The sequence below is a fragment of the Leptosomus discolor genome, chromosome 6, assembly GCF_034619465.1.
Source record: "Leptosomus discolor isolate bLepDis1 chromosome 6, bLepDis1.hap2, whole genome shotgun sequence".
NCBI lineage: Eukaryota > Metazoa > Chordata > Aves > Leptosomiformes > Leptosomidae > Leptosomus > Leptosomus discolor.
In genome coordinates, this window is record NC_141396.1 from 16,775,848 (window position 1) to 16,847,936 (window position 72,089).

At 38.4% G+C, this 72,089-nt stretch overlaps 1 protein-coding gene across 2 annotated transcripts; it reads left to right on the forward strand.

The window, feature by feature from the left end:
• Positions 1-20,471: 20,471 nt before the first annotated feature.
• LOC104343372 (gamma-aminobutyric acid receptor subunit pi-like) lies at positions 20,472-59,218 on the forward strand. 2 transcript variants are annotated; one of them, XM_086466362.1, is made up of 10 exons: positions 20,472-20,527; positions 26,184-26,287; positions 35,181-35,248; positions 36,673-36,890; positions 37,545-37,627; positions 42,092-42,229; positions 52,244-52,396; positions 53,257-53,450; positions 58,765-58,773; positions 58,913-59,218. In XM_086466362.1, exons 1-10 carry the CDS (start codon positions 20,472-20,474, stop codon positions 59,216-59,218), a joined length of 1,329 nt encoding a protein of 442 aa, XP_086322488.1. The 2 variants fall into 2 exon arrangements, with proteins under 2 accessions (XP_086322488.1, XP_009945556.2); XM_009947254.2 differs by lacking the exon at positions 58,765-58,773.
• Positions 59,219-72,089: the final 12,871 nt, after the last annotated feature.

Genomic DNA, 72,089 nt, shown 5'->3' on the forward strand with positions numbered 1-72,089 from the left:
TGCGAATATTTTTATTAGACAACTTCCAGGGTTTTTTATGCCAGTATGCTGTGTTTACCTTCACACATAATAGTAATGTGCTGCTTTGTGGGTTTGAATTCAACTCCTGTTTAGAAAAATCTTTATCACAGTAACATATCTAGACCAATTTGGCAAAAGTCTTTAAAAAACCAACTTTGTAACTTGAGGCAAATATCTATTTAAGGTTTAACAGTAGTTGTTTAAAATTCTATTAATGTTTAATTGACAGTTTTTAAGCAAATAAATAGCTCCCCTGACTTTCATTAGTAATTTTCCTCGCTGGGGTTAAATTTCTTGGTGTATTTCCAGGCTGCAGTTCTGTTACTTTGAATTTTCACTTACATTAAATCACTGAAGAAAACAGCCTACTCAAGTTTATTACACTAATTTCCCGATTTCTAATGTTAATCATTGTCTCAAGTCCCCTTCAAAGTAAACAAGTGCAAATGCACTGTTTCATTCAATGTGAACTCTCACAAGAACATCTTAGAAACGAACCCAGTTTTATTACATCACGGAGACAGTATCATGGAAAGAAATTACTCTCTAATGAAATGAGTTTTCTGGTGGAGCTTCTGTAATTAGCAGTTTTATTTCAAGTGTTATCCACTAAAGTCTAAATGATGGAAGTAGTTTCCCCTATAGCTTAGGCAGTCTTTTCATTAATACAGGCAGAAAGGTTAATTTCAATTTTTTTCTAAGGTAAAGAAAGTTTTAGCAACCTGTTGACTGCTTGTACTGCATAACTAAGCCAGAGTTTCCTATAGTGTTTACAAAGATAGAAATCCCACTCTGAACTACCAGAACACCCATCAACAGTAAAACAAGCAGAATTATTTATGCAATACAGAGAGCTGATTAGATAAGGGATGTGTAAACACAGCTACGAGGAAATACTTAGAGTTATGTAAAGGTCCTGACCGAAACAAGCCATTTCACCTGTAAGTAACATGGGCTATAAACTGAATTCATCAGCAGTCACTACTGTAGAGAAAGATTCAAGTTTTACACTGCTCCTCATATTTCCAACATCAGTCTGCAGCTATTAAACAAATTTGCGTCAGGAACTTGTCATCTGTCCTGCTCCTGCAGGTGTATCAACCATTTTAAATAAAGGCGTGGCAGTATTTTATATAAACCACTTACGTTAGATGAGCTGGTTGTATGTGCAGCATGCTGATCTCGGACTCTTCATGGCTACCAAGTCAGTGAAACCCTTATATCCACCAGCTCCTCAGAAAAGGCATTTCCCTTAAAAGCTAAAACAATTGATCTTTTCCTGGGGTTGGAATTACCATCTCTAGTAATGATAATCCCCACAGAGCTTGCCTTGGCCAATCTTTGTCATAGATAACTTTTAAAAATTGTTATTTACAGATACTGCTGTATGCACCTCACCTGAATCTGACCTCATCATATTGGTCTGTAATCAGTGTGAGCCCATGTCCTAGGCTAGGAGACCGCAGGATGAATGCACGTTTGCCCTGCAAAAGCAGAAAGGCTGCTGAAGCAGAAGAGGGTTTCCCTGAGTCTGAGGATGTTACCACACTGCCACCCTCAGCAGGAACAGCAAATCCTCATTAATACAAATATTTTCCTTTCAAAGCGGAAAGGATCAAATGATCTTGAGTTTGCTTTCAGTGAGTAAAAAACCCATCGCCCTTCCACTGTGTGTGTCACTGCCATAAGCAGCATTGCACTCTTAGGAAATAAAAAGGTAAAGTACCTGCACCAGTAAAGTTTGCTGTGCTTTGCTCAGGTTCCTCTGGAATATGGGAAGACAATAGGTACTGATGAACGGATGAGCAACTACAGGGGTAAGTACTCTGTCTTAATTGCTAACAAACAGCTTTGATATGTCTTTTTCATAGACACACAGTGATTGAAAATAAGTCAGAACTGACTGAGTCTTCTTTTTCCGTTGTATAAACATATGGAAACACATACATCCAGAAAATCAATATTGTATAGCATATATTTGATATTAAAATGTTATACTATATGTTTTGCTGACATCCTTCATGCTTTAGAAATCGTTATGTTCTGTGCTTTAAATACTACATATACTCTTACTTTTAAGATAACTCTTGAATCAGTTCATCAGAGTACCAGAGCACAGGTTTTAACTACTGTATTCGTCCTGGAATCAACTGTGATTTCTCATTCACTTAAGCATGTGCCAACATCTGTAAAGAAGTACAAACCCTGCAATTTCAGAGACATTAAGCAATAGCTTTCACCAATTTCAAGCCCAGATCCTTTTTCCTCCCTGCAGTCTGTATATTTCTCTAATCAACTTACGGAATTTCAGGGCACAAAATAGTGCCTGTAGAGACTAGATTTCCTGTCCGTGCTTATGTCTGCTTTGCTTTGTAATGAACGTTAGAGACTCTTCAGTAAGCAGATATGCAGCAGTGTCAAACAGGTGTAATCTATGAATAAGAGTGTGATATTACAAAATTTTTTTGGCCTGAACTCACATTTTCATTTTCTTTTCATATTTGTCTTGCAAATTGATCGGAGAAAAAAATAGCCAGTAAGAAAATGGGCAGAACAGAGTAAACTAGAATTGCAGTGTGAGCCAAACCCCTCTAATTTCATGTTTGTACGACACTGTAAACCTAAAATATACTAATGTACTGTAAATGATGTGTTCCTTAAAATTTGTTATTTTACATAATGTCAGTAGACGAACTCATTTAAGTAATTTTTATTCACAGAAAGCAGACAGTATTCTATACTCACCTCCAGGAGGCAAAATTACAAATTTCTACATTCACAGCTACCCCAAATATTTTTAGTTGGTATATATGTCAGTAACTAAACTATTCCGCAATAGAACATCCATTGCAGAACTGATTAACTAAAACTTAAAAAGTTACCCTTCTTTTAAATTTTAGCCTTGCGAAGTGTAATAAAGTTTTCTACTTTGTTTTTATTTTAAACAAAGTTCCTGAAAAGTTTTCTTTTACTTCAGATATAAACCTGATGTGTCTTCACAAATGTCAGCACATTAGGTATTAAAATTGCCACACTTAATTCTGCATTGTCAAGAGACTAGACATTGTGTAATCATACAGTCATTACAGAGCTGACAAAACCTTAACTGTTTTATTTCACTGTTAAAAATCACTAATTCTGCAGGTTGGAGTTCTTTTTCAATCTAGTTGCTTAGGGAAATTAAGTGTATGGTATATATACAGATATATGCTGATATATTAGCCTGTTAGTTCCCAGCTGATTACTTTTCAATGCATTTATCATTTTGTCTCAGGTTTGATAATTAGTCTCAAATACATTGAATTATACAAAGTTTCTTGCAAATAAACACAGAAAGAAGTTCATATATTTTAGTGTGGATCAGATCGTCTACCTGCTCCACTGAAGAAAGGCAGAATCCTGAACTTAATCTTTTCTGGCCCTTAAAGGGTCCAAGCTCCAGGGAAGAGCTGATGGTACCTCAGTCATAGGAAAAAGCATCAGCCCAGACACCTTTTGAGACACCAGAGATTGCAGCCATGGGCCAAATACAGGAACTGTGTTTTCATAATCATGCTCCCCATAAGTTAAATATTACAGACAATTCCTATTTTCCAGCTCTTTACTGTCAGCCCAGACCCAAGCGTAAAACATTTTGCCCAGCTACGTTGGTTCTCCAGGCTCCTCCTTCAATGCAGAGCCACATAGTATCCCTATGTCCGGGGCATTAGATTGTAAAATTGACTACATACAACTTTATTACTCTGCTTTATCACAGAGTAATGTGAATCAGACCAGGAGATTAACAATAACTGTGTAACTTGAAGTATTAAAGGATGATTTCCAATTTAAATTCCAAGCCTTACAGTTAAAGGGCAGAACAGAAGAAGAATGCAGGGCAGAAACAGTGCTGTCGAATAACAAAAACCCAAAATAATAAAAGCCAAGCTGAAAAAAGATTAGCACTAGGAATACACTGAAAACACATAAACTTTAAAAAAATGGTGCTATTTTGAGGCTTTGAGCCTCAGCACTTCACATCCCAAGGACTGTTCATTTACTAGGCTTGAACCAAATTCTTTGCTGAGTTCATTAAAAGACGCGTTGAAGACAATTTGTTCCCATTTCATCAATTACTGTGTGATTTTGAGCCAATGTGGCATTTAAGACCACTGTAGGTGTTGACTTGCATCAACTTTCACTAGGAGATTTTTGTATGCCATGTATATCTATAACTCTTTAAACTGCCTTTGGCATTTTCTGTTCTTGGGATTATATTTTTCTTCTAGTTTAATAGATCAGACAGATATTTTATCTTTTGAATTAAAACAACTCCCCATGCACTTCTGAGGAAAATGAAAAATGATTTGTGCATAATTGCATGCTTCTCACATGTTCTTTTGCAATTTAAAACTCTTTAGCTGCCAGAATAATGTAGATAACATTTTTTTTTTTCTGTGAAAACAAGGTCTGTTGTTACACAGATTAAAGTTTTACTCCTGCCTTAAATAGGAACACGAGGAAATCCTCTTTCATGACCTGAAGTTCAGATATGTTAAGCTACAATAGCAATCTGTCAGCCTCTCATGAAGCTTTTAGAACATGGATATTTAGGCTTAGGACTGGAAACCTAGTCCGATATTCTGTATTTATTTCATTCTCTTGCCAGCTAGCTCTGTAATCTGCAATTTCAAAGTCACAGGCATTGAGGCACATGACCTCCGCCCGTTACACAAGTAAGTCAGCCTGAGGAAGGCCAGATCAGCAGAATACCCATTTCTTTATAGGGATCTGAAATTATCAATCTAAACACTTCCAAGAATGCAGGGATTTAAATATGTACCAGTGGTAAAAATAAAAAAAAAAAAATTGATATTTTGCCTTATGAAGACAGGACTCATTGGAGATTTTTCTACTATTGTTTTCCTCTAACCCTGCCTGGACTACACCACTCTGCTTACTGCAAACTGTAACAGCCATTTAATGCTGAATGGCTTGCTTGTGTCCTCCAAAGGGCTACTGAGTCAGCTGGTGAAAAATGCCTGTCACCACTTTTGCCCGGATACTTCTAATTTTCCCCTTGCAAAACTCCTAGAAAAGGCCACGTAGCTTATTTTGAGTGCATAGTTACTCAAAGTAAAAATTCTTTTTTTCTGGAAATTTTGCTCTAAACCTGACAGCCTTACGATGAGTATTCCAAATCAAACAGTAACGTCATCATCACCTGCTTAAAAAGAGCTTGTAGAATGTTTAACTTCACCAGCTATTGGTCTAAATATTCCCTACGGGTTCACATTTCTGCATAATGGTGGTTCATACACGGTATATTCATACGGCAGACAGAAGTGAACATCACATTTTAATTTGATAAATTTAAGAGATTGTAATTCAAGTGAGATTTAAGAGGCTATTATACCTTGCTATTATTTTCCTTGCATAATTTTACTGTAGGTGAAAGCCTGAGAAGTGCCTATTAGAAATACTTTCTGCATGTTCATAACTAAGTTTTAAAAGAAACATTGATGAATCCTTACAGCTACTAAGCCTTAAGTCTATATATAATATCAGTAGGAATTAGATTATGGGGTAGTGCACAGCCAACTATAGAAAAAAAAAATGCTTTAATAGTTTCGTCAGTATGCTTTTAAAACTATTAAGTGTACATTGATAGGAACTCTTTTATGTAAAATACGGTGCTGAAAATAAGGAAGATGCAAAGTCAGTTATTTCCTTTTACAAGCAAAAGAAATTTTTGTTTGTTTGTTTTATTTTACAAGGTCTTCCTCAGATTTGGCTCTCTAATGTCAAGTAATGTATTGATATACAGTATAGCGGAGTAAACTAAACCATAAGCAGATGAAGCCATGTGATACATGTTCACAGCACAGTGCAATCCCTTTTGGGCTGGAAAAAGTCTTTTTTGTCAAAATAGAGTTTTAGTATTATGTCATCAATTCTTTTAGTCTTGCTCAGATCACATAGCAAGTAGGGCTTAAGAAACAAAATTTTGACCTATTAATTCTTACAGTTTTTACTAAATCTCATGCAGAGTTGATGATGAAAAGGATCATTACGTTCATAGACATCAGTGGCACCTTTAGGTAGACTGGGGATGGACAGGAGAAAGTGGCGCTTTTCTAACAACCACTTCTTTAATGAGGAAGCATGGGAAAGGTCCAGTAACCGGTCCAGCTTCTCTTTGGGGAAGCAAGTCAAGCTTTTTCCAGCAATCCAATTTTATCTCTAGGACTACACAACAGCAACTCAGCAAATTTTTCTGTCTGGACAGTTAGAGTGAGCCTGATGCCTCACAGCTTTTCATGTCGTGCTTACGATTTGGGCTTGCTAACTATATTCCAGTGTATTTATCTTACCCCACATAACAGCCAAGCCAGAGAGCTCACAATGCATATCATTAATGTCTCACAGCTCCCTGTGGTAATGGGGATTGTGAAAACTGCTTTGTGATGTTTCAGTAGCACTTTTTTTGGAGGGTTTTTCTTACTGGTAGACGAACAGGTACATGATGAAAAGTGAGCCTTTCAGGACAGTAAAAAAACCCTATCAAACTAAGTCTTTCAAAACAGCAGGAGACAGCCCAGCCATAGGCTTACACATTTCCACTGTCCTTCTGATAATAAACTGGAAAATTGTATATGGTGCAAGACTTGCACAAGCGTGCCTGTTCTTGACAGAATCAGTTAATCCACCTGGCCTTTCAGGCATTGACAGCACCATACAATGAAAATCAATTACCCAAGAAAATCAAATAGTCTTCATCTCAGCTTTCTCATTCATTTAATCTAAATCCTGAGTATCGACATTATTCCGGGCATAATGGAAACATAAGTGCTTCATTAAAGCCAGCACCTGGACATATTCAATAGTGTAGCAAGAACTAGCGAAGCTATGACAAATGCAGCCTTGCTGTTGTGAATCAACTGACAAGTGATACAGCCAAAAATATGTGCTTCTCAAAACAACCTTTAAAGAAACAGTGGTTTTAGATGAAGGTGCCTTGCTCCTAGGGAGACTTCACCCTGGAGTGCTTTGTCACTACATGGAAAGAGTAAATGTAGCGAGGTGCCCAAAAGCCATGACCTGAGCTAAAGGTGTTCAGGTACAAGATGTATCCTGGCTGCCTATAACAGCATCTCTCAAGGTAACAGAGCCATAGTGCTCCAGACTGAGAGGTGTGGTAGGAGGCTCCAATTTCAGTAAGAACATGCTTTGATTTCAGGATATGAATAATCTTACAAGATGTCAAATGAACATTTAAATAACCCATTAAGCCCCAGCGACTTCAGCGAAAAAAGCAGCAAGGAGTGAAATAAGACATTTGCTTGACATGTAAATGCTTATCAAGAGGAGAAAAATTTCAACCAAGATGGGTCTAAAACAAAATGAAGACATCCAATACTTAATAAAAAATGATTGTGTTTTATTTAAGTGTGACTTTTGCTACAGGCTCAGATAATCTGGAATGGTTGCACTCAGGTCACTGAGTATTATAATAATTTAAAATGCAACTATTCATGCAGTCTGTAGTAGGTATAAGAATGTAGACTTTCATGGAAAAGCATTCCTATTTGAGAGTAGACCTTACCAGGTATTAGAACACGAATCGACTCCGCTTCTACTTCCCACACAATTTATAGTAATCAGAAAACATTTTTTTTTCTTAAAGAATTCTAAAGATGGAGCACATTTTATGGTGTTATTTCTATCCTTTCCATTGCATTCACTGGGAACCGAATAATGAAATAGAATTGTTTATGGTAATTTCAAATTGATACTCTCCTATTAGCAGATTTTGAAGGTCCTCAACATTACTATTACCTGTTACCTCATTAAAATGGGAAGATTTAAATCAAATCTATAGATCAGTGTCTATTTTCTCACCTTTTTGCTTTGCATTTAACTTAGATACAATTAGTTGGTCTCATTTTCTAGTCCTCACTCAATACTGCATTTATTCAGAATTCATTTGGTCAGTATTCCAAGCACTTGCACTTAAATTAATATGTCCAAAATAATGTCCATTAAATGTCAACGTAATCAAATTAAAAACAGGTACATTTTGATTTATGATACATCACATTGCCAAGTATTTTATGTATCAGTATGATAGTTAAGTAATAATGCTAATATTGGTTTATTTGTAAGGATAATGTGTCATTGTGCAAGCAGTTCAAGCACCTAAAATCCCACAGCCAGCCTGCTGATCAGAATTTAAAACATCTCCAAGAATCCCTGGGATACAAGAAGCTGACGATGTTTTCTATTATTCTTGACATTACAGCTATTGAAAGTCATTACAGATTACAGCACTCTTTCATCAGTTCTGCGAATGTTACAACAACCCTCTGAGAGTACAACCTGTAAGGAAAATCTACTAAAAAAAACAAGTTACCCAACACAGGCTCTAATACAGATGCAGAGGGCTAAACGCACAGAGGAGTTAAATGATTTCTTACCGCGGGCATCCAGATTTTTTGTGTTCAAGGAGTCTTTTCTGCAAGTTGTTCTCTGAAACAATTTCATTACTCTTTACCAGCCTGAGGATGGAGTCAGCTGATTTTCCCAGTCAATGAATGGCTCTATTCAAAGACTTAAGCTTTGGGTTAATAATTGAGCCGTCCCCTTCTGGGACTAGCTCAAAAGCAGGTGGTGGGTTTGGTGCTTCAGAAGTCCCACTGCTGCAGGGAGTGCACAGGGGGCAAGGGCTTGGCAGGAGCCGGCTCTTGATGGGGGGACAAGGCAGGTTTGCTGCTGTGCATGGGCACAGACTCACATGAGCCAGTTGCTCCTAAACTAGTACAGCCCTTGCTGAGGATGCAACAGCTCCAACATAAAATTAATAAACTGACAACCATAGGCACTCTGAAGGACCAGTATAAGCTTTAGAAGAAATCAGCATGAGTTTTAGTTTTGTATTAACAGGTTTTACTGACAGCCTTAATATTTCAGGCAAGCACTGTCATTTACTTGCTTGTCTCCAACAGACATTACCACACTGCCTATGGCCCAGGTGCAGTTTCAAGTGATCTGGATTCCCAGTGACTGCCAGTGCTCAGGGCTGTTGTATGGAGAGAAGGATGCGTGCTCCCCAAGATTTTCAAATGCATCTCAACTGTCTTAGAGCCTTGAAATTCAGACAGCTGCTTAAGATATTATTTTTCACATTTCTCCATTTGACCACCGTGAACTGAAACAGGCAATAGGCACATTGACGCTTTGAGTTTTCAGACAGAATATTTTCATTCTATTTAAATTATGACTTGTGATTAGTGGCAACTTGAAATAGGTTTTAAGAGGTAGGTAGAAAGAAATCCCTAGAAATTTAAGGATTTCTGATGCTGCCCATTAGGTATAACCTGTCCTTGGAGTACTATTGGAAATAACAAAGAAACAGTAGCATTATTTCTATTCCAATTGGTAAGAACATTGACTTTAAAGCTGTTTTTTTCAGTTCTAATGCCATGAAATGCCACATGAGACCAAACTTGCTGATTCTCCCACTTGCAGCTGTTCTGCAACAGAAACAATCGGGATTTTTTTCCACTGGGTTTCAAGGTTCTTTCTGCTTGACTGATGAATAAAAGATAAACACTCTACATGTTACACAGTTAGACAGACGGTTCAAATGAGATATGGGGGGGAGGTACCCCTCCACTCCTACACTCAGCCCATATTCTTGACTTATAATTGGATCATCATTCCGCATTTGCAGGGAATATGGGATTTTACATTTCTTTAATTTCTCCTGCCCACAGATGCAGTAACAAATAAGAGCTTTAGGCAATAACAGCAGCAGAAAGGCACACAACAGTAGGCAAACGTGTTCCATTTTTCATCGTGGAGATAGATATATGTTTTTCCTCTCCTATTTTGGGCCTCAGATCTTCCCACATTCTGTAGCTTGGGGGGAGCTGTCATAGCAGGCACATGGTGTCAAAATAGCCTCTTATAACAACATATCAGTAAATAATTTAAAGATGAAATTAAGAAAAAGAACTAGTTTTAAACTGAAAGAAGGCAGATTTAGATCGGACATAAGGAAGAATTTTTTTTTTATGATGAAGGTTGTAAAACACTGGAACAAATTGCCCAGAGAGGTCGTAGACGCCCCATCACTGGAAACACTCCAGGTCAGGCTGGACAGGACTCTGAGCAACCTAATCTAGCTAAAGATGTCCCTGCTCACTACAGGAGGGTTGGACTAGATGACCTTTAAAGGTCCCTTCCAACCCAAATGATTCTATGATTAAGCAAACAATACATGCTTTCTTCTGACATGAACTGAAATTAGTACGTGCTAGGAAGAAAAATCTGAGGGTCCTTACTACTAGAAGATAGGGTGGGGATCTCTCAGCCTTTACTGTCTTCAACAGTTGTCAACTCTTTCGTCCCCAAAAGCAGCACTAATAGTTGAAACCAAAGTTATAAAAATCATCTTCTTTCTCCTCCTCCACAGCTTGCACCAGCAATACCGTATTTTAATACTGGTGATATTGACCCTGTCAGGAAGGATTTCTTTTTCTTTTCCTCATATCCTAGCTACAGGCAATGATTTCTGACAGCAGATCTTAAACTCTGTCAAAACTTGCTTCCCCTAACACAGCCTGGGTTGGGAATCACATTCCCTAAGCGGTTTCATTCATCTTGCGTATGTGGAATAATGTTTCTCCACAGAAAGTGGAACTTTTACCTATCTGCAAGATGCAGGCAGCTCCTGAAGTGAAAGGTCAGACTGGAAAGTAACATCTGCAAAACTAATGTTTTTCTTCCGGTCACTCCTAGAAAAACTTGTTACCTGAATATACCGAGAACATTTCCACATCAAATATAGAACAAGGTGGACATTTCCACCCAGGGTATCAGGGACGTGACAACTGCAAGAAGGAAAACAAGGCGATAAGCAGGAACTTTTGTGCAAGCTTTGTTACAGTGGCATGGCAAAAAAAGCAGCGGTGGGCAGTGCTGCCACTGATTTTTTTCTGGCGGGGATCCCTCACCGCTTCTCTCTCCGGCATCGTTTCCCCCAAATCCAGCAGAAACTGAAAAGGGGTGTAAGTGACATTAAGCAAAGGAGGAGTGGCAGGGAAGGGACAATGCTGCATAGAAGCACCTATGGGGGCTCAAGCTAGCAAGAGCGGGGGGGGGGCCTTCTCCCACCGCCGCCCACCCTCGGCCGTGGGCGTGCTCGAACCCGCGGCCCCACGGCGCGGCGCCCCCGCAGTCCTCGGCCGGCTGCGAGGCTGCTCGGAGGCGGCCGTCGCGCTCCGTCCTCCGCCCGCCGCCGCGGAGGGGCCGCGGCCCCGGCCCCGGCTGCAGGTAAGGCGCGTCGGCCCTCGGGGACCGCGGCACCCTCCCGCCGGGAGCCTGGCCCCAGCACTGCTCCTTTCCTGGGGGTACTCTTGCCTTCCCTTCTCATCCCGCCCCCCGCCCCCCCGCTCAATTGCTTTAAAAAAATGTTAGTTTTTTTCCTCTCTGAGGTATTACTAAGATGCATTCTGCTGGATTAAAATATTACAGAATAATTCGAATTGTTATTGGTGAAATAAGTCAACTCTGAGAAGTGAGTTTCCCCCCAAAAGCCTGCAAAACCTTGTTTTTGAAAACAGTGAATGGCATATGGAGAAACTTCTCCCAGGAAGATAAAATTTAAGAGCCAGTTTCCATTTTTTCCCCCCAAATCCCAATCAAATCTGCATATCTCACCTCAGATGAATATGTAGAGGAACAGTGTGCCAGTACTTAGAAAGGTGTACAGTATTTGAATGAAAATAGATCATGTTGATTAAAATCATTGAGTCATGACGAAAGGAAATATTTGAATTAAAGGAAAGCATTTTATTTCTCTAGCAGGCTTTTTTTTTTTTTTTTTTTTTTTTTTTTTTTTTTTAATTATTGAAAGAATCACCTGCCTAGATACATAATTTCAATGTCTGTTAAAACTTTATAAATACGGTTCTTAAATGTTGCTCTTCATCACAACACAACTCCAGCTAATTCTAATGACTGTCATGGAATAAAGCTAAAGCAGTATGTACTTAAAGAAAAGGAAGATCCTGAAACAGTCATACACATACCGCGTGGGAAGATTAGTTAAAAAAAAAATTGAAATACACATTTTATTGAAAAATACCACGTATTTTCAAAACCATCTTGTGATTTCCTCTTAGACTGAACTTGAGCTCAGTTCCACAGCTCAGTCAGAAAAACTCCCCTGGCTTCAGCCTTGGCAGGTACACAAGCGTGCAGCTGAGCCCAGGACACCGAACTTTGAGAGCATTCACATTTTGCGTGGCTGTACAATTAAAAGCATTTCTTCCTGTGATTATGACGTGCTGATGTACATTTTTCTACTGAGTAATTTTAATTACATTAATTTCTGCCAGTTCATTTCAAATGCAAAATCTTCCTAGATTGTAAAAAACCTGAACAGCTTTGAAACCTTACTTTGTCTTTCCTAGTCTTTCATCCTGTTGCACTGCTCAAAACAGTTAGCTCCTCGTTACAGGACACTTACTAATTCAGTGAGGAATCATGAACCTCGAACTCAAACTGACAAGTAGCTGTTTGGTGACTAGGTGTCCCAAGAAAAATAATACTTTTCCGGAGGTTTACAGGCATGCATAAGAACAGCCAAAACAGGAAAAACTTATGATTCAAATTCATAATTTGCATGGAAAACAAGGCATCGCTGGGGTATATTCCCTCCCTTCTTCCTCTTTTCCCCTGACCAAGCCTTTGTGAGTGCGAACAAAATTAATGGCAAACCAAGGGGCTGATTCGGTCATAAATCTCAGAGGCACGTTGCAAAATGTTCAATGAGGAGAGAAGCTGGATGTGATTAAGCCTGATCTGCTACTGCAGGGCTAGTATTTTTTCCCTCACGGCCTTGAGCATGTGTTCAGTGACGTACAGTGAGATGTCCCTCATTCTCCCATGCCAGAGGCTGCATGGAGGGAAGCCGCAGGCAGATTAGTTGGGTCCCGGATAGTTTCTACATGAGAATGCTTGAGCAAACTCACAGACATCAGGGTCTATCTGAGGAGACTCTCCTCCAGGTGAAGAGCTAGAAGACTCTATCTCTGTTAGCTTTCATAAGGAACAATAATTTAAGCTGGCATCAGAAAGATATGATTTCACTTGTCTTTTCAAATCAAGTTGTTACTTTCTTAACCTGAACCAGCATATTCTATGTAACTTTCTGGATTTTTCAACTATTTATATTAATCGTATCTACTTGGATAGCGCCCAAACAAAACTGTGGCTTCCATTTTGCTACAGGCTATAGAAACAAGTTAGCCTGGTCTGTGTAACTAGTGAAGTATGATATCAATGCTGTGGCCGCACTGTATCTGCTTTCAGTCCACACCTGTGTGTTCCCTCTAGGAACTTGGTAACCTAAAGTGCTTACCTAGGCGGTTGTCAGGTCTCAGCTGGGCAGTGGGAGACCACCCAAGCCAACTGTGTTACCCACATGAAGGCTGTCTGCACCTTCCTGCAAACTCAAAACCTTTGTTAGGTGTCCTTGCACTTTCATTCATCATTTGCAGCCTCTGAAGGTTGCCTGCCACTTTGACTTGACTCAAACACATTAATTCTTTAAACTGTGTGAAAACTGAGCACCTCTCTGCTCTTCACTGCTGTAGTGTAGCCACATGGGTGGGCTGTGACTTGTGAGTGTCGAACACAGATTGGAGTGGCAGAAGGTGATCCCTCACTGTCTGTGTGATTTGGTGTGGGAGGACCTTGCAATGTTGATGTACACCTTAAAAAGCCAGTAAACATCTCAGATTTTAGAGACCTGTGGTTTGGTACAAGACAATTCTTAAACATTTGCAGATGTCTGTAGAGGTCCAGCTGCACAGATAGCAGAGCTGGGATGTGCAGGTGTTGTGGTTTAAGCCCACCCAGCCAGCAACAAAGCACCCCACAGTTGCTCGCTCACTTGTACCCCCCCATGGTGGGATGGGTAGGAGAAAATATGACCAAAAGATTGGAGGGTTGAGACAAAGGGCAGGGAGGGCTCACTCACCAGTTACGGTCAAGGGCAAAAGACAGACTCGACTTGAGGAAAACAACATAAAGTTAATTTAAACACCACCACCACCAAGGATAATGAGAAATACAACCAGATCTTGAAAACACCTTTCCTCCACCCCTCCCTTCTTCCCAGGCTCAGCTTTTCTCCCAATTTCTTCACCTCCTCCTCCCCAGCAGTGCAGGGGGGCAGCGAGTGGGGGTTGCAGTCAATTTGTCACAAGTTGTTTCTGCTGATCCTTCCTCCTCAGGGAGAGGGGTCCTTGCAGTCCTCCCCTGCTCCAGTGTGGGTCTCTTCTGTGCAGAGATGGGCTGCTCCAGCACAGGCTTCCTCAGAGTCACAGACTTCTTTGGGTGCAGACACCTGCTCTGGTGTCTCCATGGGCTGCAGGTGGGCATGTGCTCCACCATTGATCTCCATGGGCTGCAGAGGAATCTCTGCTCCAGCACACCTCCCCCTCTCCTTCCTCACTGACCTGGGTGTCCACAGGGTTGCTTCTCTTATATCCCTCTCCTCTTCTCCACTCCCAAAACAAAGGCTCACACACAAAGACTTGCCTGACAGGTTTTCCCCCTCTTAAATACTTTTTTTCCATAGATGCGCTGATTGGCCTGGCCTTGGCCAGAGGCAGGTCCGAATTGGAGCTGGGGGAGCTTCTAGAAGCCCCTTACAGGAGCCATCTCTGTAGCCCCCTCCTCCACTACCAAAATCACACCAGAGCAAAAGATTTAAGTAAAAAAGTCTATATACACATACAAACAACTATTAACAACCCCACAAACTTGTGATTAATTTGGATAATTACAAATGGCAGTAATCATCAACCATGACTCAAATGCCACTGATCTGCTAGATTTTGAGTGCCAGCTAATCCAAAATCGTATTTAGGAATAAGGTGGAGGTAAGTTATTTAATCCATTGCCTTTTTTACTAGAAAATAACCTGTATGGCACACTTCCTATTGTTTTTTTCAGTAGATATGAGCAGACCGTGTAATGAGTGCTATGTTCAAGCAGTCACATGAACACATTCATTTATTAAAACTTATTCTGTGAATGTTTATTACTACATCAATTTCTGTTGAAACCTTTTCAGTTTCAGTTTCAGCTTCAGTGTCAGCTGGTGGGAAGCAGGACATCTGACACTTGTTCCATGAAGGTAACTCCCAGAATCGTATTGCCATCCTAAACACCCAGTTGTTATAAATCTGAAATTAATTTTCCAGGAAAACAATAAAAACATCTCTGCCAACAAACTTATTTCCCAGCTAACCCAAGATACATACTAATCTATTTAAAATGCACAGAGTGAAAACCACACATAAACATATAAAATAATCCTATTATAGGTTATGTAAGTTACTTTAAGGCTTTGATGTTTATGAAATTGATAATGCAGAGAACTTGGCGAGAAATACAGACCTCAATCTAGAACAGCAAATGTCTCTAACAATTAGATAGTATTCATATACTTAATACTGTAAGTATTAGCAGCATATTGCCAGTCCTTACACCTTTTGTGGTTAGAAGTACTGATACTAAAAAGAAAAATTAAATGGCTGCAACAATGGATTTCTTTGACCTAGCTTATGACCTTCCAGTGTATTTTGAGGATGGTGGTTTTGCATGTTAACTTGTATATAATTTGGGATATTGATATCACTGAATTGTTGCTGATAGAGTTTGAAATCTTGCCATGTTATTATTTTTTATTTTTTTTAAATAAATGAACTTGTTTGTCATACAGATTTATTCAGGATCATTTTAAAGACTCTCATATAATGCCTTATACCTATATATGCAGTGTTTAATTGTGAGGCTTCACTTACAGCTCATTTTGCTCACCAGAGCAGCAGATTTTAATTTCTGGTGAATCTTAAAATTCATTCTACTTATTTTAACAATATGATCTTCTGCTGTTGAACAATATCTTTGACAAAACCATCTCAGATCACAAAACTTGAAAGATGTTGTACGGATTGGAGGAACTTCCTGAGTGTTTCAGTGTGAAAGTGATGTTTTCAGCTATTATTTGTATTACCTGGCACATGTGACAACTGTATTGATCAGAACATCAAAGCACAACTGGAATCCAGTATTTTGCTTTGCACTGTTGGTAGATATATCAACAGTAGAAACTTAACATCCATCTAATTGCTAACATAGCACTGTCACCACAGATGGCCCCATACTGCCTGTCTCTGAAAAGAAAACATGACAAGACAGCTACTTTCCATGGACCAAGTAAATCTAACCTTGCTTACTTGCCCAAGGAGACTTTCCATGGTTTATGTCCATGCTAGGCAAGATCAGATGTGCCTAGGGTTTAGAAACAAGCTAGCTGGTATGCCAAGAGCCAGCTTGTCAGCCAAATAAGAGTGTGCCCTTTATAATGAGATGCAGACACATGCATTGGTCCACTTTCATCAGTCAATTCCCCAGTTAGACCTGGAGTTTTGCTGCTGCTGGGTTTTATTCCTTCTTTCTAATTTGCCCCACAAAAAAACCTTCTCTTGCTACTTTTCACTCAAGCTGCACTCTTTGCAGTATTAGTTGAACTTACCATGAAAAATAATTTTTGAAAATTTTGCATTTTCTTGTCTTTCATGCTCTATGTATCTTAGGGGGACTTAAAAAGTAAAATAAAACTAGAGCTATTATAGACAGACATCCAGATTAATACAAAGTCAGATAGCATGTCACTTTATTCCACAAAATACTGTGACTACTGTCAATCAGTTGCATGCAGCTGGCTTTTCTGAATGAAGAGCAAAAATCCCTCTATTTTCACTTGTTGTTTGTGCACAGCTGAAGGGAGATAGAATTATCTCCTATGTAACCTGGAAATAGAAAGAGTAAGGAAGACTGCCCAGAAGAACTGGAGAAGCCAGTGAAGATGGCAATCTAGTGTCAGATGCCAAATTACTAAGACCAAGGGCACAACGAATTAATAAAGGATCTGGAAGTGACAGTGGCATTCTGGGGCCACATCCTGAAGTTTTTCCTTTCTATCTCTCTGCCCCTCTGCTTCTGAATCTTGTCTTGTGACTGCCTTCCCTATATCCACTCCCTTTCTCCCACTGAGTAGTATTTTCAGCTTTCCTTCATTTTCCCTCCAATTGGTTCATGCCAATTTAACAACCAGAGGATGGAGTAAAGAATATATATATAGAGACTCATTGGCTATGCTGCAGTTGTAGTGGACAAGGCAAGTATGATCATACAGAGCAGGGGAGGTAGTTACACTTCTTTGGCTCTCCAGATGAATCCTTCCTGAATTGCTAGCTGCTTAAAGGCACTGTCATTCAACAGTTTGGATTCAGATGTCAAATGCAACTGCAATGCTAATTCAGCTTATACTATCTATAAAACCACTATTGACTTTTTATTTTAAGATAATTCTACACGCAGTTTTTAGATGCCTGCAACAGCAGCCATGAGTATTCAGGCATATGGCCACTACCGTATGAAAAAGTGTCTTCATCTAATAATTTTTAATCTTTTCTGTGCATCCACTTGCGGGTAAGATACTTCAGTATAACAGGCATTTCATCCTTTGATTCATTCACACAAACTTATCTTCCAGTGAAATTTTAAGGTATTGCTACTACCTCTGACAGCTCTCTGCTTCAACCCATTTCAGCCTTGGAGTTTTTTGAAACTTGCATAAATCACTTTTCCTCTCATGCTGAAGATAATAAATACTGAATTCCCAGGAGAAATGCCAAAATATTAGATACTATTTTACAGTCCTAATCTGATCTGATTCAAAGTAGAAAATGTTGTTATCTCATCACACGGGAAACTGGGGAAGATACTTGTTACCTTTGCCTCAACTGCTTAACGGTATGTTTGGAACATGAAGATGTGTCAATATATGCACAATAATCTGGACAGCATGTAGTATGTCCAGGAAAACTAAATGGCTCAATATTCCATGCAGAGAACAGGTTATGTATATTTTTCTAGGCTCTGTGAAAGAAGAAAATATTATGGGTCCTGCTGAACTAGTTTCAAATACTAGTAGTTAATAAGGTCTATATATGCAGGAAGGAATCCTTCTGTAAGCATATAGCATTTGATAAAGAAATACATGACACGGGAAAGGTCCAGATGTACAAACATGCCAAGAGGCAGGTTTTTCAATGGAACAAGCCAGCTCAGTAAGCCCCATAAAAAAAAAAATGACAGCAGACAAAATGTGTGTGTGCATGCAAGCGTGTATGCACATGCAGCAGTGATTTATGTATCCAGCTTAAGTATTATCTGTGAAACTGCTTAAGACTTCAGTAGCTACCCAGTTCTATTCCTTGGCTGGCATGCAGTGTCCCTTTGCAGTGACGGGCTGCCAGTTGGCATGGCAATTAGATCTCTTGATTTCTTATAGAGAAATAAGAGATCCTCTCCTTCATGTTATTTCCATGCTCTCTCTTCCTGAGCATACAAAATTAATCCACGTACCATAGAATGGATTTGACCTTTCGTGTGTGAAAGACTAAAATTCTCCACCCCATCCCCTGAAAAAATTGCTAAATTGGATGTTGATTAAGATCTGAAGGGAAACCAGTTGCTTTAGAAGGAGATTAGTAATCAACCCATTCAGTACTGTAAAAACTAAACCCAAACAAGTACAGAAATATCCATAGGTTTCCTTAATCTGTTTATAAAGGATCTTCAGACACATTAGGAGCTCATAGTAGCAATTCAAAAGCTAAATATAAAAGAAGCTTTATGAAGTACTTATAAAGTCAGTAAGAGGTTTTCTGGGAAACCAGAAAGATAATGCTTATTTTTAGCATATTTTCCTGTGAGATAAAGATAGTGAATGTAGCAACTATCCATCCAAACACAAAATGAGATACGCAAAAGAGATCCCACAATATGCACTAGGAGAATCAGCATTTAGAGAGCAACGTTCTGACAACACCATCTGCTCATTTGTGCTGTATCTTCCTGTTACAGGCTCTCTTAATGTCTCATGCGTGATTTTCTGTGGAAGTCAGTAGGAGTGTATGATTTATTTTGACATTAATGTTTGCCAGGCTGGTGTATGCTTAAAGTATCCAAGATGCTAGGAATTTTTGCTTGTTTAAAAAGCCATTGAAATGGCTTTCATTTTTCTTTGGAGACATTAACAACTTGTTTTGTCACTTCACCACTGTTACATACAAGTCAGATACCATTCACACTGCACCGATTTAAGTAAATACCACTAGTGTTGTCTTACTAGAACTATAGACTGAAAGAAAAATTACTTTGGGGTAAAAAAGTTGGCTAGCATTTTGCACTGGTCACTAAAGGATGGTGAAACAAAGCTTCAAGTTGTGAGCTTCAAACTCTTTACTGTTAGTAATTTAATGTGAAATCAAGGTGCAAGAGACTTCTGCAAAATTCATTCTGGATATTGAAAATAGTATTGTTTGATTGTCCCTTCCTAAAACCTACAACAGATACTTAATTTGTGTTTCTTAATATTGAAGAGTTGTCCTTCAGATTCTGGGTTGGTAATGTTCCTGTCCTGTAGGGTTTTTTAAAAGTTTTGAAGCAAGTCTAACAAATAACATTTCAATGCTTTGGTGAAATACAGCAAAAGTTTGCACAGTCCATGGATTTCAGATCTGTTGCATGACTGCCTTAAACTATTGATTGATACTCTTTGCATCCAGAAAGGGATTACAGAGCTGACAGATTACTTAAAATAACCATTAAGGATGTGAATCATACTGATAAAAGCAAAGAAATTCATTCAGAAGAAAACATCTTGCCTCAGCCAACATTTTGATGAATGTGGATGGTCATATATGTTTATTTATATACAGTCAAAGAGTCTTTTTTTTTTTTTTTTTAATAGCTAGAGGTAGAAACCTATCATTTAAATTTTCCTCATTAACAAAAACTTACCAAGGATATGTATCATAGGTATTGTTGCTACCCACGTACCAGAGATTTTGCTGTTAAACAGCTCTGTGTTCTAAGATGGGGTTATGTATTTTCCATTCAGAGGAGTGCACTGATATGCCAGGGACGCATACATTTACAAGTGTGAATAGCAAAGATAAAACTCAGTGTTTATGATTCTCCTGCATGTGATTGCATTACTTTTTGAAAACAACAACTTTTCCTAATATTTAAAGGACACATGCAAAAGTGGAAGAGCTGTACTATACTGGAATGCAAGTTTTGTTGGTAAGTTAACTTATAGCTGATACTGTGTCTTTTTTTAAATTTTGAGTGTTTTTTTGTTGTTGTAGATATTTACTAATACATTTATAGCAGCAGCTAATCAAGATATGCTACCTTTAGTGTTGAAAACCTTGTGAAATTTATGTATCTGAAATGCAAATGTGTTGTAAAACATCACCCTTGCACTTTTTTTTTTTTAGGAGCTACAAGAATTTTTGAAACCACACCTGACAATGTGCAGTCTTAAATGCTTCAGTCTCAGAACCCTTTTTCTATTGATGATGTGTAGGTAAGAAATATTTGGCAAAAGATATTTCTTCAATGTATAATAATATCAGTTGGTTTATAATCAATTTACTTTCAATTAGAAATATATCTGACCAGGTAACAAAGCCAAATTTACTTGACAGCTGAATCCTGCTTCTTACAAAGATTAACCAACCTGGATATTAATAACAGAAATACAGGACTGAACTCTTTCATGAATCATCTCAGCTGTCTTGATTGAGTTACAGCTTTTTCACTGAGAAGAGTGATGGTGGGAAAAAAAAGAAAAGAATTTAAGCAAATGATCCCTCAAACGAAGGATTACTGTGTTGGGAGTGTGAATATTGTATCAGATAAAAATTGAGAAAAATTTATTCTTTGTAAGTAATTCTAATAAGAAATGCAAGCACAGACAGGTTAAATAATTGTCACTATCACCTTTAACTGCAATATTTAAAATCTGTTAGCCAATTCTCTGTGTAGAATTGCCTAACCTATTTGGTCTCCCAGTAAATTCCTCAAGATAAAATTCTGCCTGAGCTTTAGTTCAAGTGGGCGTGCGAACACATGTTTAGATAAAGCCTGCACTTGGTGGGTGGAGGGCAGGTGGAACAGTCCCCTGAAAGGGAGTTTAAAACATCCATCTCCCCCACCTTCTCCAGTGCTATAAAAAGATCTTTGTCCAGAACACATACTTGTTTGAATTCCACCTTCCTTCCTCGTCAGCTGTGACTTGCCACACTGTATAATCACTGGATGATTCATGGCTTTGCAGTAATAAAACACTGCTAAGAAACCAACATTTCAGAAGCATCTAAGTAACAAGGAGGCAAAATTCTCCAAGATGTTCTGCCTGCGGTGTATAATTGCCTTCATTGTTATCAGCTAGACCTTGCTAATCCTCTCTTACAGCTTCACGTGGCTAAGAGTATTCAGAAGCACAGTTCATACCTGTATAGTACCCATGGAAGTTATGTGCATGCACAGCACCTGTTTAGCTTGGACACAAGTGCACAGCATTGAGCTGATCTGGTCATGTTGTACCCAAACCCCCACACAGGCTGAGAAGCAGCTCTGCCCCTTGGCTAGCTCACAGCCAGGATAATGCTTAGGTACAGAAATGCCTTTTTCCAGTGCACAAATCAGGAAGGTTTGGTGAAAGTGCTGTTTAAAACAAAACCTATCCTGCTTGGCGCTGAAACAGAAAAATATTTCTAAGCAATATGCAAGGACTGAGTTGCACTGATGCAGGGGTCAAGATTGCTCCTCAAGTGGCCCCTTAGATATCCCACTTGTATAAGCTCCAGCTAACGTGTGAAGAGAATTTCCGCTATGGAGTACTTTATAATCAATAATGGTGGGTTGGTGGGCTTTTTTAATTTTTTGTGTGTGTGCTTTTTTTTTTTTTCAAAGTTTAGAGACAGCCAAAGCCTCGTTTTCCCTATCATATACAGAGGACATGATCTGTCACAATACACATGCTAACAGTGTCACACCAGGCTATCAGACTCCACCTTACTTTCTAGTTCTCCCTTCCTGAACGATATTTCTTAACTTCACTTTCAGCACTCATCATTAAATTGCATCACTATCACATCATAGACATGCATACTAAAATCTATACCTGAGTTGCCTGGACGATCACTTGCCCAGAAATTTTTTTTATTAAGAAGTAGAAATGAAAAAACTAAGGCAAATTTATCAGAGTCATCAATAGAACTTACACTTCAAATCATTATCAGGAACCAGCTTAAGTAAATATATCCTATTTGATCCCAAGAAGGGCTCTCATTTATCTCAGGAAGGGTGTTTTCAAATTAGAGAATGCTAGCCTGGGTTTATAGGGTCAGGTCCAGAAAATTCTGTGGGATGTTTATTTTTTTTTGGCTAAGTTTAAGAGCACTTACATTTTTTAAGTATTTGTTCCTGTATCCAGTAAGTGGTAACGTAATGACGCTGTTTCAACCTCACCAGTTAACCAAAAACCCGTGACAGTACTGGCTGTTCTGAAGCAGAGAAATAATCACTGATGTAGGTGATTCTGCTGCAGTTTATCTACAAAAAACATACAAAAGCCTGTATCCTTGAGCAGTCAAGCATGAAACAAGAAGTAACACCTTTGTTCGCATTGGTAAACCCTTTGCCTGTCAGTGGATTGCCTGAAAAAAGCTTTTTTTCCTTAGGTTTTCCTGAGGGGAATGTTTCAAAAGCTTGCTCAGACTGTGTTTGGCATTTTGTTTCTCTCTTCTTTCAGTTCTAAGGTGTTTCTGACTGTTACATGATACATAACTTCTGACAAAAAATAGCCAGGAAAAATATTCCCGTACATGTGTCTAGACTGTACTTTTATTTTAAGTGGTGATATCTACTACTGTTTAGGGCAGATGCTCCTCTTTCCCCCCCCCCCCGTTAATCAATTCTGTTAAGACACTAACCTGAAGGTATCTTAAATAACAAGTAGTTGTTGTACCTTCCAAGTTTAGCCTAGCATGTAAAAATATGAAGTTTTTGAGCCATAAAAATAAATAAGGAAATTAAACGATTATAAGTCAGCTTATATAAAAGCAAGCACAGGTCATTGAACGTGATGAGTTTAAAACATGTATTATACGTGACAGCCCAGAACAGATAGATATTCCTGGATGTCAAATAAATATATATATTGTTTTCTTCTATAAAAGCCTATTCTCTCCTCAATGACTGGAACAACTGCTTCAAGGCATTTCCATACTTAAATGCAGGCCAATGTATTTCAAATACATTCAGAAAACAGAGGAAGAAAAACATGTGCAGTTAAATAGTTAAATGTAACAACACAAATACTGGGTAAAAGAGAAGCTTAGGTGCATTGATGAGAAGATGTACACGTGTAAGAGGAATGAGTCTCAGCTTTTACTTTTATCCTTTGTGATCGCTGCATAAGGCTATATGACAGAATAGAGGAATGTGTGCAGCTGTGAGCTCACTCTTGCTTAGTGATGAATGGGGCACGTGAATTGAAGAGCACTTTAAAGGAAACAGGGCATCCTCCCTTAAAATGTAGATAAGCAAAACCACTTAAGGCATGTAACATCTGCAGGTTCCTTGCCTTTCAACACTGAGAATCTGCTTCTGAGTATCCCCAAAGTTACCAGGAAGGTAACACTGCACACCCGCATTTAGGAGGCATCAGGTTCCTCTCATATATTGGCTTACTATGATAGGACTTCTCAAAAAGTGTATGGCAAAATAGCACACAAGATACAGTGCCCCATTAATTCACAGCCTCAGTTACTGCACAACAGCTTTTCCATGCCAAGAAGTTCTTACTTAACCAGAAAAATCAAAGACCAAATATATGAGGCTACATCAGGTATTAATGAGGGAACTCAAGAATTACCTCAAAGGGTACCAAAAGTGATTTAAGGGAAGAACTTCCATACAATAATTCCAAATATTTAAGATATGTTTCAGAAAAGACGTGTTAATGGTAACGCACCAGACCACTCTGCAGTTGCATACTGATCAGCAGAACAATATTGTACCCTTGCAGTGGAAAAGGGACAAGTTTTCCTTCATTGTTTCACAATATCTGAAAGTTATTCAAGAACAATCCAGTGAAGCTGTGAATGTAAACTCATGCAGCTCATTGAGCACTTAGCTAAAATTATATGTATATTACAAAAGCAGAAATATCTATTGCAAGTACAATATTTAAGAAGAGAATTAAATTCAAATACATTTCTAATTCCAACACTTTTGTATAACATGGCCTTTTTATTTATATTCACATTTCAACTCAACCTGACCATGCTTGTTTCTTTAGGACACAACTTACAGGAGAAACATTCCTTACCTCAATGCGGGCATTACACAAGGCTACACTTAACATCAAGTAAAGTAATAACACAGTTCTCTAGCAACAAAAAAATAAAAAACAGGGACAAAATAAGGGAAATAAATAGGATCATTCAAATATCTAAGCTGTATGTATTACAAGACTGCTAATGAAAAACAGCCACTTAATGTGGGAATATGGTCTGGTGAACAGAAAACTTACAGAGCAATAGCAGCACTTCAAGACAGTGGACACAACATCTAAAACCACAGTGTGATTTGGCCACATGCATTCAGTGAGATCATCTTAGCATTTAAGTTTTGACAGCCTAAGATACTGGATTATTCCTTGTGGATGAAAAACACAGTTTTCTGACAAAACAACTTAAATTATTTCAGAAATATAGTAAAATTAAAATCAAAAGAGTAAGCTTTGGAAAGCTACAGGAGGCCCAGAAATATCATTAGGAAGAGCGAGCAGGGTTTTCAGGAGCAGCTTTAGGACAAATTAAGAAGACAAAATTCAGTAAGGATTTGGCAGGACTAGGAAAGACCACAAAACACTGGTACCCTCTTAGCCATCAATTTGTGTATACACCCTTTTCCCCAGGGTGGAACTGCTACAGCTCTTTTAGCTGCTGTAGGAGAGCTAAGGGGTAGAGCTGGTCACTCTTAACAAGTTACTTTTGACGTGGGGGGGAAGAAACAGAGAGACCCTCTCCTGGTGAATATATAGGTGGCTACTTTCCATCAGCAGAGACAATACCTCTGCCTGCAGCCAGCTGGGCTTCCTTGAGTCAGTCAATTATTTGCTTCTCACCTTCAGAATTAAAGAAAAGCCATCCCCCTGCTTTTCTCAAATCGTTGGCAATGAGCAGCCAGTACCACTTGTGTTTTAACTGACAAAGAGCATAGCCTGAACCTGTGATAGGTGATCACACACTGCTGGCACTGTCAGGGTGCTCGCCTTAGGGGTTAGGCAGAAATGAAGAGCAAAGCTGTGGTATCTTTCACTATGGGACGGCTGCTTTCAGTGTAACCACCCTTAATGGACCCAGGAATCCCTCCCACAGCTGCTAACCACTAAGACCCATAAAAAGTGAAGGGTGGGGAATATATAAAAATTAATCCTGATATGGTCTCAGTAAAAAATTATAATTCAGGTGTGCATCTTCCCTAGTTCCTTCACTTACCCCCTCAGTGAGGCTGTTGCAGGGGCCTCAGGACAAAAATGGGATTTGTCTTTTATGTTTGACTTTCGTGGATCATATTTGCAGCTGTTTCTGAACAAAGGAGTAGTTTACATTCTCATGCTTCTCTGATTTTGCCCAACAGGATTATTTCTGTAACCTGTATAATAATTGTGTTGTAAAAGCAGAATTTTGAAAGTGTTTTTATGCCCTAATCTCTGAGGTTGCTGTCTCTCTCCAGGAGCTAAATTGAATGTATTTCACTATGTAAAATGAATTTTAACCACTGAAATAAACAACCAACACCCTTCCCACATTCCTAGATTATAACAATAATGCCATATTTACAGAGAAAGTGTTAAGAAGACTGAACTATTTCTCAGGTGAGGTGTTAAGAAGTGATAGACTTTAAAGAAATTATAGACTTTAAGGTATAAAAGTGACATTCTTTCCAATAAGGGACTAATAAATTTTATAAAATGTGATATTTTCTAGAAATTTTTTTTCTACAGTGCTGTGAAATGCAATTGTACAAATGTTTCACGATAAGTTATCTGACGGGCAGTAGTTGTCAGTAACCTTGAAACTAATATAGCATTTTCCTGGAATGTCATCTCTGCTATAATTGATGATGTTCTTTTAGAGCACCCTGACTTTTTTCATTCCTTTTAGGTCAATGCAAATACCTGAAGCTGAAGGAAAAGATGAAATTCTACCTCCAACTATACAAAAAATAATAAAAGGATACAACAAGTATCTACGTCCATTTTTTGATAGTAAGTAGGAAAAGTCTTTTAATAAGATTGAGGTATAATATAATGCAGGGTCTGAAACGCAGCAATAAGAGCAAATGTTATTTTGCTGTACTTTTTTTTTCTTCAATTTTTGACAGTGAGTGATCTGATTATACATGATGTACTCAAATATAATAAGATACAGGGTAATAGCTTTTGTGGCCCAAGGTGAAACATATATTCCAGGTATTCACAAGCAAAACTTCCAGATTCTGCTAGAAACTTGGCTATCAATGTTCATGCGTCCTCAGTGAAATAAGCTGTAATTCCATACCTATTTAAAAGCGTAATTTCCTCTAATTTCCTAAATAATAACTATAAAAAATTTTGATTAAAGATAAGAAAGCTTTATTTATCAAACTGTTCATAAAAGCACAGTCAAATCTTGTTACTATACCAAGTATTACCTGCATCTACTGTAAGATTGCAAGAGGATTATTTAATAAATGCTGCTTGCCTCAGGTCTTAAATGTCATTGGACTAGTTCAATGCAGGACTGTGAGGGAAAATGAATTGAACTTGTCAGTTCCCTGCATCAGAAGGCCATGGTCACCAGGTTGGAAGACCCACATAGCCTACTGCACCAAGGCTGATTTTACTGCTCTGCAGTGCAGTCAATGTTAGGCACCTGAAATCTCAGTGACAAACATCTTCCTTGCTTGAATCAGGCAACTGCATGTATCAGAAATACTAAAGAGTTGTGAGGTGGGGTGAAGATCTCTGCCTGGAGTAACTGCAGAACTCTGCAAAAGAAGATGTTCTGCATGTTCAAAAGTTGCTCAGCATCACATGTCTGTCAGAAAATAAACCTACAGAGGGAATACTAGGCAATAGTTTTTAAGTTAGATATTCAGAAATGTCAGAGGTTTCAAATGAAGACTTTTATATCCCTTTATATCTTGCTTAAAAATGATTGACTAAAGAGTTTCTCAGACCATACTGTTACCTTTTGCCATCCAAATACCTGGTGAGACTATCAGCCTGTTCAGTAAGGGCACTCCACATCATGTGCAATTTCTGAATCCATTTCATAAAAATATGAAGATAAATCCGTATTTTAGGTTTAGGAGAAAGGCAAAATACTTAATCTGTTTGGCTTTATTGTAGTTGTCTCAGCTGCTGATACAACTGCTATAAAATATTTAGATGTTCTAAGAAGATTTTTCAGCAAAATAAAAGTAATGCTAATAAATAAACTAAGCCCTTCTCATTGGAGATGATGCATAATGGAAAATAACTGTATGTTTAGTAGCCGTTAAAGTATTTCGTTCATTAACTCATGATAGCACTAGAGATATATTGACACTGCCATGATGGCTCTGCTTTACAATTTCATTGTAAAGTCCTATGATAGTAATTAAGACCAACAGTAAAGCACTTCTCAGTTACAAATCTCCATTTTCTAATGAGAGCAAATTTTTTTCTTAGCTCTGGTAATGCAACAAGGCTGTCGCTCTTTCCCTGCCTGGTAATTTTTTTCAGAGGGATGCTAAAGAGTTTATTTATCTGCCTGGAAATCCCAGAGGAGCTCAAGCACAAATCAAGCCTATGTCATATGCAGAGCCAGTCTAGCACTTCTGGACAGTGCCAGCATTGCTACATATGCTCGCTACAGCTCAGGCATGCAAACACTGTGTCTCAGAAATCTTTGCTGGATCTATATTAATGTTACTGCTGAAGGAATGGGATGAGACTCTGAAAAATACGTTTTACTGATGCCATTTCTAAATGCAGGATTGATGGTTTTATGGTAAATGACTTTTTTTGAAGAATTTAGGTTAGGATGACCCAAGAAGTGTTCAACCCAGTTTTTGGACCTGTAGCTTTTCGCAAGATCATTTGGGACCATTTTCCATGTGACAGAGGCACGTATGCTTGGGCTGGGGTGAGGAGTGGTATCTGCCCAACACTGACTCCTCTCTGTTACTGGCAAGGTGGGCTGCAGCTCAGATGAGAATCAGGTCCAGGAGAAGTTATTGCTCTCCTCAGAAGCAGAGCTAGTAAACCACCTAAATCCTCAGCTTAACGAATCAGTGGATTATACTGATCTGTATGACCACAGCTATCCTAGCTTTGTTCCGTGTGATATTCCTTATTTCTATGGATATCATCTGCCTGCAGCTGGTGTACCCTGTGTCTAGTCTTCATGAGAAAGATTTCAGTACAACTGGCTTTACTCAGAATTGTATCAGTGGCTACAGCATGTCTGCTGAACAGCTGATGAAAACAGACTATCAACTTAGTCATTTATACCTCTTCTGTGACTTTTGTTTTTTGACTTTTGAAGGTGCATGTTTCTGTTTATTTGTGTGGTCAGATAGATAGTCAATCTTAAATATTATAAAACTAGATGGTGTTATTTGTCGACATATACAGTGCTTTGAGCTTAATGTTACCTAGTCATAATAGAACATTGAAATGTGATTTTTTTCAAGTGTGAGAGGGCCAGAAGTTAGCTTGAAATTTTCAATAATGTAATTCAAAGTAATTTCAAAGTTATTTGTCCTTGAAATATTTCTTCAGGCAGGAAATGGGGATTTCTGAAGTGATGCTTGCTGCCAAGATACAACCATACCCCTAGAAAATCGGTGACACTGAACTCCTTAATATTTAGCAAAATGGTGGTTTAGTTCTCAAAAGAAAGCATTAGGTATAAAGAAATGATCATAAAATGAAAGTTCCTTATTCTTAAAGCCAGAAAACCCAGAAATATTTACTAGTCAATGAAATTTTATGGCGGCTTGTAAGTTCTTACTTTAATAAGCTATGCCTATTTGTGTTTGGTCCTTGTGTTGGGACTGGCAGATGACTGGGAATTACCTAAGCAGATACAACTCAGTTACTGTCATTAACAAGGGGATTATGAAGATATTTTTCATTCAAATCCAATGACTGTGCATAACAACATAAAATTTATCTTCTCTCCTTGCATAGGCTGGAACGAATAGATTTCTAGATTTTAAGCCTGGATTAATCTCACCTTACTTTGGTCATCTCCTGCCCCACAGGTCACCTCTCCAGATGCTTGCTACCCAAATGCTGCCATTTATGCCCAATACAGATTGTCATTCCCATCTCAAGGCACCTAAATTAGGTGCCTAAAGTTAGGTTACTTGAAGCCAGTCTTAGTATGTCAAAGGTCTGCAGACAAGTAAAATTGAGTGTTTTGTGTTTGTCCATAGAGAGTGGCACATACCAGTTACCAAGTTATGGGTGTACTTTTACTCAGTGTTTAATATAGAGGAATCCCAGCTGGTCTGGTTAAGTGGCTCTTTAACTGTTAAGAATGTTCTCTTTCCTTAGCTACAGCATTTTAATGTCCGTCTGAGCTGATTCATCAAGCAAGTATTAATAAACTGAACAGAAAGACCTGGGAAGTTCCATTAGTGAATTAAAAAATTACCTATCTAGAATGATTTCAGCCATTCTTTGGACTGGAATATGAAATACTCCTATACTAGTGTCAGTAGAGAGTACCCCTTAACATAATAATATCCATCATAGACTTTTTGATAAATGTGAAAGTCCTCTATAGAAAAGCTGACATAAGGGATTTAAAAATGCACAGTTATTTCCTTTAAAAGTGCTACAAACCCCTGACACTTTATCTTAGCAATACAAGCTGATGTCAACATCAGGTTTTCTGCTGAAACCGTGATGACCAATATTATAACTTTAGATGCTGTGCCAAACCTCTCTAAATTAATGAGCAGTTCCTGCTGACTTCAGTGAGCCTTGGATCAGGTTCATAGAGTTGTTAAGGGATGCATAAAATCTTGTAAATAATTTTATACAAATAGACTTTTTTCTGTGATTGAATGTGATAATTTAAGTGTTCTAATTAAAAAGAGAGAGACTAGGAAAAGGTCATGGTTAAGTATATTTAAATATAGAAGCTGCTTTCAAGTAGTATAGAAAAGTATCATGCTTAAAGCAGTTATTCTAAACCACATTTAAAAGATTATTTTCCCTAGCTTTGTGATGACTAATACATTTCATGGTCTTAAGGTGTAAATTCAAGAAAGTGAATTAAATCTCTGAGTCCAACAGAAGTTGGTGTAAGACCAGTCATCCTATTTTTTTCTCAATTGTTCTTTATATTAAGTTCTATGAGTTCTATTTTAGTTCTCAGAAGTTTACAGTTTATCCCAAAAAGAGATCAGGAGCTATCAGAATGTTAGCTGTGTCTAAAACGCACTGATTTAATGACACAAGCTCACAAGGTACATGACAAAGAAATAACAAATAATCATAAGCTAAAGACTATTTTATGTACCAGTTAGCCAGTATCTAATCCTTCAGAGAAAGACAAAAAGCCTAAGATATGTATGGACGATTGTATATTGGAAAAAATATCTTTTGAATCAATTGTGATTTAATAAATCAATGACTTTGTGCAAAACCTGTAAACTTCAGCATATAGATGGTAATTTTTCATGGAAATAAGAGACACAGTGAGGCTATCATTGCCACCAAACCCAGCTTCCTTTATGTGGGACAGTTTGGGGTGTATTTTATTTCTTCCCCCACCAGCTCCTAAATGCTGAATTCTCAAGACTCTAAATGATAAACACTGATTAAGTTGAGTCAGAAAAAAAAATCAATTTGTTTGAAGTTTCATGTTGTCTCTAGCTTCCATAAACTGGGATCTTGCTTTGTTTTGTCAGAGAATGTGTACAGCTTACTACTGGATACCATTTCTGTGCGCTTCGCTGACATTGGGCAAGCCACCTCTCTGTCTTCTCTTTCATGAGCTGAGTTCCTTAATTTCCGTGTTACAAGTATTGATATTAAGCCACCAGAGGTTTTTGTCTTCTGGGATATTTTTCTCTCTCAGTTGAACTCTGTCTGCTGTTTGCACATCTTTTTTCAAATGTGGAAAACAAATCTTGTCACAGTAATCTCATAACAGTCTTGCCAATACGGTTTAGATTGCAAGAGAACTTAATTCTGTGTATTGCTCCCCATTGCAATAGTGATTCTGTCAAAGCATAATACGGAAAGATCATGTTGAAATGATTATCTGTGACAGCCTCTAAATCCTTCTTAAAGGCACTGCTTGCCAAGATAGTTTCCTGTCCTGTACATACTGCCTGCGTTATTTGTCCCTGCAGTAATTGCTTGCATTTGGCTGTTTTAAAATATGTTTTTTGACAAATGATTTAACAAGCTGTTATTATTATCCCCACCAATTTTTGTCTTGTCCACAAACTGCAGTAGCAAAGCCACATCACTGTCTAAAGATCATTGGTGCGAACAAATAGGATTAAAGCAGATTCTTGCTAGAAATGGGTATGTCTTCTGATGTCTTTGTATCAATAATTACAGTTGGGATCTGTCAGAAGGCCTGTCTTAATCTGTCCAGTCTCTTCCTGTGACACATATTTGTCAAGAAAGCTGTCGTGTGGAGGGCAGTTAAATGCACTGAAAAAATAAAAGTGTAACGTATCACTTTATCTAAAAGTCCCATAATACTGTAAAACAAAGCAAAACTGGCTATCAGGTAGAAAAAAATCCCAGTTTTTCATGAAATTATAATAAATTATTCTAGTGATACTTTTCCCTCTAATTCTCTGTTAAATTGCACAGTATTTTATCCACTGTTGCTGCAAGGATGAGGTGTTCCTTCAAAAAGCCATCCCTTTTCAGATGTTTCTGAAAGTCAGAATTGTTTTAAATTTTCTTAAAGTAAATGAAGAAGAGCTAGTACTAACAGCTCAGCACTGGCAGTTCATGATAGTGCCACAATTTTAGTAGTAGGTCTTCAGAGTTACATATGAGAACGTGGTGGTGGTTTACTTCATTGGTATGAAGTTTAACAGACTGTGATCATTGCAGTGGTCCGAACTTAGTTTTTAGGTGTGCTATCTGCCAGCCTTCTGGCTGCTTTCCCATACGGGATTACTGTGAATATCTGTAAAGTGCATAAAGCAACAGTCTTTGTACATAAATTTTAGTAAAAGTTAAAATGTGTGTTAATTAGCTTGTGCACCCCTTTGGTGCTTCTTTGCTGTGTTTTGAAGAGTCTCTTCACTAAAGCAGGACACACTGACTCTAGTTTTCTTCTGAAGATCAGTACATTGTTCTGAATTTGTCATTATACACACAATTCCTGCCAAACATATGCAAATGTAGGAACTGACTGCCTCATTTGGTCTACTGCCCTGCGTTTGACGCAGTCAACAGGAGACTTTTCAGAGGAATTTCAGGGGAAACCCTGGTGCATAATTACGGGAAGACTCATTCTGTTATTAATCCTTTGCTTATTTAGTAAGGCACCATAAATTGTATTTAGCCTCACACACACAAAGAAAATTAGCATTTAACTATTAATATTGTTCTGATTTAATTTACTCTTAATGCAAGCTCCTGAGAATAGTTTTGCTTTGTGTTAATAAAGACCAATTCCATAACTGTGGTGGGGTTTTTTTTGTTTGTTTGTTTGTTTTTTTCTTCAGAACTCCTCCCTGGCATGTTGCTGTATCTGAGGGGATGTAACTTTCTGCTGAGTTTTCATGAGTGCTTGGCTCGACAGCCTGGCTGCACAGCACAGGCACTTGGGTTGTAAAATCTGTCAGGGCTAGCAGAGCAGGATGGTTTTGCCCTGACTACACTAGCACTCCTTAGCATTTGACCTGCAAGGCAGGTCTGCGCTAGGACAATCAGCCTGAGTTTGAAGTACCTTTTAAACTAAGCTAGATGTCTGGGTGGTTGGGATTCACCCAACACTACAATTCTGTTGTGTTACTCAACAAGGTTTTGAAAAATACTACAACAGGAAAGAAAGAAGGAGGAGATGTACAAAATAATGTTTCTGTGATTTCAGAAAAATTAAACCTAGTTTAATTTCAGTGATCTTTCTGTAAAGTCGGCCTTTCCTTCCCAGGTGTGTATAGCACTGATGATACCGAAATGCTGCTAACGAACATTTCCCCTTATCTGTAGCACTTTAACTAGACAAGGATCCAGTGTTGTTCCTACTAATAAAATATGATATAATAGGAAAGAGTCTGGCTGTTCCCTGCCACAATTCCCACAGAACCAGCTGAATGCTGTATTGTCATCTCCTTAGGATGGTCCACTGTTAAACACATGTCTTACACAATGAGGTTCCCCCCCAAATTCTTGTGTGACAGTTGGCAATAATATGCTCTGTTGGTCATGCATGGGAATCTGTAGGAGGACTTTAAAAAATCAGAAAATGGATGATAAATCATATTTATTCTTAAATTTAGTGATTTTTGAGGGTCTGACAAATCTTTTGAGGCTGGCAATATTGTACCTGTGATAATGATATAGTACAATGGTAAGCATAAGTATCAATTGACTGCTGCTGTTGCACCCTAGAAAGTTGGTGCGAGTTTCCTAGGGTCAAATTTTTAACCCTGGAGGGGCAAAACCTGAAAAGAATGGGAAAAAACAGAAGAACAAGCTGTCAATGGTCTGAGAACTTTTCAGTCAAATAATTTTATTCCAAAATTAATCTCCAAAGTCATATACCAATAGATGAATAATTTCTTATAATCCCTACATACAATTTATAGTATAGAATAAACACACAGATTACCATCAGGGGATGCTGTAAGCCTATAGTCCTGTTTTAAGCTGAAGATTTATATTTGAAATTTTGTCTGAGTCCAGAACAAAGCATTTATAGATTCTTTCAGGAATGCCAGATGTTTAACAACTTTAACACATGCATTACAAATGGAATATTTTCTGGAGAAAAATAAAAATACTGATACACTTATACTGCTTATAATGACCTATTTTTTTCTTTAGTGTTTCTCAGTGCGGTAGAGTTGGACCTTATTTTCCTCTAGATGCCATTTGAGGGCATGTAAGAGCTCTGTATGTAATGCATTGCAAGGAGTCAAGATGGGGTTTCAGCAGTGTGCCTGTGATATACTGGCACCATCAGCTACATAGATCTTATCAAAGTATTTCTGTCTTTCTCTGTACTTCATTCTTTTCTTCTCAACTACTTGGAAAGATGTACTTATTTAATATTAATTGTCTTGTATGTGTACTCTGTTAATTATTCTGCACGTATTCAACCAGGAATAATGTCATGTTTCCATGAAATCGCTGCACAAATTCTGCTTTTTAAAATGCACAGCTGGTAATCTTTCTTCTGACACTGTGATAGGCACATTCACAAGGAAATGAGAGTCTGAGCATACTAACATTACAATGACACCATGACAACTCCTTAGGTAAGGTGTACACTGAATAAACCTTCAGCTGATATTAATAGTAAAAGGAGAATGAAATTACTAGCGTTCGTTTATAAATGTAAGTATTTAAGTCACAATTTAGCTGCCAACGGTCAAAGCAAGATGTTAAAATGCAGTGATGCAGTATAGACAATATATTCTTAAACAGGCAGTAAATAAAGTCACTCAGCTATCCCATCTGGATATTAAGCATGTGACATTGCCAGGAGCAACTCCTTAGTTCACTAACATCTGACGGACCAGATGTTGCAACTGGAAGAATTCTTTCCACCGCTCTGCACCTCGGAGCAGAAGGGTGTGATGTACCATGGGGATTGTACCTTCCGCACCTTGTTGTGCAACGTTTTCCCCAGCACTTTATTTCTGGGAAAAAAAAAATAAATTAATATAAATCAGGAAATATTTAGGAAATAAAGCATGTTTATTAAAACCAAGGTACTGTGAGTCTAGAAGTACTGTATTTTGGTTATGAAATCATTAAAATTCTTTCATAATCTAAGTTTGAGGACTATTTCCTTTTAAAAAAGCTGCTAAACATTTAGAAAAAAATGGATCCTATTGTGAAGATTTTGTAGCCAGTTCTGAATGCTGAGTATTAAAGAACTATGTGCTAGAGTCTGACTTTCTCTTTTTTACAGATGGTCCTGTGTCAGTTGGAATGAGTCTGGATATTGCAAGCATTGATACAATATCAGAAATAAATATGGTATTGTAGCTTTTGCAATCTCTTTTGTTTTGCTTGTTGATAAGCTAATGTCTTGTGTTTACAGCTGCTGGCAATGTGACTTTGAGGCTTTTCTCCTTGTGCAGTCAATATGTGTTAGGAGATGGAATTTTATTTTTCACTACAGATAGTGGTTAGAGCACTGTAATAAATATAGAAATGCGGATGCTGATCACGCCTCTCACAGATACAAACAGAAATTTGCTACTGAGTATTAATCTTAAAGAAAGACGTGTAGAGGAGTATTTATTTTCCAGATGAAATGTCTAAGTCCTCATGCATTTCAGAAAATTAAAGATATATCCATATGACTTTGAAGCCACTCCCTTTCCTTGTGATTAGACACAGTGGAATTCAAATTGCTTTTCTCTTTTGCTGTTAGTGTTACACATTAATTTATTCCATCTGGGTTTCACTACATTTGTATAATTTATTTTTAAACAAACTATGAAATGGAATATACTTTTCTAATTAAAGGTCCCCCTATGGTACATAGAAATAGAAGGCAAAATTCATTCATCAGATATTCAATATTAGAAAATATTTGTGTCTGTAGATATCTAAAAAAGAGTGTACACATATAAATAAAGAAATATATATATAAAAAGAAGTGTATATATAGGAAAGTACCTGACCATTTCATTGCTCAGGCTTCCCCAGAAGCTGAATATTAGAATCCCTCTGCACTCAGTAAGTATTAGTAATTAGAAAAGGGGAAGTAAGGCCGGAACTTAAGATGAACTTACCATACTGATAAAAAAAACACCATAAAAAGCTGGTTAAAAAGGTGCTAAGAAATAGTGTGATTTCAATGTAAGACTACAAGGCATATCTGAATTGAAGGTGAATTGGGCTAAGAGGTATATTCAAGGTCTTGATAAATTTGGCACCTTGTGATGCTGAAAGGATAAATTGTGCTAAAAGATTCCCTTCCTACTTCGCTAACTTCTTTTGTCCTTTTGTCTATCTGAATTTATATTTTTTCCAAATTTTTCTTAAAAAATGCATTATTTAGTAGTTTATGCAGACAAAATTATGTTTGCAACCACTTACATAAATCATTTTAAAATTTAAAGATTTACAGAGCCAGATTATCTGATTCAAAACTCTGATGACTTCAGCTGATTTACAGCCCCAGACTTAGGCCATCAGCTTTTACTGTAAAATTCCAATGACCATAAGAACAAAAACTAGATAATATTTCTTAATGATGTCAACCTCACATCAGGCACCAGAAAACTTGGCAGTACAAGAGCCAATACAACTGCTGTTGGAGTTCCAGCATTTAAGAATGGGACATGGAGAGTCACAGGCTATTTGTGCCCAACAGCTGTTTCCATGTACTTTTGTAAAACAGAGTATAATACAGGCTTGCTCTGTATGATAATTTTGGTTTTTTCTTTCAGGACTACACGGCTACCATATTTCTAAGGCAGCGATGGACGGATGAGAGACTTTGTTTTGATGGTAATAAAAGTTTAAGCTTAGATGGTCGGCTTGTGGAAATGCTTTGGGTACCGGATACCTTCATAGTTGATTCAAAGAAATCTTTTCTTCATGATATCACTGTTGAGAATCGTCTTATAAGAATATACCCTAATGGAACAATTTTGTATGCTTTACGGTACGTATATACCACATACCAGGCTTTATATTTGGCTCCTGCTTATACTTCAGCCTTTCCAGGTTAGCAAGATCTTGTGCTTAAGAAACTAGTCTGTTTGTAAAAGTAGAATACACATTGTGTTGTGGTTTTATGAACGTGTAATATGTTTGACCAGTATGATTAAATTCTTAAATTTAATAATAGGCTTAATTTTCTTCCTGAAAGAGACTCTTTTGCTTTCATGTGGACCAAATGCAGCAATAGCATTTTGCCATTCCAGTTTTTGTGATGAAGTCATCACAGAGGAAAGAAGCTGTGATGATTGATTTTCATTATTTATTGAAGATTATCCTTTATGATAGATTTTGATAAATATAACAAAATTGTAAAATGTATTGCAAAGTATCAACAAAGGAAAAATGCACTCTGTAAGTGAGAAGGGAGCAAGGGCTGGCCTTTTTAGACTGCCACTAAACTCAGCTATTCTGGAGTTGTTTCCTGTTTGGGATGCTACTACTCTTCCACATTAAAGAACAGCAAATACTAGATTTTTTTCCCTCGCAGTAGTTATTTACCTGCAAATGTTAGTTCAAGAAGGATACATGGCTTATTTATATTTTTACTGATGAACAATTTTATCTCAAAAATAATAACCGATACTTTTTTTTTAAGGATCACCACAACTGTTGCATGCAGCATGGATCTGACCAAATATCCGATGGATAAACAGACGTGTACTTTGCAGCTGGAAAGCTGTAAGAGACTTAATCCTTATTATTTTTAAACAATTAGAAAAAGATCTCTTTTCAAGGGTTGCTAGATATTACCATCAAAAGCGCTGGAATTTTCAAAGAAGCCAAGGGATAGTATGTGACCAATCCTTGTTGAATTGCAACAGTATCTGGATACAAAGATAAATGCATGAGGCATCACTGAAAATAGCATAGCAGTACTGAAATGCTGCCATGTTATTAATGATTAAACAAAATCTCAGGCGGTTGTCATAGCCCTGGTTTTGCAGCGCATCCTGCAGTTATGCAGTTGGTCTTCAGGGGGAGTTCTGTGAGCAGACATTTTCCAGCACAGCCAGGAAAATATTGGTTTGTTATTTTTTTTAATTTCTTTTTTCCCCCCCCGAGGCACGATTCCTTTAGGAAAGAAAGAAATTAGGATAAGGCTTATTTGTAAGTCATGGAGTTCATATTTAATTAATTTACTGTCTTCATACTGAAAGGAAAGGTAATTGCTTAGACAGCTCTGTTCTGAGATGGATATATACTATGACTTATTTAATTGTCTCTATGCCAGTGCCCTGGGAAAAATGTTATCAATTGATTGACCAAGACTGACTATACCTTTATAGGTTCTCATTTTATCAATCAATACCCTGATAATTTTCATTTAAATATGCTCTCTACTATTTTGTAGACAAGGTTGCTTTGCAGATACCCAAACGTGGATGTTTATAGTTAACTTTTTGCTATTATTCATCTGATAAGACTCTATAAAAATATTTTTGCGTGGGATGATATAAAAGGACACCTAATCCTGTAAGATGAAAATATATAGTCAAATATATGTCAATAGATATTCAAAATCTTTTGGAAGGTTTTTCAGTACTTGTCAAGTTTTATTCTTTACCATTTCAGATGTGTGTGTGTGTGTTCTTTAACTCCTCTTGGTAACGACCAATTAGAAGATTGCTGCAAAGTTTCATTTTAGACAGAACCAAAGGCAATCAATCCCAAAACCTTCCTCACAGAGGAGTCCCTCTAGAATCAGCAGTTTTATAAGATCTCTTTAACAAATAGTGATTTGAATAAGAATTTGGATTTATCTCCAATTTATTTTCCTTTGGAAGACCATATTGGTAAGTCAACGCATATGGCTTTACATCAACAGCATTGCCTAATGAGTCACTTGATATTTTCTGTAGTTCTGGAATGAAATACATGTCCCACAAGTGCTTAAATTTATTTGACAGGATTAAAAAAGGAAAATTCCCTATGTAATTAAAACCAAGCATTTTTCAGAATGATTCCATCTGCTTTTTCAACAACACACAAGTGTCTTCTGTCCAAGGGGAAAACATAGTAATGTCATCACAAATGCTCCCATGACATTGGTGTTTAGTTTTAAAGAAAACAGCTAGAAACAATAAATGCAAATGGAAAGAGTGTGCCTTTAGCTGTGACCCTTTTTCTTCAGTGCACTGTAATACTTCCTTTTGGGTATGCTGGAAATGGTTTTTTTCCCCCCATGAGATAAGCTATGACAATTTATAGGTGAATAATGATATCATCCTAGAATACTGCTTGCAAATACCGTTACCTGGAATTAAGACTCATGGATGTAAGCACGCATATACATCCACACGAAAAACAATGTGTATAAATAAATTGTAAAATATATAGCAAATATTTGAGCTGAAACAAAGAGTAGGCCTTTTATTAAGTGATTACTAAAATAAAGACAAATATGACACGGTATTATCAAGTAATGGCTTTACACAGTGAAGCATACCTAGTGGCCTTTACAAAATACTATTCTACTATTAGTAGTTAATAACATTAATTGACTTGTACTTTCTACACAGCAAAATACCTTTCAGTCAAATTGCATATTGCTTTTTCCCCTTATTTTTGCAATACTTTAGTACAGGCAAGTGTTAGGAGACAGAGAGTTGCCACTGAGTCTCTGTTGATATGGCAGATGTGACGTTTGGGGGGGCTCCTGTCTCGGTTGGTGCTGCTAGGCAGTTCATGCTCTCTGCCATGTGGTAGGGAACATCACCATTCATTCACACTGGTCTGAAGGCTTTTTTTCCTCTGTTCCCCCTCCGCCTCCCAGGCCTCCCATTGAAATACATATTCATATTTTGGGCCCATCTCTGAAATTTTATTTCCTTTTTGAACTTGTCCTTCAGCGTTTATTCAGTGAAGAGCCATGTGAAGGCACTTATCTTGTGCTTGACAATCAGGGGAAATTAAAATTAGCAACAGAAAGGTAAAGAAACTCATTTGTGTTAGGTATTGTGAATGTTTAATTCCAAATTTACTATTCCTGTAGTTAACCCTGTTGATGTTAGCTGCTTGTACTGTATCAACAAAGTACAGTAATGGGACATTTTGGGCTTGAGGAATTAGTTAGAATGAAAACTCAGTGTCATGTAAAAAGAATAGAGATTACTTGTAAAAGCCAAATAACATGGCTTAAGGATTTTGTCTCTATATACTTTTTAAACATTTTATAATTAGTAAAATATTAACCCCCTGAATAAAGAATAACTTTGCACAGAGGGAGCACTGTGCTATTTAACTTTACTGACTATTGGGAAGACTCTCCCCACGAAAATTCTTCACAAATAGAGATTTGGAATTAGTATTTTCCAAGAATTTTCATAGGAAGGATCACCAAAACCTACTAATTGTTCAGCTAATGAAAATACTTTGGAATAAAAATGGCTCTATTAAAGCAAAACAACCTCCATTTGGAGATATGCTTGTTATTACCACCCTGGGCATCGAGAATTTCTCCCATCTCACACAACTTGGAAGATTCAATACCTTGTAAAAAATAAACAAGAATTTACTGTGGTACTCTCTAGTTCTTTGGACTTTATTTCAATATCTGCAGCTAATTTATACTAAAGGAAAATAAAATTATTCCATGCCTGGAGTCATGCATAAAAACTGCTTCTATGAACCTCTTTGTTTTGACTGAGGACAATGCAATCGTTTGTTTATAGGAAATGTTACTTTTATTTTTCATGTCCCAAATCTGGGAAATTTCCCAGCATGTGGTTTTGGGAATCAAGTACTTAGCTTGGACGCACATAGTTTTGGCTTAGTCTTTTGACACAGCAGTGTTTTGGCTTTAATTGCTGTAAATGTGGTAATGTGAGCAGAGATTCCTGGTCATGACACCTTTTCAGAAAACTGCCAATGATAGTGAAAATAAGATTTACATTTGAAGAATGACCAGGGAAAGAATTTCCAGGTGAAATCATCATTTTAATTAGTAACCAGCACAGTGTTTCCTCAAAATGAAATTTCTGAACTCTTGTTTTTCCTACACTAAATGGCTGTAGGAAATCAGTTCTTTTTTGTCATTGCAAGAATCAAAGCCATCAACTTAAAAGTACTAAAATGCTCTTTTTTATTTTAATGCATGTCTCTGTGATTCTAGAGCTTTGTTCTCTTTGCAGCATATACCCTTGTGCAATGTATTGCATTATTGTCTCACAGTGTAATTTACTTACAATTGACTAGAGTCTAAAAATAGTCATCTGCTCATGTTTCTGTCCCCTAAGCTTAGCTATTAACTTGCACAGTATAAGTCTGTCAAATACAAGAATGATTGATCTAAGTAAGCTAAAGGAAAAGATGTTCGAATGCTGCCTGTTAACATGTAAATTACATTAACATAATCTTGAATTAATCATACACAGTAGCCTGAAAATTGCTGCCTTTTAATATAATGGGAAAAAGCTACAGAAGTATTTTATCTATGATTGTGCCGCATATTGACAAGTGTGTGCAAAATACAGTTGCCTTCTCATAGATGATTCATGTCTTGTCTCAGCTCCTAATTACTACTTGAAGGTTAAGAGGAAATCTCATGGTGCCCCTGAAGCATGCCACACTGTTGAGCCTGCAGAAACATCAACATATAGGCTGGCATCCTTGGGAAGCATACAAGCTCCTAAACCGAAATATTGTCCCAAGTGATGACCCAAGCCCAGCTCAGAGCACAGCACCAGCATGCAGCAGCCCTGCTGCTCTCCTCACCGCTTCATTTCTATGGGAACGAGGACCAAATGCACTGCACTAAGAAACAGCAGCCTAGAATGCAACAAAGGGCTCACTTTATGTTTAGTCTAAATGCTGGCAGTGTTGTACTTCTTTAAAGCTTAATAGCCTTTGCCTTTACAATGCCATGTGGTACTTATCTCTTTTATTAGTTTATGTTGTCTGTACTAGAATAAAAGATGTAAAAAAGACCATCTCCAAAAAAGTCAGCTATTAAATGATAAGACTTTGCACATTATTGGGAGTTTAGTTGTGAGCAGGCATTATGTTCTGCCAAAACCCATCATTGTTTATGTCTAATTGTACTGTCAGACAGAGAAAGAAGAAACAGCTGAACCATAAATGTGCTCAACACAAATTAATTATTGTGTAAAATAAACACTTTTGTTGGCTTGTGTATCACTACAGGGGGTTATAACATCAATGATGTCATGTTTTACTGGACTAGAGGAAATGATTCAGTTCGAGGTTTGGACACACTCCGACTGGCACAATACACAGTAGAAGACCACTTTACCTCGGTATCTGAAGCAGTATATGAGACAGGTAAAAACACCCTTCTAACGTTTTCTAGGTACTGTTCAGAATATGGCTCTGAAAACAGAGCAGCATTAGGAAACTGAGCATGTTGCTTTCTCTTAGGACGGCAGTTATAATTTTCTGCTAGATAGCACTCTTGAAACCATACATACTTTTCCAGATGTTACCAGCAGAGACCTAGCTAATGTAAAGGTTGAGAGTTTTTGAGCATTTTCTTGGAGGTGACACATTCTCTAAAGAATGATAAACAAGACACATACTACTTCTTCCATGTAATGTCAGGGAGAGCTCTTGTGAAGGAAGAAAAGCCTGCAAGTTGGGCATTTAAATTGGAGAGGGACCGGGGACCCTGGGTGTCCAGCTCAGGACTGTTCCTGGATACAGCTACTCCGGCTTTTTTAGGCAAGTCAAAAGCCTCTGTTCAGCCATGGAAATTTCCGCGAATATGCTGTGTGTTTTTGCAACTGCAAGAAGTTGGGTTTCATGGCTAATGCTTGTTGGAGTTGCTCTTTATCTGTCACAGCCTCTGTCCAGCCTGGTGGGCAGCAGAGCACACACAGACTGCTCGGCCTGAGGTTCCTTTGCCTGGGGAAGGGTCAGAAGCATTTCCACAGACCTGCTCTTCTGCTGATCTTGGGAAACAGCTGTAGGTTTCCTCTACATGCAGGACGTAACCTCATGAAAAGGCCTGCTCCTGTTTATTTTCCAGAGATTTCAAAAGGGCTTTCAGAGTGTTCGAGAACTGCCCAGCCTGCTTTATGCTCTCTGAGTTACTCTTAGGTCCTTGCTGTTCTTCACTGCATACTCGGTTTGTCTTCTGCTCAAGTCAACACACTAACCAAAAGGGTGATCTCTAATGAAGACACACACATCCTTCAAAGCTGTAGTTTCACCAAAGAATATATTACTAATTCTGAATCACAGGAATATATTTTCTCTATTCTGTTATTGGGTATTTCTGCTTTAATAACTCAACACAGAGAAACTTTATGCTCCAATTTCAGGTGTTAATTCAGGGTAAGACTCAAAGTTTTCTAAATGCATGTAAAAATAGAAATGAAATACATACTAGCAGGCTCCAGCATCACTGAGTATCTTGCCACTTACATAAGTAACATCTGCTTGCCTTCCTCCTCTTTACAGCTTCTGGGTAAGCAACATCAGGTTCAATCAAAGGAGAATAATCCTTTACTACTATTCTGCCCAGAAGGGTATTAGGACCTGTTCACCATACAGAAAAGAGAAAGAGGAAACCTGCTTAATTCTTACCACCTTCTATCATGGAGTCCAGGCTCTAAAGCCAAAAAAAGTTTGGTCATTTTTTACCAAATAGAATAAAACCAATTTCCAGCTATAACTGAAGAGGCATGATCAGATGAACTGTGCTCTTCTTTTCAATAAATGATGCTGACTTTCTCTCTTTATGTTGGCAGGAACCATATGTATAAAGTCAAAAAGCCACTTTTTATTTTAACTATACATTTTTAACACATGCAACTTATTGTGATAAAAATTTCCCTCACCTGCTTTTTTTCAATTCCCATGTTTAAGGAAACCCTGTTATTAACTGCTATGCAATACTTTTAAAATGAAATCTCATAATCCTCTTAATTTTCTATTGAGTCATTATGAATTAGGTGCTATTCTCTACAGATTTTTTTTTTTAGGAAAGCAATGCCTACTGTAGGCCATATTAAAGGAAAAAAGCAACCATATTATGGAACTATGTAATCAATTTCAAAATGAAAAATGATACTTCGCATTTCCTTAACACCATTAACAGATATCTGAGAGTATTTTATAAATAACAGATACATTAGAAATAACAGTTATGATTCAAAAGGCTAAAGCTAAAGATGTAAGAGCTGTGTATGGTATTTCCTAACACAGCAAAATAAGCAATGAGGATTTGATGCTCTGTGAACTTGACCAGACAGTACAGCTGCTGTGCAAGTGAAATACTGTACAACAATGCAAGCTTGAAGTTCGTATACCGCCACCGACAGAGCCAAATTTAAAATGTGGTCAGCAAAATTCCTGCACAAGTAACTTCAGTACATTTAAGAAAAGGACATTGTGGATTAACCTTGTTTATAGAACACCATGTATCACATAATAGTAATCACATCATTGTAATCACGTGAAAGTAAGTCACTTTGAATAACATTATCTAGATTGCTGGCTAGGGTTTGGTGTCAATTTTGTTTTGGTGCAGACCAATTTGATTTTGGACATGGTTAAAATAATTGGTAGGACCACTTCCTATGTGTCTTTTAACTACAGTCCTTATTCTGCATACTTGGACCCCAAAACCATGCATCTGCATCAGTGGCTGCTGAGTTTTTATTTTAGCTGTCTAGCCAACACCACCTGCATTCACAGAGTAATAAATAGTAACATAAAAAGCCTGCCTTTCTTATTGGAAAAACATAAAAGCAGTGAAAGACTGTTACAGTCTGAATTTTTGTGTAAATAATCATAGAAGCAGGGCTGAAATATACTTTAAGAATTCATTTAACCTACTCTCTTATCTCAAGGCAAGGTCATCTATATCTACAGCCTATTTCCTGACAGATCCGCCTAGCAGTAAGTTAAATGAACCTCCAAAGTGTCTGCTTCACCCTCCCTAGATGATTTTTTTTCTGGTGATTATTACACGCATATTTTCCTTGTGTTTAATCTTGATCTCCCTTGCTGCATTTCAAACCCATTATGGTGATATAAAAGACAACTATTTTTCAGCAGCCCTTTCACTGTTTCAGGACAGATATATCTACTCAGACCAACACTTTCCCTCTTTTTGATTCATATAAACAGTTTCCTAGATGTCCTGTCTTTGCTGTTGTTCTCCCATTGAATTTCTCATATCTTAGCTGATGTGCAGCTCCCAAAACCAGGTACCCTGTTCCCATCAGATATCCTCCATAGAGGGAAGGGTTTTCTTAATACATTTCATGAACTCTGTTCCTCTTTATCCATTCCAGGTCAATATTTGCTTTTCTTGCAGAAAATTGTTGTACATTTTTGACCTTGTTCAGCTTGCAATTCCTTCTAGTACTCCACCTCCTTTATTGCCCTGTAGCCACATATTCCCTGTGCACTGTTTAGGGAGCTAGTAACTCCCATCTGAGTGTAGAACTTTTTACTTGCTTTTGTTGAACTGCATCTTGTTTTACTCAGGCTGATAGCTGTTGAGATAATTTTGAACTCTAATCCTGTTCTCCAATGTGCTAATGCTTCTCTCTTAAAAGACACTTGATATGTCATCATGTTTGTTAGTGAGCAGTACCGGGCACAGGACAGACCCCATGTGTTCCCACTTGACAAATGTTTCTATTTTCACAGCAAGCAATAGCTAACTAATGTCAGTTAACATTTTTAACTGGAGAAAGAAGCAAAAATGTCATTTAATACTTGAGGCTAATTGACTGTTGATAGTTTTTCTTCTGGTCAGCAACTTTCCTTAAGTCTTGCTCTCACTACTGCAAGTGTCCCGCCAAGTCTTCAGCAGCAGCAGGAATGAAGAGGCTCAGCTTGCTCAGGTCTAGTCTAACACTAAGTCTTCAGTCTGAGCCCAGAAGGCAGGGAGAGTTATGTCAGGCAGCCAGGGCTCTCAGTGCACTTCCTCACTTAGGAAAACACGAAGTCAGCAAAATGGCATATTCAAATAGTATTGTTTTGGCAGAACAGGGGGAAAGAAGGGACAAAAGCATGAAGTCAGTCGCTTCTTGATGCACAAAACCAAGACATTTGCCCTCTTGTAAAAAACTGCAAAGGAACTGGCTGCTGTTCCTTGTCTGCAGTCGCTGCCAGGGTTTTGATGTCTATCACAAATCCTCTAGCCTCCTTGGGCTAGAGGCCTCGTCACACCTTGTTTCTCTATGCAGTGTTGAAACTCTGCTGACCCCTGACCATTCCAGTTATAGGCTTCTCAGGTGGGAAGTCTCAACTAAGCCAGTAATGATTTGCTCTCATTTATAATTAGTGATCTGAAAATCAAAAGGTATATAAGCTATATATATAGATAAACTCTAAAGAGTGAATAAGAGTGTATAAGTGTTACACACTCCTATACATAGTGTATGTGCATCAGTCACAGAGAAGTCACAGTCTCTTTCTCTCAAAATAGAGGCATTACCTTGCTTTGTCCTATCTACCTTTGGCCCATCTGTAGTCTCCCAAGGCTCAGAGGATTTCTTAGTTTATAAAACTTTTCTAGGTTTTTCAATTCTTCTTTTTTGAGGTGTGGTACACTGAGTACCTTCTCTCATTCCCTTTATCAGTTCTTTTATAATTGATAATTACTCTCCAATTGTTATTTCTGAGAACACCTTCTTTGCCATACAGGGCTTACAAACAATCTCAGAGCCATGTTCAGTATAGTCTATCTGGTGGGTCTTTGCTCAGCCTCACCCAAGATTCAAGCAGTTACATACATGTATATACCTGTCACCATGTTATGTTCAACTTACCTGTCTGAGCTCGTATAATCACTCTTTGTAAGCAACCTTTTCACTTGAGTTGAACGTTTTTCACTTGAGTTGATGTTGAAAACTTTTCTATCGTGAGTTGTTTTTGTGATACTTTTGCAATGTAGAACAGTTCAGAAAGAAAAGTTTTGGAGAACACATTGAAAAATTTACAGAAACATAAAAACATATGGAAATGCAAGGAATGGAATGAATATCAAGGACATTAAGAAAAGGCATTTTTTTGTTAACTTCTGGGAAGTTCTTTGTAGTATAGATAGAAATACATGTAAACACTTAGAAAATTTTCTGTGGCATAATTTTTTTGTAAGTTTTATTTTTACAGTTATGATAAATGGATCAGTATATCTGAACACAAACACTACATGAAAGGGTCTGTTTCATTCTTAGGAAATTTGAATTTCAAACTCTTTTTTTGTAAAGCATTTTTATGATGAAATGCACGTTGAGATGCCTGGCCTGATTTTTCATTTCCTTTAGTTCATCTCTGAAGAACAAGTAGGAAACGAGCTAGTTTGTAAGATCTTGACTGTGAAGAACAGAAGACTTTTCTGAGGGAGGGACAAAGTAGCTGTAATAACATATTAGCCATATATATTGACACCCTTAGTATCCTACATCAGTCAGAGAATTGCATTTCGGTTGCACAACTTATTTATTGGGTAAAAGTGGGGACACTACCCATTCCTTAATGCATATGTTCATTGTAAACAAGCAATTAAAAAGCTGCATTCTGAAACCTACATTTTCAGCACATAGTTGAGGCAGTAAAATTCTATTTAAAGTTTTCCTGTACTGTGCCCTTAAAAGGTGGAAAAAGAGAAGAAAATGATGCATTGGTAGAGTTATACTGACGTGTTTGTGTGAGATGAACATCACATGTTTTAGCTGGCACCCAAGGGGTTAGCATACATATTTCATGATAGAGAAGAATGTGCTCTTTGTGCCTGACTGCGCATCCGTGTGCAGGATACCAAAGTGCTTCTTACATAAAAAGTGATGTGGAGCAGTCTTTTACTGGAGTAGAGTTCATCAAAAAGTCCACAGGAAGTAACTGTGGGGAAGATGCTCCTGTCCTATAACACTAGGGTGGAAGTTAGGAAATGCTGACTATTTTTAGAACATTGGCCTTCTTTCAGGTGCCTCTGCTGTGACTGTCCACTGGTCAGAGGGCAGCAGGAAAGAGCAGAGATGCAGCATTCTGCCATCAGCTGGGAACGGACGCCGTAGAAAAATATGATAATCAAAAAATTAATGACCTAGGGTGATAATGAAGGCTGTTTATTCAGGTTTATATCTCTTTCTCAGGCAGTGCAGCAATAGTCAGTGTCAATAAAATCACCAGTATTATGGCAAGATCTATACGAAGTGTCAGATAGGCAACGCCGTAAATTTGAGTATTGTTTTCAGAAGCCAAAACCCAAACTTCAAAGGTCAGTTATAAAGAGGACTATACTAGCTTTTCTTGCCTTCAGAAAGATCTGCCTTGGACCTAGACCTACACCTGCTCAGCTACTGGGAAAGAATCTATGCTGGTATAATTTTTATGATAGTGAAACAAAAGTAGTCAGCTGGAACCAGCTGAAATTTGATTTCTTCCACCTCTTTCTGCTTTCTAGGGGTACTTTATTTATTTATTTTTTTTTAAAGCAGTAGAGAGAGTTAGAGTAGGTATGGAGACTATAGTCTGCTATCTAGATTTGTTCTTCATCTATAAGCTAGAGCTGCTGTCTAGTTAGTACTTCTGCCCTCTAGTAAAGTCTATAAAGCCGAAGTAATTGAGTTGAATCCTGTTTCGCTGTGGAGTGACCTAAGTAGAACACCTTCTGGTGCGTTTAGAGTGTGTATACTGATGGTCATCTAGGTTCGGATTAATCTGAGAAACTGTTAAACACAGTAACTCAATGCTTTGATAAGTGTTAACACCATGCCTTTGCTGCAGAGTTAGCTATCTGCACAGAGATTATTTCCATCACATTATCAAATTTAAATCAGAGCTGTCACACACTGAGGTGACATCCATCATGGGCCAGAAACTTGAATAAGAAAGCATCTTCACATTTTAATGCAAATATTTTGTCGCCAATAAGACTCAAGCAAGGGGCAAGCTTGACAGTTTTGAAGAGTTAACTTATAGTGAAACAGCTATAATTGAGTTAACTCTAGTAAAGCCAGGACTAGGATCCCATGAACCTGTTCCTCTTTTGATCTGACTGATGGCACTGTAGCCTCAGATGTGCAAGTCAAAGGCAGTGACATACAACATTACTATGTCATACACAACTCATGTAATAGGAGTAGAAAATATGTTTCTTTTTAAAGATGATAACTTTTGGTACATGTGGAGTGTAGATGAGAAAAGGACTGTAATATTTCCCTATCTTCATTTTGTCCTGTTGCTCATTTCTTTAGCATGGTAAGTACGCATGGCATACTTTTTCTTCACTACTTCCTTCAGTTTATTACAGGAGGACTTCATATGAATTCTATAAACAAGTTGCTTCAAAATTTCCATTATAAGAGCGCTTACTAACTCTTTAGAGAAATGCTGACACTGTTATTGTCATGTCCATGATGTGTCTGGATTCTGGCAAGCAGAAAGCCTTAAGGTTAGAGAAATGCTTTTTCTTTGTTCTCCAAAAAAGCCACTCAGGCTATAAGCTGTTGCATCTTCTTTTTGTTGTTTGCATATTTCTTTTTGTTGTTCACATTTCTTCAGAAATTTCTGGCATCAGGAAAAATAACACGAAAGAGCATGAGAACATTCAAAGGGCTTGTCTATACTTGGAAATTGCAGCAAAGTGGCAAAGTGTGACTTTCAAGTTTGATATTTCAAACTAACTTCCTATTTACATACTTGGCTTTTATACTAGGCCAACGGGGATAGAGTTGCAGGGTGCTAAGGAAGAGAGGATATTGCTGTATGGCTATTATGTATCGGCTATTTCAGAGTTTTCCTTCTTAAAGACAAGCTCTAAGGCTGAACCACAGGAACTCCCAAGTGCCTGTGGCACCCTGCAGGAAGCATAGTCCAGTCTCCTTGCTCTACTTTGAAGGGTACGTGGCACCTCGTCCTTCCTTTGGCCAGCACAGAAACACATGAGAAATTACTACACGAGCTCTGGGTTGACATCCTTCCCTCACTCACGGCAGCTATCATCCTCTGTGTCCTAGCTGCGACCATGCCACAGTAAGGACAGTTTGGGGTACAAACACTGCAGAGAAAATCTTGTCTTTCTATTTAAAAGTATCTGTTTTGAGTTCTAGTTAAATAGCAGCCTAGAACATTGCAAGCAAAATTCATGAAATCCTTAACAGTTTTTGTTAAGGTTTTTAATGCTTGCTCTTGCACAATAGGAAGCCACAGGTCTACAATTGCCTATACAAACCTAATTCTCTTTCCCTAAATATGCTTTACGCTAGTCTTTTATAGCGCAGACTTAGAGTTTTTCCATCACACTAGTGCTTGACTTAGTGTGAGGATGAGTGCAGACAGAAGCAGAAGTAATGTTGCACAGTCAACTGCAAGTTTTGCGCTTCCTAAATTTTGAGTGCTTTACTTTGGTCTGCTTACACTTAAAACGAATTTTGGTGGGCAAAATCACTTTTACTGAAACAACTATATTGGTAAAAATCACAGTGTTGATAGAGGTACACTAATGTAATGTTCCTCTTTTCACATAAAAATGATGATAACGGTGTAAATCATCTTTGTGTCTCCCGCCTCATGGAGAGAGTTAAAGCCTACTGCCTGTCTTTGTATCCTTTTTTCTATCAGTCAGAAACTTGAAGAACTCAATATGTTGAACTTACAAAGAACCCTAAGTGCAGTATATTTGTACCTTCAGGAGGAGAAAAAGCTGACTCCCAAAGGACTATTCAGTCTACTAGTGAAAAGGCAGAGTCAACAAGGCAGAAAGCTGAAGTCAGTTTAAGATTAGAAATTAGGAATTAATTTTTAACAGATAGAACGATTTTAGTTGTTGTAACAGATAACTGAGAGAAACGGTGGATGCTGCATATCCTCAGATTGTTGAGATGTCTGTGTGAAAGGTGGACTCTATTCCAATCAAAATGATTGAGTGCAAAGCACGGGATAATTGGGGAAATTTAATGATTTGTGATTACATTATATTTTGACTACATAATCTAGTGATTCTGATTTTAAGTGTTCTATGAAGCTTTATTATTCTCTGGATGCAATTTATAGAATACTTTTAAAAATGGAAATTTAACCATCCCATTTCTAGCCTGGGAGCAAGAAGGCATTTCTTGGCATGCATTACTTGCACTTTAAGCTTTTAAAAGTACTCTTCTTTGACTCTGTGTCTCATAGCGCACCTGAGGGATGCACAAATAACCTGTCTATGCATATATTATTGCTGCTAAAGTGCATTCACTGTTCTATGGCTCTGTCCTGACTTACAGCACGCAGCATTGGAAACAAACATATGTCCTGGAGATCATAATTTGTTGGATTAAAATAGGTGAAGCCAAAGCTATCTGACCACAGGCTATGCAAGCATTGCTCTCTCACTGATATTCTGGTTCAAGGATTTTGTTAAAATAATGTTTTAAAAGAATTAAATACTTTAACACTTAATTTTGAATGTTCAATGTCAGAATAAAAAGTCTGTTCTGCACATTTAAGTTAGTAAAAAGCAAGCTTTTACGTTACTTTGATCCTTTGGACTGGTACCAATTTCAGATCCTGCACTTCTGTTGCCCAAACATAGCCAAATTTTGCTCAGTTAGTGAGCTGGATATCAAATTCAGGCTCTGCTTACCAGTGTGCTGTTCCCTAATGAAACCCAATTCTGTCTTTTACTGTGGGTCCAAATTTTCATCTTCTGAAAACCACTCATTTAGAAGCCAACCATTTGTGTCACAACAGTGACGCCACTCAGAACAGCACAAACACGGCAATGCACTAATTATAAGAAAAAGTAGATAGTGAAGGTGCAAAGATATTGCTTGGTTTTAGGTAGAATATGAGAGGTAGGTTAGCAGTATCAGGGAAGGTACCTTTGATCCACATCTTGAGCAACAGTAAATGAAAAGAAAAGCAAAATAAACCAGATATCTGAGGCAGTTAAAGACAAGGGTCCATGCTAACTTCATAAAATTATTATGCCAGTTTATATAGTAGCTCATTGTGGTAATTGTTCTGAATAGCCACAGCTAAATACATATGTGATTACGAATTTTCTTGCATTGTGTTATATAACAAAACATCCTTTCCAGACATTGATGGATTTATTTTTTCCTTCACTAATCCTCAATGAATTTCCAATTCAAGACGTCTTTAATGAAACTCCGGATATGGTGACTGGATGTTCTACATTTTGATTTTTCCTTTAGTTCAAGTTAGAGTCTTCATGATAGAATTTTTCAGTGCAGTGTTTAATTTTTTTCAAGCTTGTTAAGTTTTTGCTGCATTGTAATGCACAAAAGTAATACAGGTTGATAATTTAAAGAATTTTTTATGAATTACATCTTCACAATATTTTTTTCTCTGCTCTTTCCACAGGACGTTACCCAAAACTAGTGTTTCACTTTGAACTCAAGAGAAACATCTTGTATTTCATACTAGAGACATATGTACCATCAATCTTACTGGTTGTGCTCTCCTGGGTATCATTTTGGATAAGCCAGTCATCAGTTCCAGCCAGAATCTGCATAGGTGAGGACCCAACAAACCAACCCAAACCAAACCAAGAGCTGGATCATTAAGGTGCTTGCTTTATTGCATGTACATGGCATTCATTTCCAAAAGCTGCAAACAGATTTATGGAATTACTTTTCTGGTTTGCCATCCGTGGTACATCATGCAGATTCCCCTTAAAGCCTTGCTATTTTTTATCCAAGAAAACATCTTTGGGAGCTACAGGTGACTTGGAGACACGGGAGACTGCTGAAAGTAAAGCTAGAAAGTTATTTTGGAAATAATTTCAACATATCCAAACCCATGGCATGCACAGACAGAATTGTGAGGCTTTTGTGAGGTCTAATGTTACATACTCATTAACACATGAATAATAAGAGAATTATAAGAGATTAAATATAATTAATTTCACATAAAGGCTATTCTGAAGGGGAAAGAATGCAAATCAGTTCTGATCAGACTGCAGATGGGGTGGGAAAAGCACTTCTGCAGAATAGGGAAGAAAGATTTCACATCAAACGAGGCCAGTGAGCAACAGCACCGAGTAAAATGGTATCTGAATGTTTTAAAGGGAGCATTTGCTTAGCATTGCACTAATAACGTGCTAAACACGAATATACATTCTATGACGCCAAAATCTCTCTCATTTTAATTTCCAGTCATCTTAGCTTTACAAACATTTTTCATGAGTGTTTTTAAGCATTTAACTTCAGAATCGCAAGTTCATTTGAAAGTCTTCTTTCCAAGACATGACACATACGCTGTGGCGTACTAGGAGTTCACAGAGCCATGGAACACTGTCTTGTAGCAGGGCCCTTGAGTAGAGGCCCTCATTGCTGTCTGTGCTTTATCAGAACTTAGATTTTTGCATTCCACAGGTGTTACCACAGTCCTTACTATGACAACACTGATGATGGGAGCCAGGACTTCACTCCCAAGTGCTAATTGCTTTATCAAGGCAATTGATGTGTACCTTGGTATCTGCTTCAGTTTCATCTTTGGAGCACTGTTAGAGTATGCTGTGGCTCATTTCTGCACTCTGCATCAACTCAGTTCAAAGGAACTTCCAAAGGTATTTTAATTGTTTGGTTCTTGTCCTGCAAAACAGACTTCAAGTGTACATGCTAAAGAGAATGAATTATCTTAGCACTAATGGTAAATGTATATAAGGAAGTTTCTATTTTAGAATATGGACAGTGAAAACAGAGTAACCTTAAGAAAAAGAAAATTTTTTGTATACCTGGAACTTTTTTGGAAGAGATCAAACAAGCTGAAACACCCTTCCGTAATGATTCTCTCTCTTGGCATGGACTTTATGGCCATTTACCAAACAATGTGATAGCCGTATCACAAAGATCACAGGCACTTGTCATCTCCCCAGCAGTGGTATACACTTACAGTTCAAAAATCAGACTGAGCTCAGTGACTTGATATTGTTGCAATACAGCAAAAAAGGAAAGATTTTATCACATTCTGGTTATGAAACTTTCTGCACATGCACGGTACAAGAATCAGTTTGCAGACAGCTTCACATATCAGATCCCTATAGCCTTCTGCTTACACCTTCTCTCAAAACAGCTGCAGCTGAAGCTCAGACTGGGTTTTGTTTTCTGTTCTGAATCATAGTTATAGCAGCCCTTTTTGCTGCTCTAATGAGCTTACAACTCTGAAATACTGTGAAATAGTCTTAAAGCAAAAAGGGATCAAATCAATATAGGCATTTTTGGCCTGGTGGTTGTCATCTTGCTAAATTAATTAGGAGAGGTTTGTGAAGAAGTTTTGTCAGTTTTTCCACCTCCAGTGTTTAGCACTGCTTTCACAAGCAGTGAGAAAGAAATCACAAGGAAGTTGGAAGCTGATTGTCTTGCAGCTTTTAATTATGGAACTGGATCTAATATGCATGATAGAAAACAGAATTTTAAGCAGCTTATGAAATTTCTGGATGAGTAGAGAAAAGTAAAACATGGAAAGTGAGAATAATAGAAAAAAAGCAGGAGTACATTTGGTTGAGTGCTGTAGGGATAAATGGCTGGAAGAAGAAAGATCCTTAACTCCTTAAGCGAAATTAGAACAGAGCATCACAAATCCTTAAGCAGAGCTCCTTGATAGGCTCAAGAAGCAGGATATCAGGATACTGAGTTCAAATACCAAGGAAAAGCTTAAAAACAATGAAGACCAGCCAAGATGTGGTTTTCTTAATGCCTAGAAAGTTCAACAATTAATATGGGTTTTTGGCTGTTTGGATGAGAGGTAGGTTCTGTAAATGCTCAGGAGTGTGTTCAGACCTGTCATTAGATCTAGGTGTGTGGAAAAGGACTGAAAAACCCATCCAATGGTTTTTAAAAGACAACATCTAATGAGGGGATGTCTGAAAATGGGCAAACACTTGTTTCGAATGAGAATTTGAGTGGAAAGCCTGATACAATTTTTCTTGGCAAGGTAGCATCAGCGGCAATTCCCTCTGAGCATATCCATCTTGTGAAGTAAGTGGTTGTCATTTTACTCGTAGGGAAGAAAAAAAAAAAAGCTTGTTGGAGGTTTGGGTAAGAAAGTAAAGTGTTTCAGTGCTTGGATGATTAAGCATCTTTGGATCTGTGAAGGGCACTTATGACTGTCCTTGTCTTCGCCTACCTGTGTCAGATTCCCTTTTGTCTGGGGCACGTGTACTAGGGCTTGCAGATGGGGGAGACGTGGGAGCTCAAGGACTTAAAAGATGTGGAGTAAGTGGAGGTACAGCCCTAAAATGAGGAAGGAAGAAAGGCTTAAGGTACAGTTTTGTGATTGACTTAATGACTGAAAGGGACTGTCTGTCATTTCAGGCATTTTCCTGACTTTTGCTGTGCATCAGGAGTGAGCAAGCCAATCCAACTCACTTCTTGCCTGCATAAACACAAACATTCAAAAGAAGGGGCAGTTGGTTGGTCCTTGATCAACTCAAGACTCTGTAGAATAAGGAAAATGCCTGTCATGCCCTTCTCCTACTGTAGCCAACGACAAATACTGCTTACTGAGCAGGGTGCCATGGAAAGCACACCTGACTTGTATTTCTCATTTCTAACTGTAAAACCTAAAACATCACAAGGACAGAAGTAGCAGCTAAAAATCTCTTGTCACTGTCTAGCAGGTACTTAACAAATTTCTGTGTGAATATCATCACCATAAATGTGTTCTTACTATCGTATTCTCTTGTGGACACAGGTTAATTAGAAATCTCACTTCCCAGTTTGTTATTCCCATATGAGAGCTGATAGGAAATTTGCCCTCTGAACAATGTAAATAAATGTAGGAGGTGAATTGGAAATGTAACCTTCTGCCTTGTATAGGAATTAGTTGTACTGATTTGCTTTCCAATTTGCTCTTTAAAGCAGCTGGGCACTGGCATGTTGGGTCCTTTTGAAGTCTTTAGGGTCTCCAGTTTAGAATATAAACTGGTGAAAGAGCATATCCACACTGTTGTGGTGTGTCACATCACGTGAACCAGGATCCACAGAGACGACTTCAAAGCTAATGGCAAAAACAGAGGAACCGCTTGCTGCAAGGAAGGTCAGGCAAAATGTGCCATTCATGTCAACTGCATAACAGACTGCCTCAATGGAGAGGTTTCCTCTCCAAAATCCTGAGTTTCTTCTCTTTTATACAAAGGTGTGAATTGTGCTTTCCTATAAAACTGAGAAACTCTCTTTGGCCTTCATCTGTCTTTCACCGGAATCTCTCCCTTTTGGTTGGAAAGCAGGAAAGTTTGAAAACTGAAAATAAGGTTACAAGGACAGTGTTCAGCCTCTGTGACATTTCTGTGCAAGTATTGTGAAGTCTTTCTGAACACTGCATAACCTCCAGGTGTGCAACATGAGGCTGAAATATGTTTAATCTTGAGCATCTTTATTATTCGATGGAAGTAACAACTTTCCTCAGTTCTGTTGGCTGTTAGATGTCAGCAAACACTTCAGTTAGTACAAAGTGCAGCCAGAGTAGTAGGTGCCATATACAGTGCTTTTCAGGTGATGTACGGTACCTTTCCTGGATGCTACTGATTTTGTATCCAAACAGAGCCCTTAGTGCCCAGCTGCATTTTCTCATTGACAGCTGGAATCCAGAGAAAACTTAGTGTGGCCTTTAGAATTAAAGCCACAGTTGAACACTTGCAACACAATATTTGTTTCTTGTAATGTAAACCATCTTAGTCTTTCGTCACATTCAGTTCTCCATAGAAAGCTGGAAATGTCCCTTGACAGTCCCAGTTTATAAAACTGTAGTTTTTTATAAACTAGCAGTTGTGTTTTGGTTCTTCTCTAGACTAGCTTTCTCCTTTTCAAGCAATGTGATACAGCACTGTTGCTGTAGACTCCTCTGTTCTGTGAGAACCCTAACTTGCAACACTGCAAACAGAATCAAGGACATATGCACCATGTACGACATTTTCTGCTTAAGTAATAACTGCCTCTTGGGGAGTAGAAAGGAGTTAAGAACAGCCTCCTGTGAACTGTACACGTGCAGTTGTGTGGAAAGAAAAATGGCACGTACACAATGGCCTTTCATGCTCTGAAGTAAAACTAATTCTATACGACTTTTAGCCAGACCTACCTGAGAGACAAATAGACTCTCACACTGAATAATGCCCCAAATCCTACCAGTTTTGAAGTATAGATTTTTTTTTCTCTTTTTTCCCTTTCTAAAAAAGTCAAGACTCTTCTAAGAGGATTTTTTTTTTTATTTTATTAAGTTTTGAAGTGCTGAGTGCATTCATTAGGCTGTCGCTCCGGTGCCTTGTTTCAAGTGCCAGACGCTGCTGACAAAGGCTCCTCTGCCAGCCCCAGCACTCCCCTCAGCTTCCTGAACCTTTTGAAGCAGAAGAGCTAGGTATTTATAACGGAGTTAGGCCTCAAGTAAAACTCCAGGTTTGAATTTCAGTACTACCCTGGGGATTGTTTAAGGTTCAGAATGGAATTTTATGGATTGATCCTCTTAATGCTTTATGGGCAGATTTTTATCCTGATCTTTGTTTTCAGAATTCTCATGTAGCTGTGGGAGGCTAGGTGGAGGATAAGCGAGGTTTTGTAGTCAGTGTATTTTTAGGATGACACGTGTTGAGCTACGTTTATGTCTCTCAAATAAAATATACGTGATTTTTTTGGCAAATTGAAAGTGGAAAACAGTAAGAATCCCTTTTTCTAGCTCCATCTGTTGTGCTTTACTGATTCACAGCAGTCTGAGTACGTTGTCCAGGCTCCACTTTAATTTTCAAGGACGTTACTAATTTTAGATGAAAAAAGACTCAAGAACCATGCTGTCTACAAGTACCCTGGGCAGAAGAGCAATTCTGCACCGACATGGAGATCACTCAGGTGGCTTAACGAGCTTTCTTTGACTTTAATAGCTGGGATGTTTCTAAATGAGCTTTTTGTGTGGCTACACATAGAGCTGTACCTCTTAACTTTTCTAAAGTTAGTCCTTGTCTAATCTATTTCTTCTCATGATGCGAATGTGAAAAGCAAATTGGTCAGAGGAAAGAGATTCTATATTCTACATTTCACAAATAAATTTTTAGCCTTTTCTTGCTTGTGTGCCACTCACCAACTTGGAAAGTAATAAGATCAACAGGAAAAAATTAAAATTACGTGTACACCTGCCTCCAACTATACAAATTTAGGTTTAGTTTAGATACAAAGTCAGAGCCAATGTTTGTAGCTTGGATCTACTGGTGTCTCTGCAATATCCCAAACCAAACTAAATACCCCAGAACTTTCAAGAAAGTTTGTGTTCAGAGATGAAGCTGCAGCTGATGTCTAATTCTGCGTCCTCTGAGTCAGTAACAGAAAACCCACTGACTTCAAAGGGTGAAGATTTCATACATGAACTTCATGGCTCCGAGCCATTTCTAATCAAAGAAACAAAACCCACCAGAAGGCTTATACAACATTCTCCAAAGAGCTGTCTTGATGCAGTGAAGCATATAAAAATGCGCTTAACCTTAGCATAACTTTGAACTTAAAGCACGGGTTTCAGGACTTGAAAGAAAGTAGTACGAGCTATTTAGTATTGAATTAGTTGTGGGGCTTGTCCCTCTTTCTGATCCTCTTGGGTGCTTGACTTGGAGTGCAACCAGCTTGACTAGCTAGTCTGGCAGCTCCCTCACCTTCTCCATCTCCAGACTGGGGCTTTGCTTTACCCACTTTCTAGACACTGACCTTCGCCAGTATTTTCCCTGAGCAGAAGACAGCTTATTGTTGTGCATTTCATGGATTTGTTAAGATTGATAAGTAAAGCTTAGTGGGCCATATTTGAACAAATCCAGCTTTGCTTGACAGTCATACGACAGCTTTTGCAGTAAGATGTTGTTTAAGTCAGTGTTTTTTCCTGTAAATGGAAGCTTTGAAAGCTAAAAGGAGCTGTCTGATGTGTGTAGGTACTTGTCCTTGAAATCAAGGAGCGAGATACAGGAGGAGTTGTAAGAAAAATCCTACTATTTGCTGCAGCTCTCAAGTAAATAAGCAACGAAACATGCACTTAAGTACCTGCTCTTTTGTTTCCTATCAGGATGAGGATGAAGAAGAAGAGGGGAACGTAGTTCTGGCAGCAGCCGCAAACAGTTGCAGTGCCCCTGATAATAGGAACAAGATCGAATTAAACAAGAGCAGCAAAACCAGCATCGACAGAAAAAGGGAGAGAAGTAAACACAATGGATGTAGTTCACCAATGTCAGTAATGAAAAGACTTTTCTGTATTTTTGACTGCTTCCGTGTTAAAAATCCTTACCACATAGACAACTATGCTAGATTTTCTTTCCCATTATCATTCATCATAATTAATGTATTTTATTGGGTATATTATTTGTATTTCTGAATATTTTAATGTGTAAAATTGGTTTAAAGTTTATAAAGTGGATATCGGAGGGGAAGTTACAGAAGAATGAAGAAATTGCATCTGGATAAAGGGATATGAAAGGGCGTGCCATCTTTTCAAGAGTTTCTACAAAGTTTCTTGTTAACTCACTTTTCCATTGTTAAATGACTGTCATCCAAAACTGACTTTCCTATTAGCATGCATGTCCTGTATGAAACTATTTATCAAAGGCCAGTAAGCCCTTTTTTAATATTTTAACGATCAGCTTTGTAATATAAGAGTTATATTACATTTGTTTCTGAACTGCATTGAATACATTTAAAAATAAAAACAATGAAGCGTTGCTATGCTTTCAGTATTCAGTTCCAGCTTTGTCAATAATGCATAAATTTTCCAGGCTATCTAAGAAAATGTATAATTGCAGATCAAAGTGGTTTTGCTTCATAGCAAGAAGCGGCTTTGAAGGCATGGGCTACCAACACAAACCAAACAATATATCCCTGTTTGTAAGGTCACACATATGTATCAAGACCCTTCTCCTCATCTTTAGACAGAACTGCCATAGGCATCAATAGCTTTTCTGAATAAGTACAAGGCAGAATACAGACATGGACTGGAGCCAAAAGTTTAGATCCAGAGAGAGGTTTGTCCTGAGTGAGGACATACTTAGGTGTTGGCCAGTCCTTAATGGAATATGGCCACTTATCCTGATGTTTATACTCTATAGTCTGCTCAGTCACAACTGCCTGGGTAACTATGATGCATAGGAAAATTTTGTTATGCTTAATTTTCAGATCGGCAAATTCCTCTTGAGTCACTTGCCATTAAAAATTTCATGTAAAGTGTGCAAGATCATTGCACAGTGATAAACCATTATCAGGTCCATAGAATCCCCTCAGTATTTTGATTTTCTACACCGGTTGAGTACTGAAAGCTCATTTCTCTACTGTTACCAATAATGTCTTTTGTAAGGCTTATTGAGGCAATGACACTTCAAGAACAGTCTAGTGTCTTTTGGTACCTTGTGGCTCTTTTGACATTCATATACAAGCAAATACGTTTAAGAAACCGAACCAAGACTGCCTGAGTTAAGGACAAGCAAAAAAAAAAGTACAATTTTTATTTAACATTTTGCTATGCAGATTTAACCTTAAACCCTTTACTCAGGAACAGATTCTATGAGATTTTTTTCTTGGAAATGAGGTGTGAAACTGGACTCTGAGATCTCTTCCAGTTCCTACTCATAAAGTTCACAGAAGGCATATGGTAAAGCTCTGAATTTAGTTTCTTAAATTTGAAGTTTATATTAATCCTGAATCTTTTCAAATAGTTATTCACATATTGCAAATTACCTGTTGTGTTAACACTATGTACTGGTTTTGTCTGGGACAGAGTTAATTTTCTTCACAGTAGCTAGTATGGGTCTGTGTTTTGGATTTGTGTGGAAAACAGTGTGCATAATACAGGGATGTTTTAGCTATTGCTGAGCAGTGCTTGCACAGAGTCAAGGCCTTTTCTGCTTCTCACACCACCCTGCCAGTGAGTAGGCTGGAGGTGCACAAGAAGTTGGGAGGGGATACAGCTGGTACAGCTGACCCCAACTGACCAAAGGGATATTCCATACCATATGATGTCATGCTCAGCATGTGAAGCTGGGGGAAGAAGAAGGAAGAGTGGGACATTCAGTTATGACATTTTTCTTCCCAAGTAGCCATTATGCGTGATGAAGCCCTGCATTCCTGGAGATGGCTGAACACCTGCCTGCCGATGGGAAGCGGTAAATGAATTCCTTGTTTTGTTTTGCTTTTGTGCATGGCTTTTGCTTTACTTATTGAACTGCCTTTGTCTCAATCCATGAGTTTTCCTCACTTTTACCCTTCCGACTCTCTCTCCCATCCCACAGGGAAGGGAGTGAGTGAGTGGCTCTGTGGGACTTAGATGCTAGCTAGGGTTAAACCACGACATACTAAATCTGGGATTTACATTTGCTACAAGCATAAAGTAAGCATTTGGAGTTTTGTAGCTTCCAATTGACTTGGAGATAATTCACCTTAAATATTCTTTTAGAAAGCTGTTGAAGGTCTGAACCGGTTTATTTATGGTGCATTAACTGATAACAGGGTCTGTTTTCCCACTGATGTGCTAATTGTAAGCAGAGTTAGACACTGAAGTCCCTCATGTTTTCATGAAAGAATAGACTGCACTGCAAGATTATTTATTATTCTGCTTTGCATAATTCTGCATTAATTACTAATTTGAAAAACAAAACTTGGTTTGACGGGAATTTGTGTAAGTAAAAGATGTTCCCTCCAGGGGACAGGGGAACAGATTTTCAGTGCAGTGTATGAAGAATGAAGAACAGCATTTAAATTATCCCATTCAAGCACATAGAACTGTCCCCAGAAACTATCAGATTCCTTGGAGTTACCTGGAAAGGCTCTTCTAAGTAAGTGGCATTCACAGACAATGCATTGATGGCTAACATTCAGAGCTAAGAACAGGGGCCAAAGTTGAGGCTGAGACCCTCAAAGCTAGCCTTGGCAATGAAAATGGCTTTGTTTTCATACCTGGTGAAAAGGAAACGGGAAAGAGCTTGGACGTTCTGCAATCGTTTTCTGGTTGATAGTTGTCTTGCTTACCTTGATTTTAATGTTTTCTAATCAAAGACCTCCTCAGGCTCATAATTCAGATATGTCCTGTTGTATTCTGAGCCTACTTGAGGTAGATGTACAACTGGGGGCTTGAGGTAGGTGAATGGGATAGTGGCATGAAGTGATGATGCACCTTCATGTAATTTACTTTGCTGTTGGCAGTGAGTGCACTACTTTTGACATATCTGAAGGCAGCAGCCAGCCCAAGGAATAAGTTTCCTTCCTCTGTGGAATACTTGCAAGCCTGGTCTTTTGGTTTAGCAGCCATCTCACAGGCGTCTAAGCACTGTGCTGACTAGAAAAACACCTCTGACCTTAATAAGCTCTTTGGAATTACTGTCTTTCTTAATGGAAAAGGTATTAATCCTTACTGCCTTTCCACTTTGGCATTTATCTGGTGCATTTCTCTGATTCAGCTATGTCATAGGTAAGTATCTCATGCAGCCTGCTTACTGGGATGCCAGTTGGGATATTTTGAGAGTATTTGAAATATCCCACCTAAACCAAAAGGGAAATACTAAGAAAGGTGATGTTTTAAAACAGGCATTCCTTAGCTCTCTCATAAACTAAGAAGGCATTTTTAATTGAATATGAGAACATTTATTTTAAAACATAAACAACTAAATACCCCATCTGAATACTCCTGTTAACACACGACAGGCATAAGATAAGGGCATCCATCTGTTGATCTGAGCACCCATTTTCAGCACAGTGGCGTTCTTTATTATCAGTGAAGCAGTAGCTTAAGCAGCTCTGTTTCCTTCCTTGCAAGTCTATTCACTGTTTATGCCAACTATTTTAAGAGAACTGTTATGTCTTTTGGCATGGGGAAATGTATTTAAAAAATGATGCCCCACATTGTCAACCTGCAATTCTGCTTTCTGCTAACAGCTGTTGCCAGTGGCATGGTGCAGCAGAGTGCCTAAAATGTTTCTACAAGTGCAATCTGAAGAGGCTACTGGAGAACTGGTGCTGCTGGTACAATTCACTCCATGCAGCAGTAGATGGAGCTAATTAGCTACTCTTCATGACTGAATGAGCAAATGTAGATGGCAAACGCTAGTTAAGGAGGACTCTAGGGAAAAGCTATTACAAGCTGACATTTGTACTGTGGTAACTGGGTCATGTTTCTAGTGACAGTTTAATTAAAGTCAGACAAAACAGCATTGTCAGGTGGACTGTTGAGGACTTCTATTTTTCACGCTAAAATTCAGGATTCTCAAACCCAGACTGTTGTTTCCATCATTTCAGCCACTGAAACTGTTAACTTATTCTGCGTCTATAAAGTCACGTCATGACCACAATACCTTGTGTTTTAAGCCTGAATTTTCTATCCTTATGTCAAGGTTTTCTCCTGCAGGTTATAATGTTTCAAATTAAAGTATTATAGCATCTCAGTTTTTCAAGGCAGGCAGAACCGTGGCAGTACCAACGGTTTTCCTACACGTATTTATAAATCCTAAATGAATGTTCCCAGGTAATTCACTGGCACACTGCTAACATTGACACAAGGGTTAAATTAATTTTAAAAGACAGTTCAAATCTTTTGGAAAAGTTTCCCTTGAAACAATGTGCACTCATAGCCCAAAAGCCAATTGCATCCTGGGCTGTATCAAAACAAGTGTGACGGGCAGGTCGAGGGAGGCCATTCTCCCTCTCTACTCCACTCTTGTGAGAACCCACCTGGAGTGCTGCATTCAGCTCTGGGGTCCCCAGTGTAAGAAAGACATGGAGCTGCTCAAGCAGGGCCAGAGGAGGGCCATAAAGGTGATCAGGAGGCTGGAGCACCTCGCTTGTGAGGACAGGCTGAGAGAGTTGGGGTTGTTCAGTCTGGAGAAGAGGAGGCTCCGGGGAGATCTTACAGTGGCCTTCTGGTACTTACAGGGGGCCTACAGGGAAGGTGGGGAGGGACTCTTTATCAGGGAGTGGAGTGATAGGATGAGGAATAACAGTTTCAAACTGAAAGAGGGGAGATTTAGATTAGATACTAGGAAGAGGTTCTTCACTGTAACGTGGTGAGACACTGGAACAGGCTGCCCAGAGACACTGTGGTTGCCCCCTCCCCGGAAGACCAGGTTGCATGGAGTTTGAGCAACCTGGTCTAGTGGAAGGTGTCCCTGCCATGGCAGGGGGGTTGGAACTAGACAATCTTTAAGGTCCCTTCCAACCCAAACCATTCTGTGTTTCTATGATTCTATGAGATAGGGTTTGTTGAAATGGTGGGATACAGAGATGTGGGACTCTTCTGGGCTGATTAAACAGGTCACTGCAAGAATAAGCTATCTCAACCGGAGAATTGAATACTGGAGTGGATTCTGCTTACTGTAGAGAAGTGGGTGCTCAACAGTGCTTAAAACAGATAAGCTTGACATGATTTCGAAGTCTGTAATGGATTTGCCATTACTTGTTACTTAACTTTATAATTAAAACCAGGGGTCCACTTTAATAATATTGCCAGCTTTTCATCAATTTCCATCTGGAGACAACTTTCTTCTCCAGTCCCATCTGACAGTCAAACTTTCCACCCTCAGAAAGAGAAGGATAAGAGGGCAGTTGGGGGCTTTTGAGTCTCTTGATGTGAGTTTACTTGTATAATTTGGGTTCTGGGTTTCTTTCCAATCTGGAATGGACTCTTATTTTCCCATTCCAGATCAAACACAGCTAAAACTTCAAAAGACAAAAACCCCAAGAGATTTTAGCACCATCCCATGTGCACATAAACCATAACCCTGATTCATTTTCAAACTCTGCTCTGAATTTAAATTTATTCCAGATTTAACAACTGGATAACTTGATCTATATTGATGCACAAATAGCTGCACCACTGTTACTTCCCTTGCTAAAGCAGGTAACTTTCAAATGTAGACAGTAAAAATATTTGATACCAGGGTTGTTCGATTTCTCAGAAGAGAGGAATGTGATTTTTCTGCTTTAAAGGCAGGTCAGGATGGATCCAGAATAGCAGCTCTGGCTCTAGCTGGGACTTGGCTGCTTTGGAAGCAGAACAACACGGCAAAGTTAGAAAAAAATTAACATGAGAGTATTAAATGGATTTTAAACCTGAATTACATACTGACATTCTCAGCTTGTATGACCCTGGCCCTCATGCTAATATTAATGATGTCACTACAAACATTCATTGCATCTCAGAAACAGTAACAAACTTGGGAGATTTTCCAGCATGAGGAAAGCTAGCATTCTTGAAAGATGAAGGAGAAGGGATTGTCTTCTCCTTTTCTATGTCCCAATTTCTTTAGGAGCCAGTTGATTTCAGTCCACTTCCAGTTTTGGTTTGTCAAGTACCTTATTTGGATGAGTGACACTACAAGGTGAACAAGAGTCACATAACACTGCATTAGTCTTTTCTAAGGGAACCATCTGTTCAGTTATGTGCATTTAAATGCTACTCCATTAGACTCATATGCTGAACTATGTTGTGCATGTAGCTAATTCAGTCCTAATCAGAGTGCTTTCCATTCACAGCAATGTTTCTGATGATATCTAATGAATACAACTGTCCTTTTCTGTGGTATTTTCCATCCTTGTGAAGAAAAGAAGACCTATAGGAAAAGCTTCTACCCTACACTCGGTGTATGAGTTGACCACAGGGCTATGGTCTGATCCTTGCTGTAGTTTTATAAGGTTTGCCTTGACAACCTTTTGGTGCATTTCTGAGACCAGAATAATGATAGTCTTGACCTCTCAAAATGGCACAATCTTCAAAATAATAATATAGTAGATTTAAGCCTGAAGAAATTTTGTAAGTAGATAAATATCAACTGAACCTTGTTCTCAACTTCTTTCTCAGAAAGATGAATAAGAGATTGAGCATCATTTTTATCATCTCTCCTCATCATTCTTTGTCATCTTTGTGTGTTATGCTCAAGTATCATTCCTAGTACTGTTTGAGGTTCTTCCATAATGAATGATTCAGAGATTCTTGTCATTTTTTTTTCTTTAAAAGAAAAAACTAAAATATGATGTGCATATAACTAAAAACTTGGAAGTCGGAGGCTTCCTATGCCACCGGATAATTCTACTGAACAACCTTCTCATGCACTGCTGGTCCACATTTTGTGAAGCCTGATAATAAGAACTAATAACTCTGGAGATTTTCATACATTTCTATAGAGGATCCCATATGGATGTCAACTACATGGCTGACCCCGCACCATTTCAAACCACATATGCTCCCAGATGCTAGGGTCTTATTTCAAGTGGAACAAATGACCAGACTCAAAAATGCACACTCTTTATTCTATGACTGTCCTTTCCAGCATATTCCAGCTGCTGGGTAAAGCCTTGCTAAAGTTTTGGAAAATGAGGTGATACGGCAGCTGTCATGGCAGAGGTTTTTTGTGGTTGATCAGTCCCACTATGCACCTCTAACAAAATATACTATAAGAGCCCAAAAGGAAGAAGAGCCATTTCCTACACTAATAACCTAAAATCCTAATTTCTAATTTACCACTTCTGGGCCAATAATTTCAAAGTTGCATTTGCCTTGAGTTGCCACACATTACCTTAAAAATCTTTGGGCAGTACCTGAACCTTCGTTTCTATAATCCATCTGTAGGTTACCATTTCTGTAAGCAAGTGCACGTGCTGGCCTGAGTTGGATTTCTCTCCTGTCAGATTACCTGAATTACTGTGCAGCTCTTTACCAGAAGAACCAAAAACTGTTTCTGTACCTTTTGCATCCCTGCATATGCCTGTATTCTAGCTCTAGCTTTTCCCTTCCCAGAAGGCTCTACATTGTTCTGTGATAATGTCAGGTCTCCAGATGCACTGCCATGCTGTACTAAAGATGACAGAGGGACAAGCCAAAATCATCAATTTTAATGATATTTCAGCATTATCCTGGTCCTGTGTCATTCCTGTGTACACTGCAGCCATCAATCTATGTTTGTCTAAAATGGTTCGTGCCAGAACCTTAAACGTAGAGAGGTCTGAAGAGGCTGATTTACTATATTTTGACAAGGACAAGCCTCATCTGGCAATCCAGTGTGGCTGAGTGCATCTGGTGAATAGTGCATGCACTTTCTCAGATCCAAATTGCTCTGTTAGTTTTCATGACCCTCTTATCTCTTTGCTGTCTCTATTCTCCCTGGTTTTCTTATCACATAATAGGATTGTGCCTGTATCTTCCAATTTCATTTCTGTTGACATTCAATGTGCATGATGCTGAAGGTGCATGCTGGTACATAAGCCTCTCTTGCTGGGAGGTGGGAACACTCACCCCAAAATGCACTGCCTCGTCTGCAGTGTGGGAGACTATTAGCCATGGCTGCTGGCTCCTCTTGTCTCTTTGGGTTTTAATTTCTGATTTGAATCACTACCTACACCAAGGGGAACCTCCACCCACACCTCTGCCTATCAAGGACTCTAGCGAAAAGCTTCGGAATCTTAAATAGATGGGGTGAAGAGTGCATTAGATTAGATATATCAATATATCTGCCCATTAGTCTATGCTACCTAGTTTTTTGAACCCATTGTTGTATTTTTATGAAATATGATAAAGGAATAGAAATCTCAGAAATAGAATGTTCGTACAAGATTTATGAAAATAGATGTCCAGGTCGGAGAGACATCTGACTTCTACCCACTGAGAAAAACACTGCAGTGTGAGCTTGAGTCTTTTTAAATCCCAGAGAATACACACTGAAGACAGCACATCTAAATGCATCAAATGCAGAACAAGCTTCAGTCACAATTTACATCTTCCAGACATGAGAGTCAATCAACACTGAAACACAAATCTGGAGAAAATCAGGCTTCATTAGCTCTAATATTCATGAGCTACTTCTCTTCTCTGGTCCTCAGAGACTGAAAGTGAGGCAGAAGGGCAGAGGCACTTCTCTATTTGCTTTTTTCCTGAATTACAGTGGGAGTTAGAATTTATATCTTCAGCTTGGCCTGTGTGAGAACACTGTACAAATGATGCTGCTATAGCTATAGAAAAAATATTTATGTCCCTAATCTTCCTCTTGCTCTCATTCTCCTCCCATCCTTTCCTCTTTCTTTCATCTTTGTAAATACACTCTTTTAGTATTAGACTAGCGTTTTTTTTTAGCTGAACTTAAATGTGTCCCTTGGTGACATGAGCTAAATAAAAAAATCAGACTGCCTCCTTCACCTCCAGCCCTGGATGACCTCATGGAAATCAAACTAGAACATACAAGGCGAAAGAGTTACTGGATGAAGTGGCTTTACCTTTGTAAAAAAGAACAACAGAAGTAAAAACATTAGCTTGTAGCTGAACCAAATTTATTGTATTCATCTCCTGAGCAGATTATGTATTTATAAACTTGGTTGAAGAGCAGGTCACTGGAATTTTATAACATATGCAGAAGATATTTTATCTAGAACCTGAAAAAAAAGGTAATGATCAGAAGAGGGTGCTCTCAGCTCATGATGTTTTGGTTTTGTTTTGGACATTTTGGTAGGAGTCTGCAGAATTTTCTTCTCCCTTTGTTGGGATTAATAAAATGTCTTTTTATAAAATATTTTATGGTATTTTTCACTAAACAGATTGTCCTTCATACTGCACCATGTGTAAAATATAGGCTCAAGTCTTTGATTCTAGACTTTTCTATATGCTATAGAAAGCTTTCTGTAATATTAACATAAGTAGTTTCACAATGAACTTGCTGTTTGGACTCACATTATTTTCTATGTTATGTTTATGTTCTCATGCAGTCACACTCTGGTGACATTAATATTTACAAGAACTGAATTCCTGGCAACCATGACAGTGCTGTGGAAAACTTTAAAAATTGCAAGAGCACAATTTGGTCCAATAACACTTGCGTTTTTATCCAGGCATGAAAAAAACCTGGTAACATATTGTCCTGGTTTGGCTGGGACAGAATCCCAGCCCAGCCATGCCAGGCAGGCCATTAGCAGTTTCAAGTCAGCCAGGGCAGCTGACCTGAGTCAGCTACAGGAGTAGCCCATATCATGATTCATGCTCATTGTAAAGGGGGAAGGTTGGCTGAGGAGAGGGAGCTCTTGTGGGGTTCCTGCTGGGGTTTCTTATGCTCTTCCTGTGGCTACTCCTGGGGACTGCTTTCCAGTTCATTGTGGGTATTCATTTGGCTAAGTATATCTCTGTTGGTATTGGTGGTGTTTCATTTAATCTGTTTTGCTTCCACTCGTGGCTCTGTTCTCCTTTTTCCTGGTTCCCTTCCCTGGCTGGTGAGGGGTAGTCAGGTGATAGAGCAACTGTTATAGTTTTAGCCCTGTGTATGGGCTAAATGTGGACACATGTAGCTTCAGTGACCAATTTCCAAGTATTGAAATACCTCACATATCTACATATTCACAAACAATTGATGAATTGATCTTTAGAGAAGAATTTAATGAAAACTTAGGGCCGACAATAATGGTTTTTTTAGCACAGCATTTGACCGCAGAGTTCACTTCAAGGAGTGTGGTACATCAGAAAATATCTGATATTTGGTAGGTTTTATTAAAGCACTGTTGATGTAATGGATAAAAATAAGCCTTTTAAAAGTTAGTTGATGTATGTGTGCAGTTTCTCCATTTTTTGGTGGGCCAGTCTGTTAAGGTGATAAAATTTTGCTGTGCACACAGCACCAGAACACAGGAATAAGTTGTGACTATAATCCTAGATGTTTGTTAATTCAGTTCTCTGGTCTGAAGTTGTGTAGCAGAGGGTAAATTCAGGCAGAAGGCAGGCACCCTCTTTTAGTTGGTGCAATGCAGCACTTAGCTCTGGACCAGCCTGCTCGTGGAAGAGACAACCCTGACTCTGACTCCCGACTATTTCACTTTTTCTAGCAGTACTTACACATGCATAAAGTACCATGTAGCCATCTTTTACAGGCACTGCCTGGATGGGGAGGGTCACACACAGCAACAGTAGTGGTTGAAATGGATTGTAAAAGGATTCTCACTCTCTGTGCATGTGTATCTATCTATCTATGTCTATGTATATACTTGTACAAATGCTTCTTGGAAAAAGCATGATTTTACGGGTTGGTTTCTTCTGCATTTAAGACTGCTTTTCAATTATGTGCATCAATGGTCAGGTCAAAAATCAAACCAAGTAATAATTAGAGCTCCTGCGGGTCCATATGCAGAGTGGAGCTACCCATCAGAATGGCCTTTTGGGAAAGAGTTAAGAAAGCAAGCAGAAGAAGAGTCCCTGCTTCACTGAGTCTGTTTAAGTTCGTGGGAAAATGGCTGATGTTTGCCAGGACTCTGACTAAGTAAAACCTGTCTTCCACCATTTTAGACATAGGTTTATGCCTTTTTTTTTTTTTTTTCCCCAGAAAACAGGGAAGAAATAAAAGTGAGAAAACACATAGAACAAGATCAGTTTTCTTATAAAATGTTTATATGAAAGCACCATACTACAAGGAGGTAACCTTTCACTGCCATTCTGATGATTTCCATCCAAGTTCTTGCTGTTCCCACGCTCCTCAACATGACAGGTTAAAAATGAAGGAACTGTGTAGCTGGGCAGTACTGTCCCAGCTGTCAGGAGACAAGCTCATTTCTGGTCTCGCATGAATTAGTGTAAAGTGGGATCCAAAGGCATATCAGAGAATAAAACATGAGAGTTACTGAATATCCACTACATCTTGAAGAAGGGAGGTCAGAGATCATAGGTCACCCTTGTAGCTACTTAGGTTGGGAGAGTGTCTGGAAGGTCAGTGATGAGGGTGCATTAGAAGTCATAGGAAAAAGCAGGAACCAAGCTATCAGGTCAGCAATAAGGTAGCACAGATGGAAAGGCAGTAAGTACCCTGTAATCACACCAATTGTGAAAGAGACACTGGAATGTGGAAAGCAATTGCACAGGGATGTTCACAAAATCACAGCTGACCTCTCTGAGACTTGGACAGGGAGAATAGATATAAGTGATCTGCACTGCAGCTAAAACACTGCATTGCAGACAGGACAACTGAGTTTTGCCTTTAAGATCTAGCAAGTATTACAAATACAAATGTGTGTATACCATGAGCAGAGAGCTGGTAACACACTGCTTCCTTTGCTGCCTCGCAAATTCAGTTAGATTCAGCAAAGGGATTATAAAGATGTTAGCAGCAATCACTCAGTTTCTAAATGCCTGGAAGGCATCTTGCAGAGGTGTAATGAGAGCCCTTCAAGAGGACACTTCGGAAAGTATCAATCTATTTCGCCTATTTCCAAGATAAGTTTCTACCCAAAATGGGGCTACTCTAGTAGTGAAGGGGATACACAAACCCATCCAGGAACACCACAGTTTCCCTGTCTGATTGCCTTTACATTTGACGAGATGTAGATTGAACAGAAGAGTCTGAAGGTTTGATTTTTCAATAGGTCTTACGTCCCACTGACAAACCAGCACAAGGAGCACTGTAGCCTCACAGAGCACCAAACTGAGATTTTTTCTGAGACTTTAGTGGTAGTCCCAGCTCTGTTGCTGGCCTTTTCAGCTGGAACCTCCCCACTTAATAACATTTCATGTAGAAGTCCTTGGTCTAATAAAGCAAACTGTTATCAGCAGCTATATGTTACTCTTATTTTAAGAGAACAGATTTTCTAGTAGGACTTTGGACATCCTAGTCTTCTGGACTGGGGAAAAGGAAGGAGCACCAGACTCTTGTGGTACCTTTCAGTCCTCGCTTCTTTGACTCTAGGATGACCTTTATTATTAGGGCAAGTGAAGGCACAAAGGCATGTTAAAAGTCATAGGGTGAAGGTATCTGTTTGGATTTGAAAGAGTTCTTAACAGAAACAGTGTTAATAAAAGTGGGCAGACTCTAGTTATTGTTATAAGCTCTGAATCACAGCTTTTTGGATGTGGGAGGCCAAAGAATGTGAAGATACTATGTAAAACTATTAGCTGCAAATTATTTTGCAATAAAAATCTACTTTGTATTTAAGGCAAATTTACATAAAATGTCTAAAATAACTCTGTGTAGTTTTTCTAGTTCAGTGGAAAAAGATGATTGCTTTTCATAAGAAGTCATCTTAGTGTTTTCTCTGATGCCTCAGTCTGCAAAGAATGAGCTGAATTATTCCACTACTGAAAATAACGACAAGGATCTGTTGGGTTTTTTTATAGGTCACAACAAAGAATTTATATTCAGTATTTCAGCCTTGGTTTGTCTCTACCTCCACTAGCACTTTCAGAGCTAGCAAATGAGCTGTGAATAGCTGCTCCTCTGGCCCCAATATCTGAGGGAGCAGCAGGCTGTAAATTGCCA

Bases quoted from the DNA above. Each gene is read 5' to 3' on its own strand.
- LOC104343372 (XM_086466362.1), top strand. From the start codon at position 20,472: ATGTGCAGTCTTAAATGCTTCAGTCTCAGAACCCTTTTTCTATTGATG. The intron at 35,249-36,672 runs GTATTGTAGCTT...TTTTTCTTTCAG, and splicing joins CAATATCAGAAATAAATATG to GACTACACGGCTACCATATT. The intron at 37,628-42,091 runs GTAAGAGACTTA...GTATCACTACAG, and splicing joins TACTTTGCAGCTGGAAAGCT to GGGGTTATAACATCAATGAT.